This window comes from Phodopus roborovskii, unplaced genomic scaffold (genome assembly GCF_943737965.1).
Source record: "Phodopus roborovskii unplaced genomic scaffold, PHOROB, whole genome shotgun sequence".
In the NCBI taxonomy this organism is placed as follows: domain Eukaryota; kingdom Metazoa; phylum Chordata; class Mammalia; order Rodentia; family Cricetidae; genus Phodopus; species Phodopus roborovskii.
The window spans coordinates 20,099,377-20,171,465 of NW_026126416.1; positions in this window are offsets into that span (position 1 = coordinate 20,099,377).

Consider the following 72,089-nt stretch of genomic DNA (forward strand, 5'->3'; position numbering starts at 1 on the left):
TTGTCTAGTACATCCAACAGTACCTAAAACATGGAATCAGGACATCTCTCTGTTCATTCTAAGAAACAGTAACTTCCACATTCTCAACTCTTCAGGATCAGATTGTCCCTGTGGTTATGATTTGGAAGACAGTACCCCCTGAAAATCCATGCTCACACTTAACCCCCAGTCCAACATGCTGAAAGTTGTGCCCATTATAGAGGTGAGTAAACCACAAATCTTCTGCCTTTGTGAAAGGATTTATACCCTTACAAGAGTATTTGAGGCTGAAATTCTCTGGACCATTTGTCCCCTTTGCATGTAAAGACATACTATTGCTATCTCTCCTGAGGACACATTCATAAAGTATCTTCTCAAAAAAAAAAAAAAAAAAACTCATCTCAGTATTGGTGTGCCTTAGTTATGAAAATCACATCAATTTGAGGACAGGAAATCTGAGTTTGTTCTAAGTTGGTATAATTCTGGCCACATGATCTATTTGTCTAATGCTTAAGCTACATAATATTATACATGTTATTTACTATAACACTGGGTTTCATAGTGAATAGAAAAACCAGGACTCCCTGAAAAAGAACCATTAATGTTCATCACCAGTGTGACAATACTCTTCCACCCAAAATCTTCCAAATACTCGTATCTTAGATAGCACTGACTCATTCAAAGGTTGCTTGGAAGATATTTTGGTTCTTGAAGAAGAAACTAGGAAGAGAGTAGACAGTCTGACTGTTTATTTTTCTAGTTCCTGCCAAAAACACTTTGCCTAAAAACTCTGATGTGCAGCTGTTCCTAAAATGTGATTTTGTTTCTGCTTTTTTTCTGATGAGTGGGAAAAGTACACAAAAGGGCTAGGAAAGGCCCAGGTGTGAGGAGGGATTTTCCTAGCACCTTGCAAGTCAAAAGGGGTAGATTAAGCAAATGCTGCCCCCTTGCCTCTTTGCTTTAATATTATTTTTAAAAACAACTATTTACTTTTCACATCATCAGTGAAACAAGACATCCGAGGAACAGTGGAAATACACATAAGACACATATAGGCATTTTAAAATGTTGGATTTTAAACTAACCTTGTTTTTTAATTAGAAGTGATTCAAATGCTTTGACAAGTCATAAAAGAATAACACATGAGGCATTTTAGGTTTACCCTGCAGTCAGACTCAGGGTTCCCAGCCTTTGAAGTTGCTGATTTACACACATCTGTGATGGGCTCAGCTGGACCTACCACTTGCAGACAACCTCAGAGTCACAGGCCCCAGATGCACTGAATGTAGAAGGTTTGATAGAGCAGCACTGTTCAACCCAGCTGCACTGTGGAATCACTTGGGGGGAGGGGTCCCAGAATATTCTAATATGTAGTCTATACCTCAGAGCATTAGGATCATTTGGACAGCTGAACAATGTCCATGTGCCCACATTGTAGCTCAAAACATTAGTATTATCTGGAGATCTTTTGAAAGTCAACATGCTCAGACTGTCCCCCAGAAGATTACTGTACCCTCAGAACAGTTCATTTGTAATATTTGGACAGAGCTCTAACTCTGGCATTTGCAAGTATTTCTTAGGCAGAACTACTAGATAAAATGGAAAGACCAATGTTTTTGAACTTCGGACAAGTGACATACATTTTTATTACACATTACCCTTGCGGTCCCCTTTCTAGAGTCATGGCCTACATTTACACACACATACATGTGCATGGGCACACACACACACACACACACACACATACACACACACACACAAATCAATAACTAGGATCCACATATGAGATCTAGCATGTTCCATTTTTCTTTCTGATTCTGGGTTAACACATTTAATATAATAATTCTATTTTCATCACTTTCTTCCACATCTTATTTTTCTTTATAGATGAATGAAATTCTAGTATGTACATACATGTATTATTTTCATTTCCCATTTATCTGTTGATATACACGTATGCTGGTTCTATTTCCTTCATGTTATGATTAGAACAGCAACAAACAGGGATGGTGAGCAATTGCATCTGTAGTGGATATAAAAGTCTTTTGGTGGTGGATATAAAAGCCCAGGATCAAAATACCTTCATCATAACATAGTTTTATTTTCAGGTCTTGGAAACCTCCAAATTAATTTCATAGAGACAGCACCAGTTTACAACACCCTAGAAGTAAGGGTGCCCATCCTTACCATCAGTTGTCAACATTTGTTTTCTTGGTGGTGTACATTTTGATGCCCTGTATTAGTATGCATTGGCTCTGGCAACCCTTTAAACACAACTAAAATGTACAACCAGAAAGACTATTCTTCTCAGAATTATCAATAGCAACTATATCTTGGAGAAATGTAAATCATCAGTGGGACCCAAAAAGAAACTTTAATTTAATGATATATTGAAGTATTCAGGTGTGTGGTAGATTTGAAAAACGCTGCCTGTGTGATCCACCACGAATTTTTCATGAGTCTCACAGTTATTTACCCAAACCTGCAAATTAGAAGCTTCATAAATGTGTTGAATTCCATTGTGCCAAATGAATTGGTAGTTTCTATTTTCTTTTTAACCCCCAGCTAAATTACACTCACTCTTGCTAGGGCTTATCAGTCTGAGATGAGATTATATTACTGCTAATGGCTTAGCCATCCCTTAATTTTTTCACTTCTCTATATATTCAGGACCTGGATTTTAACTCAAGTCAGAAGAATATCAAACTGGGCTGATGTCATTGGCTGTCCAGCAATTCAAAATGGTGAATCAAGCCTAAACTGTCTTTATAAATATGCTCCTGCCTGCATATGCTAACTCACCATCTGGGCCTTTGCAGACATGGGAGACCACATGACCTTCAGATGAGCTCATATGTTTGTTTATTCATGTGTATTTAAGATATTATTGTTGCTAATAAAATATAATCCTGTTAACTCTTAGAAATTAAAAAGTAAAGCACTTCAGAACCTCCATAAAACATCTGGAAGATCACGTATTCTTTCTCACAACATATCAAATACCATTGTTCCATATGGTACCACTATCTCACTGGATGTTGAATTCAAGTACTGGAAACAACACCAAGCATTTTTCAACATCCATATTATACACTATAATACACTTGCCTGAAAACATGTGACTCCAACATCAATTTTTTCTCAAAAATTCACCTCCTGATCCAATTTCAAAAGTTTTGGCAAAAGCTTCAGTCACTAGTAACCACTGATTGCCTATAGTTCTTCTTGTAGTGGGTCAAGCCTTGTAAGAATTTCTCCATCTGCTTTTGCTTCTCAGTAAGTGTTGTCATTTTTAAGGACACAGCTTCCAGTTATCTATATAGAAGACACCCTCTTAGAAGCAGACAACCCATTTTGGTCCTCTGGCTCTCCCATCATTTTACCTCCTCTTTTGTGATGATCCCTGAGCTTTTTAGGTATAGGGTTTGTGCTGTAGATGTATCATTTGGGATTGGGCACTCCATAGTAAATTCTTTCCTGTATTCTGACCAGTTCTTGCTCTTCAAAATAATCTTAATCTGCTGCAAAAGGAATCTTCTTTGATGATAAAAGAGAACAACACTTATCTGTAGGTATTAGTATTTAGAATGCATTTATAAATTATATGGGTTTAATAAAGTGGCAGGAGTAAGTTACTAGCTTCATGGGCCATAGTTAGTGGGATATGTCTATAGTAACAGGCATGAATTCTCCTTCTAATGAGGGGGCCTTAAGTTCTATACTTAGGTGGTCATTGGTTGTAATTGCTTCATAGGCATTACTGCTGGGTGGGATAATTGTCCACCAGAAGCTTTCACTGTTCCAGTATTATGACAGGACTTATATATTCATATTTCATATATACTAGTGTTTTTGCATTCATCTATATCTGTGCACCACATGTATGCCTGGCAACATCAGAGGCCAGAAGAGGATGTTGTAATTTCAGATGTTTGTGAGCTAGCATACTGATGCTGGAAACTGGGCCTACCTCCTCCATAAGAAAAGGAAATGTTTTTAATCTCTCCAGCCCCAGTTCTTAAATATAAAAATAAGACAAAACAAAAACCCAAAAATAAAACAAAAACAACAACAAAAATAAACTTATAAAGTACAAGATAAGTAAGAATTTGACATGGAGTCTTAATCTTCCAGCTAAGGATTCCCATCACATCTTCAGTTACTAAATGAAATGCTTACCTGATTATTCAAAATCAGAAGAGTGCATAGTATTTTTGTTATAGGAACAAATTAGTGTATAAATGCTAAAGCAACTTCACAACTGAAAAATAGACAGTGCACTTTTTAAAAACTGGTAGCAACATTCTCCTTATTACTGAGACTTAGACTTAACCTTGTGTTATTTTTCCTCTTCCATTTAATATAGATAGCAGCACTGAACTCAGTTCTTTCCTCCAGGACATGCCTCTGGCTATGAAATTTCTGAAAGATGTTAGCTGGTTTCAACTTGTCTGCCTGGCTTGTGAAGTTACTAGAAGTTTTTTCCCCCACAGGATCTGAAGATATTCAAGCAATCACCTAAATAGCATCAGATTGAACCTCCATAATCATTAATCTTACAGGTTGACATTAGCAAGAACTTCCCCTTGAAGGACAGAACAGTATATGCAAGTTGAGCTGTAGATTATTTCACAGGTAATGCTAATAAAATAGCAGCCTCAATTATTTTCCTGGATACAAGACCACATCCCATAGGAAATGGTTAAAAGTCAAATTTTATTAAGATATCTCAAGGATGACCCCAAATAAGACTTCTAGCAGTAATGGAGGGGCTATCTAAATGGGCCTTTCCTTTAATAAGTTTAGTGACTTCCCTAGTTGTCATCATAGAGCATCTATCCAGTAACTAATGGAAGCAGATGAAGTGATCCACAGCCAAGCACTGGGTTGAGCTCCTAGGTTCAGTTGAAAAGAAGGAGGGATTATTTAACAAGGGAAGTAGGAGGGTCAAGACCATGATGGGTAAAAGCACAGCACAGCTGACCCAAGTTAGTGGAAGCTCACAGAATATGGACCGACAACAGGGGAACCTAAATGGAACTGAACTAGACCATCTGAATGTGGATGAAAGTTATGTGACTTGACCTATTGGAGGGGAGGCTCTGGCAGTGACACTAGAGCCTATCCAAGGTTCATGAACTGGCTTTTTGAAGCCCATTCCCTATGGTGGGATACCTTGATCAGCCTTGATACAGGAGAAGAGGCTTGGTCCATCCTCAATGTAGCATGCCAGACTTTGTTGGCTATCCAAGGCTTATCCTCTATGAGGAGTGGATGGGGGTGGGAAAATGGGGAGGCAGGTTGGGGTGGGAGAACAGGTGGGAGGGGGAACTGGGGTTGGTATGTAAAATAAAAATAAAGTTTATAAAATAAAACAAAAATGTCAATCTTAAAAAAATCATTTATAAGAAGTACATTTAAGAATTGAGTGAAGGTATGAAAAGCAATTTGTCAAGAAGCTATATAAATATTATTCTAAACAAATTTTAAAAGATAAATTGTACATTTGCAAAGTTGTTTACTAAAACATATGATAGATGTCATATATATCATATTATATAATAGTATAATATCATGTATGATGGGAGATGTCATTCTGTAAATATGTTTCTCTTATTTGTTAATGAATAAAGCACTGTTGGCAAATAGGAAGGCAAAATAGGCAGGACTAGGAGACAACGAGGGTTCTGGGAGATGGAGTAGAGAGGAGTTGAAATGTAGGACCAAGGGGAGCAAGGGATCCAGACTATCTTTCCAGTAAGATAAGACCATGTGGAAACACTTAGGTTATTTAAGACAGAGCTAGCCAATAAGAAATGGTAGTAACCAGCCAACAGTTTTCTAATTCATACATTGTTTGTCTGTGTTATTTGGGGCTGATGCTGCTGTTGGACCAGGATGGCAGGAAACTACTTATAACACATATATATTACTAAACTATACTAGGTAATATAAAATGGCCAAAGTTCTTTTTGTTAGTTCCTTAACATTTTATTTGGTGTTTTTTTTATTTCATTTTATATTCCAACCATGGCTCTCCTTCCCACCCCTCCTCCGTGCCCTCTTACCTCCCTCCCCAGTACATACTCCATTCAGTCCACCCAAAGGATTAGGACTCCATTGGGAAGTCAACAACACCTGACACATTAAGTTGAGGCAGGCTCAGGTCCCCACCCCTGCATTAAGATTGAGCATGGCATCCCTCCATAAACAGGGAATGGGTACCAATAAGCTAACTCATGTAACCAGAGATAGAGCCTGCTCTACTTCCAGGGTTCCCTCAGATAGACCAAGCTAGACAACTGTCTCCCACATTCAGAGGGCCTAGTTTGTTCCCATGGAGGCTCCATAAGTGGGTCTAGCATTCATGAGTTACCACAAGTTTGGCTTAATTGTTACAGACATTTTAAAACAACACTCTAATTCATCACTTACTCTTGTACTTCAACCATCTCCTCCTCATTCTCTTCTTTATTTTGTTTCCAGAGATCAGTGTAGCCATTTCAGATACAACAGAGCCTAGAATTGAGGTTAGAAGATCATAACAAAACTAGGTGTATATTATTTGGTTATAAATATAATATATAATTTAAAGTGTAGCTGACATTCCTGGTACATTTTATGAAGTTGTTTTTCCTTTCTTTTCTTTCTTTCTTCCTTTTAAGTATGCAAGGCTTAAACATTGTCTTGTTTGATAAACAATTATATTTAACTTCTCCTACAGTCTTGTGCTCTAACTGTGTATTTTTTTCTACCAAGATTGTATTAGAAGTCATCCTTTGAATTGCTGGGACTGTGCCTATTACCATTGCTAAGTAAAAAACCATCTTCGAGCCTATGGATGTGTAGCATGCTCATGATTCTTTAGACCATGCTATTTGTCAGATATAGTCAGCTCAGGGTCTCCTTTATGTATGCAGTCAGTGTTACCAGGAACTGCAGTCATCTGGAATGCCAGATGGATAGGATTTCAAGAAGGCAGATCAGGACAGTTGGGATTGCAAAGGCTGCTAAAGCAGTCTCACTACTTATGGCTTCTTCAACATTATCATCTCAAGGTCCTAGCTACAACTCTTTTATGGCTTAACAATGAAAATTACATCTTTGGTAACCTATTTATTAGCAGAAAATCCCAAGTTAAAAAGGATAAAGATAGTATCCTATTTCTTGATATGGTAATTACAAGGGTCCAGACAAGTTTTGTGGCACTCCAGATTTTATTATAGCCATATTTTGAAGATCTATACTATACTATACTAGGGTATAGTAGGATTATCTAAATTAGGTGTTTTGGACACATAGATTATAGGGACAGAGGGAGAGAGAAGTAATAGAAGATAGATAGATAGAAAGATAGGTAGGTACATAGTCAAACAGTGGCTAGATGGGCAGACAGACAGAAGATAGATAAATTCTATTAGGATATATGAATTCAAATGTATGAAAATCTGTCTAATGCTAGTCTTCTGGGTTGAACTACCTGTTAAGATGGCTATACTCCCTGCCCTCCATTCAACAGGAAGAATTACTTTTAAGGTAGATTATCTCAGTTCTCCTTAGCCATTTTTATTAGTTGCTCAGGAAAGGTTGAGGAGACAAGGAAAGGAGAACTGTGACTGTGGGTGAAAGGAGGAATGGGTAAAAGAAAAAAATAATTGAAAGGGTGGCAGGAAGAGAAAATGCCTTGAAACTCCTGCCTATCAGAGTCTTTCACTCATAGCTTTCCCCCAATAACATCTACACTTTTAGAGTACCCTCAACACACAACTTAATTGAGAAAAAAAAAGTCATACCTTAACTCAATATGACCCACATCTGCTTATTTATGTGAATATCTATACATAGTCATGCCATAGCTCAGTTTTGTTCCTTTGTTGCTTTGGGTTTGCCTTCCCTCCCCTCTTCACCTACATTTGTCTGTTGGAACTGAGGGAGAAATAAAGAACAGAGTCAATTGCTTTGTTCTCATCCAGTGTCTCTCTAAGGCCTTGTTTGATACCTTTTTATGTTTAAAAGTTCACAAAATCTCACTGTTACTTTGATTCTCCAAATCATAAATGAATACATACACACATAAGTGCCATTGTATGCTGAGCGATTTCCTCTAGTACTTGATACTAAAAGACCCTACTGTCAAAGGCACCATATATTGGAGTCATTAGAGATTTTAATCCAGTGCTGATCTGGAAACTTTATCTTACTAGCTGACTAGCTGACTAGGCAACTGGGAGAAAATATAATCAATAGTCTTAGTCAGCTATAAATCCTGCCATCTAGAATATTGACCAACCTGGCAAGTACTCACTGATTGGTGCAATATTGTCACAGATATTTTATAGTAGTCATCAATCATTTTATGATTCAATTAAAGGCCTGTTCTACAAGACAAAATTCATGCCTGGTGCTGTTAACTGAGATGAGAACCCAGGGCTAGGGAGATCAAAGGCCCTGGGGATGAACTTATCAGTATTTTTCTGTCAAACTGATATAGTATTATAATCTTAACCTGTACCCTACATATTTATTTTTATACCTATATATTAGTATAGTTTTCAATCTTTATCAGATAAACTTCTTTTCCTAGTAAATTGCAATTAATGTGGAGATTGACCACTAAACAAAGCACAGAGAATAAGTGTCTGTGCAGTGCTTTGGAACAGACTGGATAGTTTCATGACACTCCTTCCTCTCAAGGCTCAGGAATAATATCAAAATAGGAGGTTGAAAGATAGTATGAGCCAGAATTGGTGGAATGCTAATGAAATGTAAAGTGTTTTCTGGACATAACAGTGGTTATAATTTCATGCACAAGATCTATCCAGCAAAAATTCCAGCATGTTTGGGAGAGTGACAACTGATGTTCCACCCTTAGTTGAGCTATTGGAAAATGAAGGCTTCTGCTGGTTGGCTAGTCAGTGTTCTTCAGATATGGCCATTGACAGGCTTCCCACATCCCACTGAATAGTCCTATATCCATGCAAATACTATAATGCTAAGTGGACTCATTTAGAAAAAGATCACATGAACTAGGGAGGGAATATAGTAGAGAAAGAGTTGAAGAAGAAGGCATGGGGATGGATTTGATAAAAAGACATTATTTTCATTAGTCCATGTAATTCTCAAACAATTTCTTAAGTTAATTTATTTTCTAAGTTTTGAACAAATGAAATGACTGTCATTGTTCCCTTATAATGTAAAGGATGCCCCACACTTGTTCTCTTACCATTTTCCAGGTTGCATCACTAATATAGTTCCTATTCTTTTGATAACATATTCAGATAAGCACTTTTTAGAAAGCATAAGCCAACTTTTCCTATGAAAGTTTAGTAGGCTTCTAAAAAGCTTACAATGGAATTTAAAATGGTGGCTTTTAAAATGCAAGATGAATCTCTTGGGATTTCTAATACTCTTCACAGAAATAAATCAACATATAGTTATCAAATTCAATGAAGAGCTAATACTAATACTCCTCAAAGTGTTCCACATAGTAGAAGCAGAAGGGTCACTGCCAAAGTCTTTTTTTATGAGACTACAATTATGTTGATATGCAAACCACACAAAGTCACAACTAAGAAAGAAAACTACAGACCAATATCCCTCATGAACATTGATGCAAAAATACTCAATAAAATACTGGCAAATCGAAAACAAGAACACATACCTGTATATCTGTGTACCTGTATATCTGGGATGAAGCCTACTTGATCATGGCTTCATCCCAGATATACAGGTATAGTTCAACATAGGAAAATCTGTCAATGTAATTCACCTTATAAACAAACTGAAAAAAGAAGAACCTTTTTTTTCTTTTTTTTAGCATCTTACTGGATGCTGAAAAACCCTTCAACAAAATCCAACACCCTTCATTATAAAGACCTTGGAGAGATCAAGGATAGCAGGAACATACCTAAACATGATGAAGGGTATATAAGGAAGCCAACAGCAAACATCAAACTAAATGGAGAGAAACTCAATGCAATTCCTATAAAGTCAGGAACAAAACAATGTTGTCCACTCTCTCCATATCTCCTCAATACTGTACTTGAAGTTCTAGCTAGAGCAATAAAACTACAAAAGGAGATCGAGGGAATACAAATTGGAAAGGAAGAAGTCAAACTGTCACTCTTTGCAAATGATATGATAGTGACATAAGTGACCCAAAAAGTTCTATCTGGGAATTCCTATAGCTGATAAACACCTTCAGCAAAGTGGCAGGACAAGATTAACTCAAAAAAAAAAAATCAGTATCCCTACTATATGTAGAACATAAATGCATTGAGAAAGAAATTAGATAAACATACTCAACCTTATATTGAAAAACAAAACAAAACAAACAAACAAACAAAAAAACCAGGATACTCAAAACAACCCTTTTCAATAAAGGAATTTCTAGAGGCATTGTCATCCCTGACTTCAAGCTCTGCTATAGAACTATAGTAATGTAAACAGCTTGGTATTGGCACAAAAACATATAAGTAGACCAAAGGAATCTATATTAATCCACACATGTATGAACACCTGATTTCTGACAAAGAAGTTAAACTTACATAATGGAAAAAAAGAAAGCATCTTCAACAAATGATGCTGGCATAACTGAATGCTGACATGTAGAAGATTGCAGATAGATTCATATCTATTGTCATGCACAAAACTGAAGTCCAAATGGATCAAAGACCTTAACATATATCCAGCCACACTGAACCTCTTAGAAGAGAAAGTGGGTGGTACCCTTGAACAAATTGGAACAGGAGACGTCTTCCTGAACATAATGTGAGTAGCACAGACACTGAGATCAACAATAAGTGAAACTTTTGAAACTGAGAAGCTTCTGTAAGGCAAAGGACACAGTCAACAAGACAAAAACAGCAGCCCACATAATGGGAAAATATATCCACCAACCCCACATTTGACAGACAGCTGATTTCCAAAATATAAAAAGAACTCAAGAAGCTAGTCACCAAAACACCAAAATCCAATTAAAACGTGGGGGTACAGAACTAAATAGATAATTCTCAATAGAGGAATGATATTTAAGAATTGCTTAGCCATCAGGGAAATGCAAATCAAAACTATTCTGAGATACCATCTTAATCCTGTAAGAATGGCTAAAATCAAAAACACCAATGACAGTTTATGCTGGAGAGGATGTGGAGAAAGGGCAACACTCCTCCATTGCCGGTGGGAGTGCAAACTTGTACAGCCACTTTGGAAATCATTATGGCGGTTCCTCAGGAAAATGGGAATCTGTCCACCCCAAGATTCAGCAATTCCACTCTTAGGCATATACCCAAAGGATGCACATTTGTACAACAAGGACATCTGTTCAACTATGTTCATAGGAGCATTATTTGTAATAGCCAGAACCTGGAAGCAACCTAGATGACCCTCAACTGAAGAATGGATAAAGAAAATGTGTACTTTTTGGAGTACTTAATCAATGGAAAAAACAACCAAAAGAACAATGAAATCTTGAAATTCGCAGGTAAATGGATGGAACTAGAAGAAACCATCCTGAGTGAGGTAACCCAGTTACAGAAACACAAACATGGTATGTACACACACATACATGGATATTAGACACAGAGCAAAAGATTACCAGCCTACAATCACACCTCCAGAGAAACTAAGAAACAAGGAGAACCCTAAGAGAGACATACATGGTAGGCCAGAGAAGGGGAAAGGGACAAGAGCTCCTGAACAAATTGGAGGCAAGGGGTAAGACGTAGGGAAGGGAGGTAGGCGAAAGGAAGGGAGAAGAGAAGGGAAAGAGAAGATGAGGGATCAGGAAGATTGAGTCAGGGGATGAATAGAGGAGAACAAGAAAAAAGATACCATAAGTAAAGGAGCCATTATAGGTTTAAAGAGAAATCTGGCACTATGAAAATTCCCAGGGATCCACAGGATGGCCCCAACTAAGAATCTAAGCAATAGTGGAGAGGCTACATTAAATGCCTTTCCCTATAGTGAAATTGATGACTACCTTAAATGCCATCCTAGAGCATTCATCTAGTAGCTGATGGAAGCAGAAGCAGACATCCAAAGCTAAGTACTGAGCCGAACTTCTGGAGTTCAGTTGTAGAGAGGGAGGAATGATGAGCAAAGGGCTCAAGACCAGGCTGGAGAATCCCACAGAAACAGCTGACCTGAACAAGTGGGAACTCACAGATCCCAGTCTGACAGCCAGGCAACCTGCATAGGATGGAACCAGGTCCCCTGAATGTGGGTGACAGATAGGAGGGTGACTGGGAAGTCTATGGGGCCTCTTGAGGTGGAACCAGTACTTATTCCGACTATACAAACCGACTTTGGGAGCCCATTCCCCCACAGAGGGATACTCTCTCAGTCTAAATACATGGGTTAGGGCCTAGGCCCTCCCAAAATGATGTGACAGATTTTGATGATCCCTCATGAAAGGCCTCACTCTCTGTGTGGACTGGATTAGGGGTTCAATGTGGGGGTGGTGGGTGTCATTGGAGGATGGGAAGGAGAGGGAACTGGGATTGATATGTAAAATAGGATCGTTTCTAATTTAAATTAAAAATAAAACAAATAACTTTTTTTTTCTTTTTTTTGTTTTGGCTTAGATTCTATCCTTCTTTTTTCCCCACCAAACCCTATGCCTTTCCACCTCCAGTCCCATTTACAGTTTCATGTAACATGTGTTCTGTTTCCCTCCCCTGTTCCTTAAAAGTCTCTTTTCACCTTTATGTTTTCACCTTTCTATGGTTTTCCTTTACCTTTTAATGGTTCACACCCATACCTACATTCATTTAAAACCATGGTCCTCGTGTGAAAATACGTGCAGTATTTGCCTTTTGGTGTCTGGGTTGCCTCATTTAATATAAAGATTTCCACCTTTGTCTATTTTTCAGCACATTTCATTATTTCATTATACTCTTTAGATGAATACAATATTATTATGTATTTTCTCCATTCATCTGTTGATGAACATCTAGACTGAATCAATGTTCTTGCTCCTGGGACTAGAGCAGCAATGGCCATAGATGAGCAGGTACCTCTGTAATGAGATTTAAAATTCTTTGGCTTATGCTATGCTCAGCATGGATATAGCTGGCCTGAAAGGTAATTTTAATTTTAGTTTCTAAGAGACCTCATTATTTCCACAGTGGCTGTACCCACATCCTAATCAGCATTTGCCTCTTTTTAACCAGTTGATTCAATATAAAATTAGACTTGAACATATATATATATATATATATATATATATATATATATATATATATATATATTGGTAGTATGAGTACTAAGACAATGTGGCAGACTGGCTCTGAAGCATATGCAGATCATAGTTTGGCCACATGGACCCTGGGACTAGCACTCCCCCATGGTGCTGATCAGAAAGCCAACTTCACTGCAAATATTTGGGGAAAGAAAGGAGATTGAAGGAAGCCACATCTGAAGATCTACAAGTCTGAGTGTTAGCCAGGGTCTGTATTCTGCTTCTGGCTTTGATTATTGTCTGGGAGAGAGAAATCCAATTGACTCCTGTCATGTTAATGTTAATTAATTGCCTTGTGGCATCTGTTCATCAAGTGTGAGCCTAGAAAACCTGGTGATTCAGTTATCACAGGGGCTGCACTAAGCAGATGGGAAAATATTATTTTGGCGTGTTTTTGATGGTAGCATAATTTATTTCTATCACACTCTCTTTGGTGTGTATGAAAAGAGACTGCCACCTGCACTTCATGGATGATTGTCAATGATTTAGACAGATTGGTTTACAGCTTCAGAGATGAACACAAACAATTGCTAGTATAAACTCACCTTTTTACCAAATTTAAATACTTTATCTGTATAATATTATGCCAAACAAAATATAACCTGTATGTTCCCTTAATCATGGAAAATACAAAGATACAATGACTTCCCTCTCTCTCTCTCTGTATGTGTGTGTAAGTATGCTACGTAAATTTGACCTGCCTAAATCATGACATTTGTAACTACTCTTCAAATGCTAGAAACATAAGACACATCTTGAATAATGTAAGAGCAAATTCTCATTTTCAGCAATGATGCTTTTTAGTATAAAATCATTAACAATTGAAAAACAGACCACTATTAGCATTATGATTTATATGCTACTTACTGTTCAAGACTTGACATAGAATACCAATTATGAAAATGGCGTAGTGCTAGATTTCTTCCTGAATTATTCTAAACATGTTATACTCTGCAGGGAGTGAGTTTAACTTAAATGTAAATTGCTAGGGCTTTTTGTTTGCTCTTTCAAAGGGCTGTTTGTTGTATTACTCAGTGCTGTTCTGTTCCCTCAGAGTTGAAATAATTAAGATCATTTGCAGAGCCTGGTTTGCTCATTTTGCTGAGTTACTTTGCTGCTATGGTCCATTATGTCTACAGGAGAGTCCCATTATTTAATCAGAACATCTGGAAGCCATCATGTGTGGTGAAAGACAAGATGCATCCTCAGTGTTAAAGCCAAATTCATGATAAAACTGATGGATGGAACCAACGTGTAAAGGGGAGGAAGATTAATATTTGAGACTTGGACCTTGTGATTAGATGATTACAAAGGAAACCTTTGTTGTCCTATTTCACAACTTTTGCTTTATTTTATAGTACTGCATGCTATTTTATTGTTATTCCAGGAACTGCAAGCTGATTGAAAGCAAACTCATCCTATGCAGGCCATAGTCAGAGCATTTCAAGAAAGAGCTCTCTCTGTAGTTGGAGATTTCTCTTTGCCATTACTTTTTGAAAAAGATCAGTGGCTACCCCTTCTTAAGATGCCCTGAAATGGGACTAGCTGAGATGAGAGTACCCACTAAGTGTAACTGGACACATTACTTCTGTGTCCACTCCATCCTTCCTATTGAACAAAGGGAAAATTTTTATAGAATAAAAAAGTCCATATAAATGTACTCAAGAATGTATACAAAATCCCAAACATATAACTTCATTTTGAGCAACTCCAATCCCTGGGAGTTTACACACATTCTCTGATCTTTAGCATGTTTTTCTTCCTTTATAATTTTAAGAATATCTGTCACTACCATAGCTTCAATCTTATCAGGAAATACAATTACAAGGATAGAAGAGTCTAGCAGGTGAAGTGCAGCAGCTCTGCCTCTTTACACGGATGCTCAAATGATTCCCAGATGAACAGCTGGGCCCCTCTACAGCTGGAATCTACCTCCCTTGGTGATGTAGAGAAAGAAGCTGTGTATGGATCAAAGAAACAGTGGAAGGAATGAGTTTGTGATTTGTATACAAAACACATTGGGGCACATAGAAAAGCACCTTGATCAGGATTTAGTTCATATTTACACATTGATGAGAAGGCATAGGAAAAACTTGATCAAATTAAAAAATAATCTCCTTTTGCAAGTTTGAACTTAGTTTCTATGTTTTTTCTCTTAATCTGCTACCCAGATATGTACTTAAAATAGGAATGTGCGTCTACTGGAGCATGAAATAGTTGAGATCTGTTCAACAATGGGGAGAATGAGAGAAATTTCTTTAGAAGTATATTTTTGGAATGTAAGCCAGTTGAACCTGAATAGTCACAGATAATTTAACATGATCCCTAAGCCATTAGGGGGATTTTTGTTGCAAGGACTGAGCTCTGAATTAGTGATGTCATCTCTTGGAAATTGGTAACTATAGAGGTTATTCTGTGTGATGTAATAATGACTGTTTATCTTGTTACAATTGATACAGGTGGAAAATAACCAGATGAGGAGCAGGAAGCCCACAATATCCACCCCCCTCTCAGTCTTCATGCCCATATTTCTTCTTATGTCCCCATGTGACAACATGCCTATGGTTACTGAAGAACAGGTGAAAATCAGAAAAGCATACAATTGGGGGCTGTAGAGATGGCTCAGTATTTAAGAGCACTGGCTGCTCTTCCAGAGGACTCAAGTTTGATTCCCAGAAACTATGTACCAGCTTACAAGTCAAATTCCAGGGGATCCGATTCCATGTTCTGGCCTAGATGGGCATTAGGTACACTGTGGTTCACAGACACACATTCAGGCCAAGTGCTCATACACATAACAAGAAAAAGTGGTCAGTACATTTGAAACAGTGATAAGAAATATTGGGATCAGGAAATGTGACATTTTCTCTATCTTCCTTAGTATTCGATGAGTTAAAAATGTTTTCCAACTTATTCTGTAAATCCAGGGAAGTATGGGGCTTTTAGGCTTCTGTCACTGGTTCACAAAGTTCAACAATTCTTTTCAGAGGAATGCACCTATTGTTAACTTCATTATCAGCATGTGTTCACTCTGCACTTTCTTACCCCACATACTATTTATTAACCATAATTTGAACAAAAGCAATTTCTAGTTCAAGTTCATGCATGCTGAGCTACAAACTGGCCATGCCTTGAATTAATAGATGAGCTAAATATGCCAATCACCCTATCAATGAGCCACAATCATAGGCTCTCTGTGGGCCTCTAATACCTTGGTAAAATAAAAATTTTACATTTTAATTTTGTATACTACTTTTTAAAAGTTGATGGATGAATGCATTAGTTCCTTTTCTGTTGCTTTGATAAAATATTGTGACCAAGGCAACTTAGAAAATGAAGGGTTTATTTAAACATATAGTTTCAGAGGACTAAGAGTCCATCACCAAACAGTAGGATGCAGGCAGGCATGGCAGCTGGAGCAAGATTCTAAGAGTTCATAAAATGAAGCACAAGCCCTACACAGGAAAAATAAAACCTGGAAAAAAGGCCAATGTTTAAAATCCCAAGTCCTCTTGCTATGTTAAACTTCCTCCAATAAGGCCCTATGTCTAAAGCCTCCCCAAACAATGCCACCACCCAGAAACCAAGTGTTCAAATACATGAGTCTGTGGAAAACTTACATGTTCAAATCACCATACTGAATAAAAATCATTTCATGTTAACCAATAAGACATAATACCCTCTCTGTTTGAGATATAAAGTGAGACACTAGAAAAGGAAGATGAAACTTTGGAAGGTGTTAAATTCAGAATTGAAAGAGTAGAAAGTCAGGTATCTGAAAGTGTGCTTCAGACCTTTGGCAAAGCAAACATCTTTTGCATTTCACCTTTTTTGGTAACTTCATTAAGTCTGCAATTTTATTTAGCCTCAACTTATGATACATCAATACTTACTGTGTTCTTTAGTGCATTGTAGTCACATGAATGTAACTAAATTATTATGATCAAATATGTTATGTCTAGAGGAGAAATGGCTATCTTTTTGATGAAGTTTCAGACATATAGCATGACTTGTATGTTCAGCACACTCTCAAAGTCAAGTTGTAAATTGAAGGTGAGGGAATGGTGGATAAGAGTTAATCACAGTGTTAGAAGACTCTCAAAGTCAATATTGTTCTCTCTGAATGAAAAGAAACTCTCTGGTCGATGATAAGACAGACACCACAAAGGGCTTTGTGTAAGGCATAAATTCTGAGACTTTCACTATTAGTTACCCATGCCCAGTTAAAGCTATATAAAGGGAAAGAAACCAATGGAATACATAACCCCCTGTATAATATCTCAAACTATAATTCAATCCTAATTCAGTTTTAAAATCCATTGATTCTGAACATCTGTTCCCAGATAAACAAGCTTCTCATAGGAAACATCTTTAAAATATGCTTTCTCTTGGAGAGAAATCAGCCATATTCTATTAATATATATATATATAGATGATAATTCATAACCTCCATTATGAGCACACCCAGTTTTCAATCTGGAAAGATTTTATGTAGAAATGGTTTCAACAGCCAGCTCAGAGCCTCACACACAGTAGGCACTGCTATGTATTTTCTGAAAGAATAAGTTACTGCATAGAGTCAATGAGTGTGAAAGATCTCAACCAAAAATATGATTATCAAAAATAAACAATGAAAAAAATTCCTCCAGATTGTAATAACTCCATGATAACTGAGTCCTTTTTTCTTGACATTGTCTAAAGTGGACTTTAAAAGCACAGCATAAAACATAAAGGCTCAAAGGGGATCTGATACACGGATTTCTATTGACTACCATCATCTAGGTATGCTTTCATACTGTTGTTCAGCTCTGGGTGGTTTCACTAAATCCTTTACAGACCATTTGACCCTTCCCTTTTTCCTTATGCAACCTTCAAATAAGTGCATTCTGTCATTTTTATAAAGTCAATGAACTGAGAATTTGGAAGATATAGATTACTTGGATTCTACTTATATGTTCAAATTTTGAAAACTTATTAACAACTGTTGTGGTAGATAAATCATGTTTGGCAAATATTTCATCCCTTTTCATATATTCATACTTGACTTTTGACATGTGTTTAACTGGTGTTTGTTCTCCATGAATACTCTTTCTCCATAAGAAATGTATATGTTAGTAGCCACACCTGCCAATATAGCCTTATAGTTCTGAGGCAAATGCAGTCAAACTTAGCCTGGATATAACAGATTCCCTGATAGGAAGAGATAATTAGCATTTATTACTGTGAGCCACTATGGCTGTGGGTTTTGTTACATAACATTATTAAGAAATTATGGACTAATGGGGCTGTTAGAGACTCAATATATTTTTAGCCTTCAGCACAGTTTTGTATAGATGCTGTAACGGATGGTTTTCTTGCCTCTTCTTAAACTGAAAATTAAATGTTGATTGTAGTTACTACATAGTTAATATACTTCCACTACATCTGTGTTATGAAAATCATTATACCAAATGTACATTTTAAGTTGTACCATTATTTTTAAGGAAAATCCATCCTTAAAAGACATTTTTCATTTACTGGAATGTTCTTTGGAATACCTTCTTTTTCCTCATATGCTTGGTAAATAATTATTTGCAATTGGGGGGGTAGTGAGTCAGGGTTTCTCTGTGTAGTCTTGGAGCCTCTCCTGGAACTTGCTCTGTAGATCAGACTCATGGAGATCCATGTGCCTCTGCCTTCCAAATGCTGGGATTAAAGATGTTCGCCACCACTGCCCAGCAGGTAAAATATTTACTATTTAACTTAAGTGCCATCCTTTCCCATTTTCCTCAAGTAGGTGTTTTCTCCATCTCCTTTAATTTTTTTTTGTGAAAAATTTGACATTGTGAGCTATTTATATTGCTTAACTCACTACCTGTACCTTCATCTTCATCCCAGCCCTTTGAAGGCAGAGGCTCTGGCTTCTCTTTCCAGTCTAGTGTTTGGTTTGCAGGAGTCAATATTAATTAATATGTAGATGGAATCAATGACTACAATTGCATGTTCAGAACTCTGTCTTCAGGAAGAGAGATGGGTTTGATTTAGAAAACCAATTCTTAGTGCCAAGGGAGTGTGCCTTGATTACTTGTGAATTAGGGCAAGGGAACTAAAATTGAAACAGAGATTCAATGGTGATTACAAGATAGAAAAGCAGTAGAATGCTTCTTCCTTTGTATTTCAAATAAAACATTATTTTCCTTCTAAATCCTCAAGGAACTCAATTAATAGAAATGAAGTATCCCACACTTTTTTAATGCTCACAAGTAAGCTACTTAATAACTACTGAATTAATGTATGTGGTAGTTCAATGAGAATGCTCCCCAACAGGCTAATAGATTTGAATGCTTGTTTCCCAGTTGGTGGACTACTAGAAAGAATTCAGAGCTGAGGCCTTGTCGAGAGGGGCTAGGCTTTGAGGTTTCAAAAGTCCAAGTCTCTGTCTCTGTCTCTCCTATCTATCTATCTATCTATCTATCTATCCATCTATCTAGCTAGCTATCATCTCTCTATCTGAAAGCTGTCTGCTTGCTGTGGATCTGGATTTGTGGATCTCTCAGTTACTGCTCCACCACTATGGCTGCCTGGTGCCTTGCTCTCCACCATTGTTTTCTTTTAAAAGTTGTCTTGTTCATTGGTTTCTCCTTACAACAACAGAACAATAAATAAGAGAGTGTTGTTATAGTATTAGACCAAGTAAAATCAAAACAATAACAACAACAAAACACACACACACACACACACACACACACACACACACACACACACACATCCCTCAGGATGCTTTTCCTAATCCTATTTACTTCAAAGTTGGTTAATTCCCCATTGCCCATTGCCTAAATGCTACAGGGGACAGGCCAGATAGGGAAACACTTTTGCAAACCTAGACCCACACAAAATACAAATTATAACTAACTAACCAGTTCTGATGTTTAAGTGAATGATAAGCAAATCCCTTCCTATGTCACAAACACATAAAATTCAGTGTAACTAATTTGGGTTTCAGAATCACTGATTTTCTTTCATACAGGATCCTGATTCCACATGCACAGCTTACACTCAGAATGAGGCCCACAAAGACATTTATGCCTCCAAAGCTTATTTAATCCTCCACATCCCTGTAATACAATTTAGAATGAGAGACAGGGAGATGAACATCCTTTTCCTTTTTCCTGAAGCTATGAACATCTTCAATTGGGGATACTAAAAATGGGATATTAAATGAGAAATTACAAGTTCCAGGAAGAATGAAGCTCTCCAAGGATTAAAGAAATATTAGCATTGCCTATCTTTCACCAATCAATTATCTATGTAACTTATCCTTTTGAGGCTGAAAATTTAAAACCACAATCCAATCCCAAAGCAAAGATTTGGCATTTGTTGAACCTTCCATGAGGAAGCTGCAGTGTTTAAATTGGATAATCTGGGTCTGCCCATGATCTGGGTAAAATGTATTTCACCCTATTGCCTTAGTTTCTTTTGAAATGAGGATAATGATAGTTCTCACCTTGTGTATTTGTTGCAAAGTTTAAATAATCCAATAACCATTACAATGAATAGAATAACTACTGACATAAAAAGAATAGATAAACAATAGTTATCTCCACAGTCCTATGAGAATTATTCAGTTTTGAGTTTCATTTTATGTCATCATTATATAACAAGTGAGGAAGGAAACGGCATTTGTGAATATAAACAGGGCTAAATTAAAAAGAAATTTGATACAACGTACTTACAGTTCTGGAAACTTGCTGAACTATAGCCTGATACTTAAAATGAATTCCAAGTAGCCCTTCATTTAGTTAATGAATGTCAGACCTAGAGTTTTCAGATAGTCAGTATATTGGCTGTAGGATACTACTTTCTGAAGGCATTCTCTGCCAGCTAACAACTAAGCTAAGAGCACAAACTTGTTTTCCATTATTTTCACGTGACATTACTTGTCAGGGGCCTAGGCTGAATCTGAACTGGCATTCTTGAAAAGAAAGACTCTCTTTACAAATCCCGTAAGCTCCAATGCAGTCACTTTAATTCACAACAGGCTCAAACCTTATATAATTGTTCTCAGCTCAATACAATCTTTAACAGTTTTTGATTTACATATTGGGCAGCTGTTTTGAATAGAAAGTTGCCTATCATAGATCCTTTTGTCATCTGTCCAAGGAATGTGTTTATAAATGGTTCCAATTAGAGTAATGAAGGATTCATGTGAGAATGATGATCAATAGCCAACCTTAGGAACAATCTAAGTCAAAGACAGATGGAAAGTGTGTCCAGACTTAATAGTATCAAGGCAGCTATGGGGAAGGTGCACAGTTGCTCCTGGAAAACAAATGGAAATTTTAAGAGTTTTACCATTGGATAGAGTTTGATTCCATGGCAAAGAAAAAAAAAAGCATTTAGATTCTGAGTTAAATAAATCATTGATCCACATATATCTAGAGCCATTCAGATTAATTTGAATTGCAGTGGCCAGGAGAAACAGGCTTCAAAGTAGCAACCAGATCAAGTCTGTGCCATGATTATGGAGGCAAACATTCTCCCACTGGCCTTAGGAACAGATGTCCCCCAATATCAGAGCAACCCGTGCTGATAGTGAAGGTTTTGTACAAACGCATTTTAGACTATGTCAGACACATCTGGTCAAGGGCTTTGGAATAGCTTTATTTATTCCTTCCCTGAACTGGAACGCCAGAAGCATGCACTGCACATTAGGCCAAAAGTTGCCTTTGTTCCACACAGCTTCCACAGCTGGAACCTTTTGTTGGTTGATTCAGCCAGATCTTCTGTAGAGACTATTATATTCTTTGGCGGAATTCTATGAGTTTGCATCTTTTTGTCCACCTCAGCAAGCAGTAGGGAGTTTGTAAAGGCTACACACAGCACCATCTTTTAAAATGACACAGAGACAACCAGCTGGAAATGCAAAATCAATAGCGTCGAGGTGGCCTGCTACCAAGTTGGCCCTGGTGAGAGGTGCTCTTTGTCATATCCTTGTTTGCTTAGCTCATTTAGGGGAAAAGCATCAAAACAGAAGTAACTTCTCATTCTTTTGGGTTGACGTTGCTCATAGGTTATTATCTCTAGCCAAAAAGAATAAAAGCAAAGACTTTTTGTCACAAAGTATAAGACCTGTATATGATGCACATTTTCATGAGACTTATTAGACAAACATCTGGCTTACAAAAGCTGGAGAAGGGACTAGTTAAAACAAAGTTCTGCCTAGATTTTAATATAATTAAGGCTTGGGTTTTCTTTCTCTTTAACCACATCAATTGAAAGCTCAATTTCCATGTTCTATAGCCTTGAGGAGTCATAAGTTAAAGGGAGGTGGGGGCCCAAAGACATAAGTAGATATTCACAAATGTGCACCTAGTATAGTTTTAAACACATGCTGAACTGATTGTATCTGTTCTGTTTCAGGGAAATTCAATGTCTGCTTCTAGTTTTCAGGAACAAACTGTCTCAAACATGAGAATAGCCTGATTCCAGCCCTGAAGCAGCCACCTAACATTGCCTTTGCTATGTCCTCCCTATGAGTGACCCCAATCAGAAGGGAATACACCACAGTCTTTGAAGCTAGCAAGAGAGTACAGTCCCTTGGTTTCTCTTGCTGGTGACCCATATGGACAGGACTCCAGTTTCCTGGCAGAGCCTTTGTTGTGCTTTAGTTAACACTGAGCAGCAGCATCCTCTCCTCTAAGCATTGCAGTGTATGTTGGGAAGAAAATACATTTCATCCCTATTGGATTTCTTGGGCGATTAGAAAGCAGGCAAGACCATGCTCTATGGACAATGCTCAAGCCGCCTAGATGCCAATATAGAAAGACTGCATGCAAGATGGTCTGTGGATGTCTGCTTGTTGCTGTTGGTATAGGATTGGCATGGAGCACACAGCTTAAAATCAAGTTGTACTGCATCTGTCTGAAGAGGAGTTTTATTATAGTTGTATCTAACACTGTTTTCTGTTTCCCATTAAGGAGGAAGAAGGATCCATGTCAGAATGAGTATGAGAAGATAAAGCATTAAGAATTTTCCCTATTTTCATGTGGATTATCTTTTTTATATGATGTATTGTTACCTGATATCTGAGGTATATAAACATTTCATAAGTTTGAAAATACAGAAGAGCATATGTCAGGTAAATTTAAGCTGTAACACTTACATGAAGACAGATTATTATCTATGGATTACATTGTCTGCTCATGTTCTACCTGTACATGTAACATAGGACAAAAAGATCACACTGCATATGCTATTCATAGCATGCTCTTACAATTAAAAATAAATCAGGAGCTTAGAGAAATACATACTGTTATAACATATATACAAATCACATGTAAGTGAAAGTATCACATAGTAATAAAGATATAATGTACTATGTGTGAATAGTTTCAGCACATATATGTTTTATGTATCAGAGCATCATTCTAACAAAAATACTTGTCTAGTACATTGTTAGCAACACAACAGTGTACATATGCGGCTATACACTATATATTTATCATGAATAATTCACAATTTCCCTTTTTGAAATTTCACTATTCTTAAATTTCAAAGATATAGTGACTTCTTAGGTATTAGTACTTGGGTTGAAATATTAAAATCTGAAATTTTGATTTCCATTTTGTATGACAGTTTTAACTTTGGCTATTGTCCAAAGTTGTTCAAATGCCTACTGAAATATATACTTAAGAAATCTGAAGCAAATACCAAGTTCAAGGTAAATGGGGGGATTATGGCTTAATTAATAAAGGGCATGTTGCACAAACATGAGAACCTGGGTTTGGAACCTCTGCACCCACAACCCACAAAAAAATGATAGGTGTGGTTTCATGTTCCTTTGGCAGCAGAGCTCAATGGTCCATTAATCAAGTGAATTCAGGTTGGTGGAATACACACACACACACACTCTCTCTCTCTCTCTCTCTCTCTCTCTCTCTCTCTCTCTCTCACACACACACACACACACACACACCTCAGACACATGTGCATTCATGTATAAACTTTTAATGGAAATCTTAAGTACAGTGTCAAGCAATCCATGGTGTGTGTTAACTCTATAAAGACATAATATAAAAGTCAGAAGATAAAAGATGATAGAAAAGGGGATCAAATTGTAATTGATAGTTATGGGCAAGGCTTTAGATAAGAATGGCAAACATTTCTTTTAAATAGGTGGTAATTGAAAAGTGTTGAACTGTTAATGATTTATTAAGTGGCTTGTTCTGATGGTGGTCTGCATTTTATTGAACAAAGCAGTCTTGGAAAATTCTCTAGAATCATCTGATTAAAAAGTGATTTCCTAGTCATTGTGGATAAAGGTCAAACAATACAACTCAACCTATTCACATCTATGCCTATGCCTCTGCCTGTATCTCATTCACTTGAGATGTGCTCAGCTCGATATTGAATGGGCAGTGAGGTATTTCTCCCCATACCAAGCTATTGGATGATATTTATCTACTCAAACCTCTGTTAAATGAAAGTATAGAACAAGTCATTACTGCATATTGTCCTTTAAGGAATGCTCCTCCAGTGTGAACCCAGGTATTCTGTGAATCCACTTATTTTGCTCCACGCTTAGAAAACTATGTCATGAATGGGACCACCATGCAATGTGTTGGTGTATTTAATAAAAAAATGTACCTTATATCTCACTAAATCATTCCAAAATCCCAAAGAAGATGTTAACTGGGTATATTTAATATGTTGACTGGTAAATACTAATAAGAAGGTTAGGAAACAAAAATAGCAATATGAAAAGAGGGTACTCAAATTGGAAATGAATTTACCCTTTTCCTCCTGCAGCCTTCCTACTGTTTAACCATACAAGAGCAGGAAAGTAAAGAAAAAAGAAAGACATTTTAAGAAGAGCAAATAAGAAAATAGAAGAGTAAGTTCTTGAAAAAGTGAGAAAGATGGTTTCTATTACCAATATTAAAAGTAAATAGAGACAAAAACTGTAAACTTAAGTGAATGTAAAAAGATAAAGCAGTACATAAAATCATTTGTGTGATGATATGAAAACATACACAATATTTATCTATATCTCAAAAATCAAAAATCCTCAAAAATCACTTTAAATAAAATAGATTCTCCAATAGTGCTATAAATATTGAAGATATTTATTCTTTAAAATATAAGTACATTTTAAGATCTAATAATATGACTAGGATTTTTTAAATAACAATAAATAGAACCAATTCTATAAATTATCTTTTAGATAACAGAAAGGGAAACACTGCCCAGCATTTTCGTTTCTAATCTAACATCAAAAACAGATAAAAGATATTGCGCAGTTTCTTAAGGGTCTTTCATCCTTTTTGAGTTCCTCTATTGAGAATTCTTTCTTCAGCTCTGTACCCCATTTTTAATAGGGTTATTTGGTGTTTTGTTGACCAGTTTCTTGAGTTCTTTATATATTTTGGAGATAAGCCCTTTGTCAGATGTAGGATTTGTGAAAATCTTTTCCTAGTCTGTGGGCTGCCGTTTGGTCTTGTCAACTGTGTTCTTTGCCTTACAGAAGCTTCTAAGTTTGAGGAGGTCCCATTTATTAATTGTAGATCTCAGTGTCTGTGCTACTGGTGTTAAGTTCAGAAAGCAGTCTCCTATACCAATTTGTTCAAGGGTACCTCCCACTTTCTCTTCTAAGTGGTTCAGTGTGACTGGATTTATGTTCAGATCTTTGATCCATTTGGACTTGAGTTTTGTGCACGGCGATAGACATGGGTCTATCTGCTGTCTTCTTCATCTTTAGCTATCAGGGAAATGCAAATCAAAACAACTCTGAGATACCATCTTACTCCTGCCAGAATGGCTAAAATTGGAAACACCAATGACAACTTATGCTGGATAGGATGTGGAGAAAGGGGAACACTCCTCCACTGCTGGTGGGAGTGCAAAGTTGTACAGCCATTTCGGATATCACTATTGCCGTTCCTCAGGAAAATGGGAATCAGTTTACCACAATCCGGCAATCCCCCTCTTAGGCATATACCCAAATGATCCGTTTCCATGCAAAAAAGACATGTGCTCAACTATGTTCATAGCAGCATTATTTGTAATAGCAAGAACCTGGAAGCAACCTAGATGCCCCTCAACTGAAGAAGATGTGCCACATCTACACAATGGAATACTACTCTGCAAAAAAAAAAAAAAAAAAAAAAAAAAAATGGAATCTTGAAATTTCGCAGGCAAGTGGATGGAACTTTAAGAAACCATCCTGAATGAGGTAACCCAGTCACAAAAAGAGGAACATGGTATGTACTCACTAATATATGGATTTTAGACATAGAGCAAAGGATCACTAGCCTATAATTCACACTTCCAGATAAACTAGGATACAAGGTGAATTCTAAGAGATTGATATAAGGTCTCTCACAGAAGGAGGAAGGGACAAGTTCTCCAGAGCACATCGGGAGTGGTGTGGGGGCAGTGAGAGGAGAAAGAACTAGGAGAAAGAGAAGGGGAGGAGAGGAAAGAACATGCGATTAGGAAGATTGAGTCAGTCAGTGGAGGAATATGAGAGAGAGAGAGAGAGAGAGAGAGAGAGAGAGAGAGAGAGAGAGAACATAAAAGAGGGAACCATTATAGGTTTGAAGAGAAAATTGAACCACATTAAATATTCAACAAATCAGTATTAATATATATCTCATGAGTATAGACCTGAAGACCTTTAAAAAAATTCTAAGTCCAATATACAATATGTTAGTTTTCTTTGCATCACTGTGACTTAATACCTGAGATAAAGAGATTATAAAAGGAAAAAGTTGGTTTTGGTACAAAGTTTAGGAAGTTTTCTTTTATGATCATTCGTCTCTGCTGCCTTTGGGCTTGTAGTGAGGCAGTAAATCTCAATGGAACATAAGCACTTGATGGAAGAAGATACTAACACATGGTGTCCAAGAAGCAAAGAGAGAAAAAAATGTTGGGTCCCAACATTTGCTTCTAATGATCTAACTTCATCACACAAGGACCCGTCTCTTTAGGGTCCCATCAGCTTCCAATATTTCCATGGACTGGTTACCAATGCTGACATGGACCTTTGGAAGATATTTAAGATTTAAACTACAGCACACAACACAAAAGAGAAGAATGATTTAAAGAATAAGGTACAAAACTTCAGCACAAATCCATGTGGTTTTTATTGTAGAAATGCAGTGATGTTCTGAATTCAAAAATCAATGACTTATAAAGTTAACTGTATAATTAAAATGAGATAAACCCCCCTCCCCAGGGTGCTCCCTCCCTTGCACAATGCTAACTAGGTTCCAAGTTCTAGCTCCTTTATAATCACTGAGAAAGGCCCAGATAATCTGGAAAACTCTAAGCTTTTGGCTTTTCTATTGTCTATGTCCTTCCTTTCAAAACATTTCTTTTTCTTTTCAGAGTGTGAGAATCAGAAGAATAGAAACCCATGGCATTAGTGTTTGTTAGACAGCTACTTTGCCAATGAGCTACATACATGCCCCAACTAAAGATTGTTTTTAAAATATTCATTTCCCAAATGGGTCTGAGAAAATGAAGACAGGAGAAAGCAGCCTAGCAAAGGTCATCGACAGGAAATGAGAATTTAGATATTTGTAAAATAGACTATATGTTACCATTCCAAAGGAAGTATTATCTTCAGAAAAAGATAACACCTGCTTCATTTTCCTTAAAGACTTATTTATAAGCCAAGCTAATGAACACTGACTTGCGTATAAAGATAACAAGGAAGAATGCAGGAGTCAGAGTGGATTCCATGCATTACAAGCACCTGGCCGAAAGACTTTGACCTGATTTCTACTACATGAAGAGTATGTGGGTCAACCATGGAAGATATCTTTCAGTTTCTTATCACAGTGAAGCTTTTTAGTAATATATTGAAAATCATCTTTCTTCTTATGTCTAAAAGTACTTGGATGCAAAGATAGTGACAATGGTGGACAAACAAACATAGCAATTTTTCAGGTATGTCTGGAAAAGAGATTTGATTTTTAAAAAATAGTGTACCTCGTCAAGAAATATTTTTCAATTAAACAAATGATTTTCTCCAGTTTAGCCAAGAGAAAAAGCAATGGGCTTAAGGAAAACAAACGACTACTTAATGTAAGAAAAACTTGACAAGGAGCACTCTTAAACAGCATCCTAAGAGAGGCAGACGATATAAGTTTTCTCCTGAGAAATGCTTAATTAGGAGTAAATTTAATGGTTTTGATGATTTCTATTATGTCCGGGTTTTTAATTGAAGAAGGAAATTAAAAATGTTTCCCTCTCTGCATCTGAGAATGTTCACTGTTCTTCATTACTCTTTATTCTTTCAGTAAGTGAGTAAAAGGCTACAATTTTAGCAGGACTTCAGTCTTCCACACACCCTATTATTTTTCTCCCACTGAAGATGGATTCTTTAAGTGTTTTAATTTCCTCAGCATTTCCTATAAACTGCTAGTGAGTCATGTGACTACTTAATTTCCTTAGAAGGTGGAGCCAATTTTTCTCACAATGAAATGTTAACAAACATGATGTCGGTTTACTATCAAAAGGAAATGTTTATTTCTATTTCCTCTGTGGATCTTAAATACGTGTCAGGAAAATGTTCCTGAGGCAGCCTCTTGGAGAAAATGAGATATGCAGCAAATCACTAAGTCCTTATGAAGATAAGCACTTTCTAGACAACAGCCAGACAAATGTACTGTAATTATTTGTATATGAGTGAGCTTCTTTGAAATTAGGTCATCCCCTGTCTCTTTTTATCCATGAAAAGGGAGTTATTGGCAGCTTGTACTGTGTTGGGGTGAAAACTTGTCTCAGTTTTCTGTGATGTAGTTTGTCATACCAAGCCTGTTGTTACCATCTTCTGAGCATGATACATTTTGCCAAGATGTCTTCATTTCAAGAAATAATGTAGATCACAAATGGAATATCTATTCTCTTCTTTCCAAGCTGTAGGGAATATCAGAGAAGAGGGGGTAAATATTGTAAGAGGCAGAGGTTGTGGAAGAATGGGGAAAATAGTGTCTTATGAATATAACAGGATCTCAATCATAAACTCAAAGTAGCTATGGTTGTCTGTACAACCACGCATAAAATACCATTTAATTCTTATGGTTCAGTTGACCAATGAGATATACAACCTAACTGCAAATTACAGTTCTATTTCAGTATTCTGGGAATGCTACCTAAAACCCACTAGAAGTATTTTGTTCTTGTTAGGTAACACTGAACAAGTAGAAAAAGAGCCCATAGACACATGGTCCTATGATGACAATATAATTTCACAGCTTTTATTTCACTTACATGCATTTCAATTTAGTAACTGCATCTTTACTCATTTTTATCTCCTAGTAGTACACTGCATATTGCATGCATGTGTCCAAGGGGATCAAAGAGAGAAAATCTAATTTGGCCCAATTTAAAAAATTAGCAAGAAATACTGAAAGCAAATATGTACAAGCCATGTAGCCTGTGGGTGTGGCTCAGTGATAAAGTATGCACTTAACATGCAGGGAGACTTGTGTTTAGTAACCAGAAACATTAGGAAAAGAAGGAAGAAAGGAAGGAAGGAAGGAAGGAAAGAAAGAAGGAAGGAAGGAAAAGAGACAGGGAGAAGGGAGAAGTTCAGTAAAGAAAACCTTCTCCTATAAAAATCTTAACATAATAAAAGATTTCATGTTTTGAAAACTTACCATATCTCCACATCTCCTAGATAGTCTGAAAATGGGTTTGAAGGAAGATGGTACTACTAAATCAACATTACAAGCATGATAAACCTCAGAGAAAACCTAGAAAGAACTCTTGAGCTGGGGGATAATATTCCTTAACGGGAAAATGCCTGACCTGAACCAGCATACTAAATGAATTACAAAACAGTTGAAATGAATTAGACTATGAGGGTACTCAATTGTGTGTAGCTACTCATGACTCTGGCTATAGTTCTCCACCCAGAGACAACTGGGAAGCTGGGGATTTCAATCATCAACACACAGTCTTTAAAACTGGGACTGGGGGGGAGGGGTGGGAGGGGACAACAGAATATCCAAGTAAAGTATGCAGATAGCAGAGATTCAGGTATACTTCATTTGAGAAAAATCTAAGATCCAAGTAGAGATTCTATAATTAATTAGTCATACCAAGCCAAAAAGAGACTACTCCAACCTCTATCTCTTTACCTAGCAATTGTGAGACTTTGGTTGCTGCTTCAAGCTGCTTATATGTTCATCATTATGTTATTCTTATCCTATGGCAGAACATTAACTGGGTGGGGTATTTTATAAGTGTGGTGACTACCATTCACTTCTGTGGAATCAAAATTTCAAGGTGGCTGCAGTTTTCCATTGCCTAGATTTATTTATTAAAGGAAGTGTTAAAAGACACTACCAGTTAATCCTCTATTCTAATCATAGTCCTGATTGCCCACATTGTGTAATACCAGCCTTAATTACCTCATGATAAAGTGCAGCCACTCTATAAAAAAGTGTAGGGGGGGATAGGATGGGAGGGAGAGAGAGAGCGAACTGGGATTGATATGTAAAATAAGAACAGTAATAATAAAAACATACATACATACATATATACATATCTACATATTTCTAGGTCAAGCCACATGAAATGAGGCAAATATTTTACCTCTGTAAACTTCAAGCTGCTTAGCAATAAAAACGTCTGTGATAAAGATAAAAAAAGAGAACAGTTGTTGCCCTTTATTACCATTCTTTCAGTGACATAAGCTCCAAAAGGCAGGAGAATGAAGACAGTACATGGAGCAAACATTCTCATTCTAGATACAAGGATGTTTAAACCTCTCATGCTGAAGTTTATGGGGACAGAAAAGCGACACTATGCATGTATGTTTTATATAGATTTGTCAAATAATTGATTTTTTGATCCCTATGTTATATCTATAAAGACAAGACATTTTATAATTCTTGTCATCATTTTTGAAGACCAGGTCTGAATAGAGGTGAAAAAAAAGCTACCTACTTTATTTTAATTGCAGCATACCCTACGTAACCATACACAATCCCAAACTGAACTTTTCCTCCATCTGACTGGTCATTAGATACTTGCCTTGAGTTCACAACTATGGAGTGAAGGAGTAATGTAGTAGAGCAAGAAGAAAAGAACAGAGGGTCATCTCCTGCATTGTATTTAGGCTTCCCAAATCTATTTGTTATGAAATGCAGCTATTCATGTCTAATTTTATGGTTTAACGAATCAAATAATTCTCAATTCATCATAGGCAATTCAGATCAAATAATCACTATGTATTTCACAGTTAGTTATGCAATATGTACTGGCCCATGGAGCAACCATGAGGTATATCTATTGTCGGAAGATAACACAGCCTTTCTCTACAAGCAAATAATCTATATTGCAATCCTGCTCTTTGCACGCATCAGAAACTTCAAAAGATAAGTCTTGTGTATATTACCTGAGCAGTATAGATTTTGTAGTATGCAATTGTCCAAGTAGCAATTCAGTTTGGATAGGTGCCAGACTTGGTTGAGCAATGGGATTTTCCCTTTCACTCCAAGGAATATTTTTCAGATAAAGTACAGCGTGATCAAGCATCCAACTTTCTCTAAAATTGTTCTGATTTAACACTTGCAATCTCCTGTCCTAAGAAACCTCTCAATTAAGGGAAGACTAGACTTCTGGTTGGTCCAAAAGATGCAGGTTACAGATAAGAGCTGCCTGCTTATGCTTTCTTTCTGTTGATGTCTCAATATACCAACGGTGTTCCTGCATTGCTCCTCACTTTTTTTTCAAACTTCTGATATAGACCTTTCAGACTGGGACCATTTGCAAATGCTCAGTCCAGTGAAGGAAAAGCAACATTCTTGGGCTAGGAACACAGGTCAGTTGGGAGCAATTGCTGAGCATGCTCAAGGTCCCAGAATTGATCTCCAATGCCTAAACCAACAAAAATAGCCAAATTATAAGTTATTGCATACATGCTGATAATGTATCTTAATCAAAGTTGCTGTTTTCTTTTTAAGCATCCTTAGATGTCACTGTCATATCTGGCACTCTGTCAAGAACAGCTTTGTAACATCCAGCATCACTTCGACTATGTACAATTCTTCCATTTCCAGATGTCAAGCTGTGTGTTTCATGTGCCTTGTTTATTTTGGAAACTCAGTGTCTGGTGGCACTGATGAAAACAAGGAGAAGTGGAGATAGGTCATGAAGAGAACCAATAACTGTTTGCAAGATAACAGCAACTTGTATCTAAGGCTTACAATCAGTGGAGTCTTTTCTTCAAAGATGGGTAGATGGATAGACTCCTCAGGAGAAAGGATGGATTCCTCAGGCATGAAGAGAGGCTCCAGGTAATCAAATAGAACTGGGGTTCTTAGGCCATTTGTCTTGGTGCATTAACCCTTCTCTAGTAGACTTTGAAACAAGAGGGAGGGAAATTTAATGTTTGTATCCAATAACTGCATGGCAACTTTAGCAAAATCCTAGGCTAGGTTCTGAGAGATATTTTCCCCAAACTACAGTCAACCATGGTTCTTCACAGAGGCTAGTCAGATTTTTTTTGATAGTCCATCCACAAATTTCCACTTCTCTTGGACTTATACCTTCTAGGACCATACAAAGAACCTAGGTGACTTAAACAGTGGTAACATCCACTACTGCTGCTACAGCAAGTGCTTCAAGGACTTGAGTTTCTAGCCCTCCACTGTCACCTCCACCCTCACTTTAATCCTTCTGAACACCAGTGACCAAAACAGCAATGTCACTGAGTAAAATGAGATTTCATCTTTGCTTCTTGTGTCTACATCAGTTCATTCTTTCAATGTAACATTTCATCCCTGGTTCTCATGTCTATGCCCACCAGAAAACATGTTGCACACACAAACTGAATGATAAGCTCTATATACAAGTATAGATATAAGATATGTGACTAAGATAAAGTGTGGTGTTCCAGAGCCAGTATTTAAAGTGATTTATCCACAAGATCTGCAACGTTATAAGAACAGTGAAAGGGCTCTCTGATAGAGTTTGTTCATTGGGACAGGAATGGATTGATCTGAAAAAAAATATGTATATATGGATGGATGGATGGATAGATAGATAGATAGATAGATAGATAGATAGATAGATAGATAGATAGATATGGGGCTAAGGAATAATCATCTTACCCTCTTGCTACCAATTTCTACAATGTTCTTCCTCATACAAACTCAACAGGATGCTAGAAACCCCACTAATGCCATACACATGCATGAGAGCTCCAAGCTATGAGCTTTGTTATAAGTTCCTAAGTAGTAACTTTTCATGGTTTAATAAGGACCGAGATAAACAAATAGGACAAATAGATGTTTATTCAGGGAGAAATAACTTACAAAATAGACAGATGAACACCAGCAGGTTCCTGGGCCTAAGGATGCCTCCAGATCCTCTCCTGTCCACATCCCACCAGCAGGAGAGTGCTCCCAGGGATCCTCTTCAGATCTAGTTCCCCAGGTTACTTCTGCCCCTGTCTCCACCCCCAATGGGTGTGATCAGTGCCACAGATGTGAACAAAGTGAATATTTCACTACAGTAACTCTGTACTAACAAATAATGTAAGTAGAGGAAATGAGTAATAGTTACAAAGTACTACAGGATTAGTGCAATAGACTACATACATTGTAGGAAAAGAAGGAAGGAGAGGAGGGATAGACCAAAAGAAGAAAGAAAAAGGGAGGAGCAAGCACTTGACTCTGAATAAAATACTAGCCTGAAGAACAACTTAAAATTATTCTAATGAATTTCTCCTTGAAAAGGAACAGGAATGAACACGAGGTGTGTAGAACTGGAGAAAGTGGTAGAGGAAGGGTACAGCACAAACAAAATCCAGAGAACAAGAAAGAAGGGATGAGATGAGAGAAAATTGTGCAGAATTCAAAAGTGGAGATATGACAATACAGAAGCCCCATGTCTTGGGCTCTTGCCTCTTCCCTTACCTTTGATTTCCCATCGTCATCAGTTATCTTTGCCAGGTCTTCCTCTATGTTTTCTTCATCGCATTTTTCTCTAGTTCTTATGGTTGTGTTGATTTTTTTCAATAAAATCTAATGGGAAAATCCAAGAAAGGAACAAAGATATATAAAATGTAGATTGCTGGTGCACCTTTAAAAAAAGAAAAGAAAAAGACAGAAGAGTGTTCCATTTCAATGGGTAATTCTGAAGAGGAGTGATACATAATGGGCAGTTCTGTGACATATGCAGGATATCTCTAATATTAAGCACATGGAAACAATCCTTGTCAGTTAAACAGAAACCTAAAGTGCTATGCAAATGGGAAAAGATGTGCTGGCTGTCTCCAGATTGCCCTGGAGCACCAGGAAACAGAAAAAGCACTACTAGAGACCTGAGATACATATGGATACCTTTTGAGGACCTGGTGATCTGAGTCATGGGGTAGCACAAGGTTTCATCTCACCTGTTCCCTCCTGTCTCTCCTCCCACTCTTTATCTCCATCCTCATCCTACACTTCTGAAAGTCCTAGAAGAAATCCAGATAACTAAGATATGAGAGAATAACAAAGTAGCAAAAGTAGGATATTTATAGCCAATGGTCGGTCAACAACAATAATATTAAAACTGAACTTTCTGGGCCAAGGCCATGAGAATTTCCAGTGTAGAGAGGAATGCACATGTCCTATTCTTAAAAAGAAAAGATTTATAATGCACGTGAGAATTACAAATCCAGGCAACAGATCAGTAGTCAATTTTAAACTATTATCCATAAATAATGTCTATATTTTAATTAATAAATCAACAAAGAGTGCTTTTTACAGATTGTTACAATTATAAAATGGAACACACGAAAAGTTTTCCCTGCCTGTGTACATGTTGGAAGAGGGTGTGGGGTAGTAGAAGGAAGGTGGCCTACATAGCAAATAAGAAAACAGAAAAGGATATTATATAAAATCAAACAAAGAAATTGAACTAGAACTTTATCATGATCATATGATGGCTACTGAAACAAATGACTCAGAAACTTTAATCAAGTCAATAAATCTGTCACTGTTATAAATGACTCCATTCAAAAATAGCATCCAGTGGCTGACGATGTGGCTTAGTACGCAGAGACACTTGCCCCAGCAAGCCTAATGACCTGAGTTCTGTACCTGGATTCCCACACATGTGGTAGAAGGAGTGAGTTAACTCCTAAACATTAATATTTGATCCATGCATGCATGTTGTGGCATGCACACAACATACACAAAAGATAGATAAATGTAATTATAAAAAATTAAATATAACACCCGAACAAGCCACTAGTAAGTGCAGGTATTGATTTGAAAATAAAAGGAAAAATATATAAATACATGTAAAAATAAATAGCATAGAAAAATAAAACAACTGCAATACATCACAAAGATTCCAGCCATTCATTAGATGAGGGAAACTTACACTAACACTTTTAAGTTTCCAATAACATAGATGATGAAAACTATCAAAGAGGTGAAACAGTCTTTATGGTGGATTTTGTGCTACAAGCTGTAATGCATTAATACTCAAGGCAAAACTCAAAAATAAAGGCAAACTGAACAAAAATTACAGATCTTTCTGCTAAAGGAAAACTAAGCAAATGAAATGAGCACATTTCAGATATTTATGCTCATTTGAAGACTTACAACTATTGCCTGGAATTGTTCTATGAGAACAAATTAGCCCTAATAGTGACAGGCCTATCTGACCGGAACATCACTATTGCTATGAGAGAAATCAGTTTTGATCTTAGCAACTTCACACAGAAAGTTTATTACCTTCTCATGAACTTTCTTGTTAAGGAACTTGGAAAAGGATTTTGGGTTTGAGCTATGACTGTGGCTAAGTGGCTGTCAGAGTTTGAATATCCCAACTTGTGTCTAAGGGAAGTTGTGAGTGGCCTTTATATCATTACTCTCCAGAATTTCCCTCCTCGTGTGTTTTTCTGAGATTGTTTGGGATTCCTTACAATACAGTTCCTTACAATGCCTTCCAGTGATAGTATAGCTTGTATGGTATATCCTCTAAAGTAGTGCAAGATGAATATAAGGCAGAAACAGCTGCAGATTTTAGAATCCAGACCTACCTAAACATAATCCTATTTATTGCATTTTATTGATTGCTAGTGAGTCATAAAAACCACACACTTTTACATGGAAAGAATAAAATTCTATTTCAGATGAAGAAATGGAAATGTTCTAGAAGGTGTCTTAGACAATCCTCCAGTTGCTTCTTGAAAATAGGATCTGCTTCTTAGTTAAAAACCTCATCCATAAATTTCTTATTACCCAGCAATCTCAAGAATTGATACATCTAATGCACCATTCAATACAAGACAAATAAAAGCAATAGTCCATGAAATCTGAAAACTTGTTTGCAGTTAGTTGAGGCCATAATGGCATGACCTTCAGATTCACCTTGGACTGAACATAGTTGGTTTTAGGGTTTATGGTGAGTTAATTATTTGCTTCTGAGATGAAGCAAATGTGCCAAACCAGTTTCACTTTTGACTCATCATTAAGTATATTTTACTCCATTACTCTCTTGGCTTTGCTTAATATGAGTCCACAAGTTGAAACATACCTTCCAAGTCAATTACTCAATTTAAAAGGTAGAAAATAATTTTAGCAAGACACGAGGTTGATGTTGAAATGTTTGCATCTCATTCTGTTTTATAGACATGAAGGTTCTGACAAGGTTCATTCTCTACTTGGCACCAAAACTCTACCATCTTCATTAACCTTGTCAGGTCTATCTGCCCAAGAACAATTTGCTATATGTTTCCTGTCTACAAATTGCCTATGAAGTCATGCATTTGTAGCTGAGATGGAGATTTGATATGCAGATTGAATCAGGCTTCAGATGATACAGCTACTAGCATTTCTAGAAGGCTACCAAATCTCTGGTAATGGTGGAAGTTTGTAAGCATCAATCAGTTCCTTAAGCCTTTGCCACCACATTCTGAAATGGAAAGAAACACGTATAAAGGACACAAATGTGCATGCATATCATGCTAAGCAACTGTAAAGCAAGAAAACATTCAAATGCATTGAAAGACAAGAGATTAAACCTTGAAAGCAACCTTGAACCCTGGCTCCATGTTTCCTCCTTTTTGAGGAGTCTCTTGAATTATCTTTTATTGCTCATATGAGGCCACTTTTATAAATGTAAAACAAGTATACCAGTTTGGTATACCACTCTAAAATGAATGGCTTGTTTTTGTTTGTTTGTTTGTTTATTTGTTTCTCTAACTGGAAGACTGCTGCATGTCATGCTTTACAGCTGGAGATGTTTTCAGTACTCATTATGTTAAGAAAAATACCCAGGTTGTTTAATTAGTTTTAATTTTAAAATAGTAGGTAGTAGGTAGTAGTAGTTATATAATAGCTGCTTATTTTCTCATTTTCTTATATTCAGGTTTTTTTAATCCCTAACCAAACATGGCCTGTTTATGTTTGGACCTGGGGGGAACTCAATCTAGCATCATTTTAACAACCCTAAAATTTAAATCAGGATTAATTTGGTTTGTGTTGTAAGCTTTATAAGCCCAGTCCATAGTCCTTCAAGTTCACATTTACAAAAGGTTGACTATGTGCACATGGAGAATGGGATGGGGAAGTAGGAGGATAACAAAACAGTGCTTACTATACAACATTTGTGCTTACAGAGTTATGATGCTAGTGAGACACAGTTCCTTAATTATCAGATTGAAACGCATGTATTCATTTGTGCATTCTTTCATTCTTCCTAATGGCTTCCAGAATCCATAGTAAGACATATCTTGTAGGATTATGTAGGTGCCACTTACTGGGTACCTGACCCTAGTCTAAACATTTTGTATGGGTTGTCTCATAGATTGCTCTTGTTACTTGTTCCCATTCTGTACACAAGTTTTTAAAATAAAGAATCTTGTTTGCTTTCTATTGCTATGGTAAGCTCTGTGGACAAAAAGCAACTTGGAAAGGAGAGTGTTAATTTCACCTTATGGCATCATCAAGGGGAAAGGCCTTGGTGTATTTAACTGGTTAGGCAGCTGGCTGTAGTGTTTCAGAATTAATAACTACTGACTAAACACTGACACCCAAATAACACAATTCAATTGGTTGTTTTCTAAACATGAATTGAGAGATTTTTTTTGTTCAGGTGTGTGTTGTGTGTGTGTGTGTGAGAGAGAGAGAGACAGAGAGAGAGAGAGAGAGAGATTACTGTTGAAAATTTGTAGCTCTACTGTTGTAAAAGTGTTCCTATATGAAAAAATCCTGGATAAAGTGTTAGTGATGTATGTTTTCTGGAAGGAAAAGTATGAGTGCTCAGCTGCAAGCTGGCTTACTGTGAGGCCACCAGTGACTCACTCTGTTGATCCGTGAAAAGATAATAAGACATGTTAAGGGAGTATAAAATTAAAATATGAGTAAAAGCCTTACCTGAAACTTCTGGATAAAAAGACAGCTAAGGAATGATATACTCACAACGGTCATTTTATAAGAAAGGAAAATGAAGATACAAGGCAAGTGGAAGTGTCTAATAAATGTGATGTAGATTCTGAGAAAGGGGATTATGATTCCCCAGCCCCCAGTCCTTAAATCTATAACTACATTTCTATGGTACAATGCTTTACAACTACCCCAAAATGCTAGTTTATATGAAGGAATATTTTCCCTTTGCCCTGACTGCCATAGACATTAATCACAAGTTGGCAATTGTTGCCTCAAATGTACATTTAGTCCCTCAATTTCCGGTTTCCTCTTAAGTCCAGAAGCCCAGGGTGGGGCCAGATGCTTTCTTCAGCTCCCTCTGCCTCCAGGGTCTCTAATAGATGTGGCTATTTTACAAGTTAAAAGACATTTTTGCTCCCTATTATTTGATGCAAAAATGTAAGAGGATCAATTAAAAGGTTCTGTTTTGAGAACCCAGGGATCAGCCAAACAGGGCATCCTTTCCATGCACTGCTAAGGGTAGACAGGCTTTTAGGAAGAGCAATTTAAAATTAATGGGAACAAGCCTTTGATGCAGTTAAGACTTCAAAGACATGCCAGGTTTTATTTGTAATGAAAAAAATGTTACAGTAAATAGACAGCACACATTAAAGCTTACAAAATATCCCTAAAGGGTTGGGTTTGACACACCAGTGTGGTCAGGATTCCCTGCTTCTCTTTTTTTCTCTTTTTCTATTCCTTTCCTTCTTCTCTTTTCCCTCCTCCCCCTTCTTCTCCCTTTCTCCCCTCTGCCCTTCCTTCCTTTCTTGCTTCCCTCCCCCTGACTCCCTCCCCCTACCTTTCACCCTCCTACTTCCCAACTCATCTCCTCCCTCCTACCTTCCCTCCATGTCTCCCTCTCCCTCCCTCTCTCCTTTTCCTCCCTCCCTCTCTCCCTCTCTTTTCTCTCTCCCTCCCTCTCTCCCTTTCCTCCTTCCTCCCTTCTTTCCTTTTCTGGTTCTGATTTTTATATCAGAGTTAATCCTGTCTGACAAATCAGTAATCTTGTAAGTCTAAAAACTGAAAATGGAGACTAGGACTGTAGTTTAGTTGCTAGAGTATGTTCCTAGCATAGTCAACACCAGGTACATGAAGAAAGATCAGATGTTCAAGGTTGCCTTTGGCTATATAATGAGCTGTCATGATACATGGTCTCAAAACCAAACAATCATAATATTATAATATTCTCTCTCCCTCTCTCCCTCTCTCTCTCTCACCCACCCCCCACCCCCCACACATACACACACACACAACACAAACACAAACACAATCATACAGTCACAAACTAAAAATGCCCCCTACATGGGAAAGATAAAAAAATTAAAAAAAATTAAAGATAAAAAACTATTTTGAAATTATTTATTTTAAAATATTTCACAAAGAGAAAATTATTCATGAATTCAAACAGTTCCTTTATTGCCAGCAAGACAGGTACAGGTCGAAATAATTAATGACAAGAATCAATTCCAAACAGAAGAAAGGAAGACAGCAAACACACAGACTCCAGGACCTTCAGCCAATGAGACTCACTGCTCATTCATTTAAAGGAAGCATGTCCTTTGTATACAAGCTTTGTCAACAAGTCAAAGACCCATTCCTATTAACTTAATATTTGGCCATTAGCTTCACATTGCCAAAAAACTACTATTAATAACATTTTTATAAATATAAATAATACTGTATATTATTTATTTTTAAATGCATGTGTTTATTTTTCAAGGAGACCCATTGTTATTGGAGAATACTGAGTGCCTGGGGAAAGATAAAATGTTCTTGCATTTTTGGTTCAGAGGAAATTTTGTATTGAGACATTTCATATTGAAGTACTTGTTTTCATTGATACCATCTTCCATGGTGACTAATACCCTTTCTAACTTATTTTAGTTATATTTGTTCAAATTCTGTTATAGAAGTTACTGGTGTAGTTTGCAGCATCCACTTCCATAGCTTTACTGCTAACATAGAGTGTTCTGGACAAAAGAATACAAGTCATCAGGAACACAAGTCTTGATGAAAAGTACCTATGGATATGAGAATTTCCCTTTTCCCCTTGCAATTGTATTATTACATAGGTATTCACTAGTCCTTTAATGCTCATTCTTCATGGATGGAATGCCAGCCTAATCCCCGACCTCAGTTCCTGATTTACAGTGTTTGAGTCATTTTTAATAGAGCATTGTTTCTTTAGATTTTGAGTCTTGGTTTTGTTGTTTGTTTGTTTGTATTTCTTTTTTCAGTTTGCCAATTAAAAGCAGTTTTCCTTAGTTATAGTAACAATGTGTTCAAGAAATGTAAGCAAACTTGTATTTTCTTAAAATATGATTATGATGGGTGACACAATGAAGATCTTTTGACTCTCTGATGAACATTATATAGGTGAGATGGGCCATATATACCTCTAGAAAACATACTAAAGGTACATGTTAACAAATCAAACATTATTCAAGAATATCTACTAAAACTTGGTAAATGAGCAAGAGACTGTTGTATCTGAAAATCCGCCAGCACAGAACAATAGAAGCATTACTCCAGTTTGATGAAATCTAGAAAAGAGATGCCTTCCTTTTCTAGCCCAACTTCCTTGTAATAGGATGATATTGTTGAAGAGGGAAGGATCTTAGATTTTCTCATCCTGATATCTACTATTGATTATTGATATGACATTCAGAAAAAGAGCAACTGAGATATAGTCCTACCTCTTCCCCAACCATTAAGTCCCTAAGTTTTGTAAATTCTATCAAAAACAATTGGATCCTTATTATTCCTTAGAGGGATTGTGAAGCAGATTCTTGCTGAAAAATGCAAGGGCATTCAGACACTACTGTTCCACCTTCATCAAGGGCTTAGCTTATATAGTTGGCATATCACAGAAGAGAGGGAGATCACTCACTGTCTCCTAATGACTCACATATTTGGCCAGTAGGTGAGAAGTAGGCCAGGAAAAACAGAACTCTGACTATCTTCCAGGAGAAACCAACTTTAGTTTCTGTAGAATTTGGAAACATTCAGTCCAAGGAAGCTACCAAACGTAGCAAGGTTGTAAGGAATAACAGCCAGCTGGGACTTGGTGTATTTAATGGAGTTACAGGACAGTGTGTGGCCAGTGAAAAACAAAAGAAAGAGACAGATGGAAGGGGCCCTCCTAGGATCCAAAAAAATAAAAATAAAAGATGATGTTGTGAAGGAGGCGGCAGAACGGTGGGATAGATAGGCTGTAGGAAACAGATAGTCCAGTCTGTCCCTAATCAAATAAACAAGCAGACACCAGAAAAAGCCCAACAATGTACAGTTCTACTAGAAATTTCAGCTGTATATTATCTGAGATTTTCATTGTCTGTCCAAAAATCATGAAGGTCATGAAGAAATCATGAGCCACACATGGAATTTATTATAAAAGGTCACAGAACGGCTTTTTCCAGTACATAGGTGTCAAATTTAAGAAAAATTAAAGGTACTCACTATAAATATGTTTAATTAACAACAAAAAAAGCTGTAATGACAGTAGTAAGGAAAGATATGATTGCAACTTTATAATAAATAGAAAATTAAGGAGTTTAGAAATTAAGAGAAACATGAAATTCTGGAGTTAAAAAATCTCTAAAGAATATATCAAATAAGAAAAGCCGATCTCCTGTTACTTAAATTACAGAAAAGAAAAATGAACATATCCTGTGGGAAGTGTGTACTACGTTGAAGTATATCAATGTCTACAGTGAGAGGAAAAAGAGAAATAGGAAAGAAATTCAATGAAGTAATGGCTGAAAGTTCAAAACTGTGGTGACAAGATTACACATCCATGGGACTCAATAAAATCCAAGCAGTTAGACATCCTAAATACTAATTAAAAAAGACACCTCAAGGTGAAGTACTGAAAATTAAGACACACCAAAAATGTTTACAAGTGACAAGAGATAAAGGGCTTGTCTCTTCCAAGGCGAGTCAAAGAAAGAAAGAAAAGAAAGTGAACAGAAGTAAGGAGATGGGAATAATGCAGCGAGAGTACATTATAAACATTGCTCAAGGGAAACAAGACCCTTATACACAGAGAAGCTATTTTACACATTGGTTGTGACAGATACACAGTTCCAGATTAAAAACAAAAGAAAAACTAAAGAAATTTATTATTAGCAGACTCAACCTAGAGAGATGGTTTAGGGGTTAAGAAAACATACTAGACTTCTAGAGGACCTGGCTTCAATGGCCAGCACCATATCATGTGGCTCAAAACTACCTGTAACTCTAAGGTATCCAATGCTCTCTTCCAACTCTAGTTGATACCCACACTCACATGTGGGGACACACACACACACACACACACACACACACACACACACACAAAGTTTAAATGAAATATTTAAAAAAACAAACAAAAATAAATGTACTAGAGATTCATGATGTTGAGTCTTTCTAATACCATTAAATCAAGATGATGTTCATAAACACATTTGAAAGCTATATAATCCATGATATTAAAATAAGCTACCCTTTGTTTCAGTTTGTAATAAATGCTAAATAATGTTGCTATCATACCATGTGTTATTGCATGTTTTGACAAGATATTTTCCTGGAGTCTAATCTCCTTCTTAAAAGCAGAATTTAGTGGCTGTACTAGTGCTTGTTTGAAAACTGAGCTTCATACTCATTCTGTACTCGAATGTTGTCTGAGACTTGTGAATAGGAAGCATGGATTGTGATTTTGTTTTGTTTTGCTTTGTTTTTTACTTGTTTATTTTTGTTTTCCATATAGATTTTCCATATAGGTGTAATAGTCCTGGCTGTTCTAGAACTCATTCTGTAAACTAGGCTGGCCTGGAACTCCTAGAGATCCACCTGCCTCTGCCTTCCATGTACTGGGATTAAAGGCATGTGTCACCACCACCCAGACATGTTTTTTTTTTTTTCTTTAATGGCTTTTTCTAAGTTATGCAAACAAAAGGTGAGCATTAGATTTAAAGAGGAAATTGCACCATCTCATATCAGGAACTAAAGAATTATCTTGATAAGTAGGAGTGTAAGATTAAACAGCAAGTAGAATGCTCTTCTTAATATAGTAGAAAATATCCACCAATACCTGAGTGTAGCAAGTGACTAGATTCATTTGTGTATTTCTTTTTTTTCTTTTAATTATTAATTTTTTATTTTACATGTCGATCCCAGTTCCCTCTCCCTCCTTCCTTTACTTTCTCCCTCCCTCCCCCTTACCCTCTCTCACATGCCCTGACCATCCTCCCCTCCCATCGCCCCACCCCAATTCCACATGTTGGGCAATGCCATCCAGGTGGGTTCATGTAAATCTGGCAATTCATTTGAAGTAGGGACTAGGGCTTCTCTCCTGTCTCTAGGTTAAGGCAGTATCTCTCCATGGGGGATGTGTTCACAAGGTCCTTTTGTGCACCAGGAATACATCTTGGTTCCACTGTGTGAGGTCCCTTAGACTGCTCAGTCCTTCTAGCTGAGACCCATATTCAGGGGGTCCGAGTCAGTCCCATGCTGGATTCCCAGCTATCAGTCTTGTCCTCTCTGTCTGCATCGGGAATCTAGTTCGACTCAGTGTTTAGTTATGGGTGTTTGCTTCTCTTTAAAACAGGTACTAGATAAGGGCTCCATGATGGTGGATAAGTTAGTTGTTGATCTCACTATCCGGGAAGAACATTTATGGTAGCTTTTCCACGGTTGTTCAAATTGTTAGTTGGTGGCAGTCTTGTAGGTCACTAGACCTTTCTTTAGGTTCAGTTTTCTCTTCAAACCAATAATGGCTCCCTCGTTTATGTATTTCTGTTGCTTGTGTTGAGTATGTTGTTCTGATGGATTAGAGCACTGCAGTAAGAACACTGGCCATCATATTTGATCCTGCTGCCCTAGTATTCCAGACAAGGACAAGAAGAAAGTAAAGAAATATCCACCAGCTCAACATGTGAGAAGAATGATGTGGGGAACAAAGTTAAGAACAACAGAAGGGAAGAGACTAAGGGTAATTGGTTGACAAAGTGCACCTGAGAAAACACTTGAAATGGGTAAGGAAGTTGGGCCTGGAGGTGTCTGGAGAATTTTCCAGCAACAGGAAAAACCAAGGTAAGGCTGTGATGCTAAGAGATGGGTAACATATTTCTACACAGCAAGGTTGTGAGATCAGGAAATCACTGGGCCAGATGTCAAAAGACCTTACAGATTTTGCAGGAATGAGGCCTTAATTCTAAGACATGATAAATGGCTGGAGGGTTTTGAGCAAGCAAAGGAGACATTATGCAACTTACATGTAGACAAAATCACTTTGATTGGTATGCTCAAAACAGAGTTCTGGGTCCAAAGGAAAATTTCTGGAAGACCAGTGTGAAATACTGACTAAGCATCAGATGTTAAACTATTCCCTAGGGACTAGACATAAAATATGAAGGAAAACAAATTTCTAAAAGACAGAACAATCATGGCGCAAGGGCTGACACCAGGAATGGTTTGCTTCTAAGAGCAGTTGCAAGACTTCACTGGAAATCTGTGATGTATTTCCAGCCTATAAATTAGCAGCCCAGCAGTGAAGAGTGAATGAAATCCATGCAATAACTGATTATTAACTTCTGAAAAATATGGGAGAGCTATTTTACCAAGTAAGGAAAAGGAATGAAAATACGGTTTTAATTAGCTGACAGAAATCATAGCCCAGAGTTAAGCAGCTCAATTTTGCCTTAGTTCCTTTTATATTTCCCAGGCTGGCGATATTGCAAAATTGTAGTGCCATCTTATCTTCAATCACTTTTTAAAAACTCCTTGACAAAACTTCTCTTAGCAATGAATAGGTATTTGAGCCCAGATATGTACCACAAATCATTCTGATGGAGAACTGCAGTCTGAGTATCAGCTTGATTGGCTGAAAAGGGATGTAAAGGATGTATAAAACAAAATGTAAAACCAAATAGACACTTTTTCCTATACTACAAGTTCCTTTACAACATTACAACAAAAAGGAAGAATATATATATATATATATATATATATATATATATATATATATATATAGACAGAGTTGGTAGTGATGTATATTCTAGCTACCAGATGTGTCTATTGAGGTTGTCAAAACTTTCTGTGCTTGGCTTTGAGCAGAGAGCCTCAGTACTTGGAGTGATAGATGAATTAACTAATCGGGGGGTAGGTGGTAAATAAACCTGTGCAATGTAGAATGGCAAAAAAAAAAATGCTTGAGAGACATATGGTGAAGAACTGATTAAGTGGCTGTGTAGATGACTTGAACTGTAACCACACACTAAATTGTTCTACCTCTAGGCCTAGTACTGACTCCTTCCACTTGTTCTCTTGCCCTGCATTTCTCTATCATTGTTCTATAGAAAACTAAGAATCATTCATCCATAGTTGCATGACTGTACTGAGGGGAAATTAAACAATGGGGAAATTCTTCTCATTCTCAAGCATCTATAAATGTCAGATAGTCAGTAACATCTTCTAGTTGGTCTATTTCTAGTCAATGTGGATGGAAAAAATGACAGATCAAATAAAAGATGCTATCCAAGTCTTGATTGGTGAACCAATGAGATTACTGGTGTTAGTTAACTGGAGCATATGCATCACTGAAAACCCTTATCTACCATGGGTGGTAGCTCACAACAGCTGTATCTCTGTCTCTTGTTCAACTTACAGGAAATGATACCACTGAAATTTCCCATTCCTCAGCAATATTTTTACTGCCTAGGTAGCCTCAAGGAGGGGCCTTGTCATTTTTCCTGTTCTCTATGAGGAAATGACAATTATCCTGACCTTGTAAGAGTCTACTGCATGTGATCATAACTGATCTCGATCAGTATGGTGACAATCCTATTCAATATGAAGGGAACAGTCACACAGCATAGGGAAAGCAAAAGAGTGAAGTATTTGTGTTTTATATTAACGCTCTGTGGATCATACTAATCCTTTCTAGAATCTCCTATGCCTTAGAAAAATATAATGAATATGTAAATTTTAGATAAGCTCATTGTTACAATGACCTGGAAATTTCCTACAACTAGCCGAGTGTATATTCTGGATAAAACAAGACAAATAAAATATCAATCCATAAAGTCCCCCTTAAGCTAATTCCTAGGAACCAGACAAAAGTAACCTAGAACTGAAATGCAACACGGAAAGCAGTGGAAAAAAAGAAGAATGAATGCTAGGAAGAGGGGTAGGGGAAGGACTGTAGAGGTAGTAATGTCTTTGAAGCACAGGGATTTAATGACAACTTTGGAATAAGAATGAGTCCCTGCATTTATAAAACTGAAGAGTTAAAAATGATGCAAGCTCAATGGGAAAATGGATTATAAATCAAATCCATTTGATTGTTAGACACAAAAGAAGAAGAAAGCTCCTCCTTTGGTCTGGAATTTGGATAGAAAAAGAAAAAGCAAACACCCTTGAGAATTGTCAATTCAGTTGTGCAATTACAGAAAGATGGAGTTAAATTAACCCACATTGAAGACACAAAATAGATCTAAAAATGCTAACCTGCCCACCACAAATGAATCTCCCTCAAGCCAAGGAAGTCTCTCCATGGCAGTCAGAGACACCTTGGGGTTGCTGATGAAAGGCCCTGCTGAGCTCCCTGGAGGGATGGGTCTTCAACTGCAGGGATGCTCAACACCACTTCCTGGAGGAAAAGAACTGGAAATGCAATGCAATTACAAAATTACACAAAGAGCCAATCTACACCAGTTTCCCACGGAACAATTACCCAAAAGAAAATTTAAAATGTGTGTGGTGAAATGATTAAAGCTATAAAATGATGAATGGCAGGTGAAAACACATGTAGCTACATTTAAAAATATATATAAACAGATGTAAAGAAATGTAAAAAATCCCCAAGTAGAGCTTCTATAAATAGATGAGAAATGCTGCATCCATTGAACAGCTGACTAGAGCAAAACTAACAAACTAAAAATTGGAAGAAAACAAATTTAAAAGACATAGAAAGATCATAGCAAATTAAGGATATTTAAGGGATATGGAAAATTGCAGGACAGTTATCAAACAGGATCCATTTTAACTTTCTGAACGAAAAATAAAGGAAATTGATGCGAGGAAAGAGACAAAGCTGTAATACCTTATCATATACCTACATAGTTACACTCTTGAGAAAAATGAAAGACTGAGGAAAAAAAAAACCAAACTGAGACTGGAAAAGATGCAGACAGAGAGGAAATGACCAGGTTGCAGAAACACATAGAGACAGCTGACCTGAACAAGGAGGAGCTAACGGGCCTCCAGACTGATAGCTGGGAATCCAGCATGGGACTGACTCAGACCCCGCTGAATATGGGTCTCACTTAGAAGGACTGAGAAGTTAAGGGACCTCAGAAGTGGAACCAGGATGTATCCCTGGTGCATGGAAGGACCTTGCAAACACATCCCCCATGGAGGGATAACTGCCTTAACCTAGAGACAGGAGAGAAGTCCTCATCCCTACTTCAAATGAATTGCCAGATTTACATGACCTCACCTGGATGGCATTGCCCAACATGTGGAATTGGGGTGGGGTGATGTGAGGGGAGGGTGGTCAGGGTGCATGTGAGGGGGCAGAGAGGGTAAAAGGGATGGAGGGAGGGAGGGAATGAGGGAGAGGGAACTGGGATCATCATGTAAAATAATAAATTAAAAAAAAAAAGGATAGGAAAGCAGTGTTCAGTGAAATCACATACCAGATAGCAAAAAGGATATGAACACTGTAACATTTCATCATGATGGGTGTTTTCCTTACAGATAAACTGTCTCCTGTCTCGTGTGTGTGTGTGTGTGTGTGTGTGTGTGTGTGTGTGTGTGTGTGTGCGCGCGCGCGCGCGCGCGTGCATGCATGTGTGTATGAATGTGTGTTACCCACATATGTGTTCATGCATGTGTGCCAATGTGCTTCTGTGTACATAGACACACATGAATACAAGGAATAGATAGGGTAATCTGACTGGCCCTGGGCTCCTGCTGTTGGTTGATGCCTCCTGTGTCTCTGGGATATAGGCACATGCTGCCACACCCAGCTTTTTACATGAGCACTGGGGATCTGAATTAAGTAGTCAAGTTTTTTGTTTTGTTTTATTTTGTTTTCCCAGCAGTCCAAACATCTCTACAGCTCCAGAACACAAGATTTTCAGTGCACATGTACATGTACAAATACTTTGTAGGGACACTTTTGCACACTGGCTCTGTATTTGCACATTGGCAAATAGGCTAATAGTGTCTCCATTTGCTTCTCTGTTGCTGTGGTTTAAAAAATAACTTGGGAAGGAATATTTTATGCTAGGTCTTATGGCTTATCATCTAGTACTTACAGTTGTGGAGCCTATATGGGACAGATCTTGACCCTCTGCATATGGGCGACATTGTGTGTCTTGTCTGTTTGGAGGACACCTGGCAATGGGACCAGGATCTGTCCCTGATGAATGAGCTGGCTTTTTTGAGCCCACTCTCTACATTAGGATGCCTTGCTAGGCCTTGATACATTGGGGAGAGTCTTGGTCCTGCCTCAACTTAATGTGCCAGTCTTTGTTGACTTCCCATGGGAGGACTGAAACTTTCTAAGGAGTGGATGGGGTCAGGTGGGTTGGGGGAAGGTGGCAGGGATGGGAGCAGGAGGAGGAGTGGGAGGCAGATCTGTGGTTGGTATGTAAGATAAAAACATAAATAAAACTTAAAAACAAAAGAAAATCCAAGGAGAAAAGAACATGGAATTGAAAACCAATTATCTAATTAGAAAAGTTAAAGGAAAAAGTTCACAAGTGAAATTGATCAAGTAGAGGACAGAATACCAGCATTTACAGATAAAGTAGATGAACTGGTAAAGAATATAAATTAACACATACACACACACACACGAATTATTTAGGAAATTTGTGTCACCATGAAAAGACCAAGTCTGTGAACTGTAAGCAGAGATGAAGAATTCCAGATCAAGGGTTTAGACCAGATCTTCAACAATTTAATAGAAGAAAACATCCCTAAATGAAGGAGAGACACACCCATACAAGCACAAGAAGCACATAGAAAGCCTGTAAGGACTAAAAGACAAACTCCCCATGTCACATTATTGATAAAACACTAAATATCCAGAACAAAAAGTGTTTAAATCTGTTAGATTTGCTAACTCTTTGAGGGAAATTTTAAAAGCCAGAAGAGCCTGAAGTAATGTACTCAAATTCTAAAAGACCACAGATGCCAACCCAGACTACTCTACCCAGCAAAACTGTCAACACATGGTTGAAGTAGAAAAAAAACAAACTTCTAGTGAATTCTCAAACATCAAATCAGCCCTATTGAGAGTAATGGAACAATACTTTAGACACAAGAAAAGAATAACCATAACCAATGGCCTACAGAAGGAAAATAAACCAAGCTATAATTATTGAGACACAAAATAGGACTAAGAATACATAAAGAAAAATAAGAGAGCAACAAACTCACACCTTGGAATAATAACTTCATGCATTAATCACCTCAATACTCCAATCAAAAGATTTAAAAGATGCTCATTTGCTAAATAGATTAAGAAACAAAGTTCAAGGCAGTGGTGTCACACACCCTTAATCCCAGCACTAGGGAGGCAGAGGCAGGCAGATCTCTGTGAGTTCGAGGACAGCCTAGTCTAAAGAGTGAGTTCCATGACAGCTGGGGCTACAAAGAGAAATCTGTGTTGAAAAACCCTCACAAAAAGAAGATGAAGGAGGAGGAGGGAGGGAGGGAAATAAGAAAGAAAGAAAGAAAGAAAGGAAGGAAGGAAGGAAGGAAGGAAGGAAGAGAAGCAAAATCCATATATGCACAAAACGCTGGCACAACCAATATCCTGAAAAGTGTACTTTTCAGGCACAGTTTAACCTCAACTCAATAATGGAAGGTGACTTAAATACTCCAGTTTTTCTAATAGACAGGTTACCTGAACAAAAGTTAAACAGGGTAGCCAAAATTAAATGACATCTTTCATCAAATGGACCTAACAGATATCTATGTAATATCCTATCCAATCACCAAAGAATACACATTCTACTTAGCACTCTGTGGAACGTTCTCCAAAATACACACAGATTGGCACAAATAAAATTTTAGCAAATACAAAAAAAAAATTGAAGTAACTCCATAAAGTCTATCTGAATGTGGTACAATAAAGCTTAAAATCAGAGGCAAAATAATTTTAACACATGAGCAGATGGAGTCTACTCCAGAGGTACACAACTGATCCAAATGCAGAGAATGAGGGACTGTGGAGTGCCCAATCTCAACTGATACATCTGCAGTGCAACCACTCTATCCAAGGCCCAGGCAAACTCAAGATTGTAAGAGCCAGTGGGCTAGTACCTCTGTTGCTATATAGTGTTTCTAGTCATGACAGGAGAAATGAACACATGAAAACTCAAATATGTATCTTCCTAAATAATACCTACACAGTGAAAACACTAGATAACATGATAATGTGGACATGGAACATGCTATGCCATGTGAACCAATCCATAGATCAAGAGCTATAAATGGTCAATTGCTTCAGCAGAAGGGAGACTTGGATACCAGGAAGCAGTTCTTACATAATATGTCCAATCCCAAGTGGTTAGTCTTAGACACCTCAACATATAAGCAGTGATTTGTGTGTGTGTGTGTGTGTATATATATATATATATATATATATATATATATATAATCATAGTATTTCTTATTATTCAATTATAAGTATATCATTATATTTGCAATTATGCATTATATTACATTGCACAATACTATAATTAATTAATTAAACAATAATGTAATACTAATACTAATTAAAGAATGCCTAAGTGTAATCATTTGTGATTATTTATAAACAAAAATGAGACCATGAATTTAGAATAGGGTCATGGGAGGAGCATAGAGGGGGATGAAAGGTAAGAGTGATATACTCAGTGCTCATGTATGATGTTCTCAAAGAATGTCTTTGAAGGTATAGTGGCCATCTTCTGAGACAAATAACTACCATCTTGCACTCTGCAAAAGATCATCCCAGCTGGACTAATTGAATATTTATACCCCTCACAGAGGAGCAGAGTAGGACATGAGATTCTTACCTGAAATCCCAGCTGTTCCCTACCTTCAGGTAAGTACCTGTGATGTTGGGAAGGTACTCAAATATATGGAGGCTTGGGTGGGGTCTCCATATGTACAAATAGGAGGAAATCCTCATCTAGGCTGTGTAAGGCTTTTCAGGTTTGGTGAGTCAAATAAGGAGTACCTATGCCCCTGTAAGTAAACCCTCACCTATCTATGCTCTGTGTTGAAGTCCTAAAGACTTAGTGGTTCCCTAGAGTCAATTTTGGTGGATTTTGTGCCTTATTTCTCTCCCTGGGAAAGAATTTTAGACATAACACACATGAATATATATTTACAGGAAGCTATATATGTATTTTAAAAGGCTCTCACCTAACTTCCAAGATATCAGAGAGATAGCTAAAGAGAAAAACAAAGCCTAGTGTTTTTCCATCTATAGACGAGTATATACATACATGTAAACATACACAAGCACACTGGCACACACACACACACACACACACACACTCACACACACGAGAGCATAATAGCACACTTTTATTTTCGTACAACAATGACTTTTTGAGATATGTGCATTTTCCTTCATTCCTCCTCCTGTTTTTCTCTCCCCTGTAAAGTTCCCACTTTAACTCATGCACTGTTTTTGATAATTATCATTAAAGACTCCTTCTGGTTAATTCTACAGTGGGCCATTGCATAAGTACCACCATATAGACCAGTTACGAGCTTTTGCTCCCTCCATTACACTGTAAATCAGAGGCATAGTGACTCAAATTTCTTTATTCCAGGTGATGTTCTCTTCCCTGAGAGTGATAGCTCTCCTTCGTTCATTCTGTGGGAACATAAAACTCTAGGTCATCTGCATTCATTGAACAACCTATGATGTCACAGTGACTGGACTCTTGGAAGCTCACACTGGGATGCATCTGTCTCTGTGGTTTTTCAGGATGGATTATGTTAAAACAGAGTATTGCCTTTACCTTGGGACTGGATAGTCAACACAAGAATCTATTCATTTGAGTCAGCCATTTTCAAACTTGCCCTTCTCTGTATTTTCCATTGTTATAATAAATCACAAGGCCAGATCTAACCATTTCCTCTGACTTTTCCAACTCCAGAACCAAGACCTAAATAGATGGACTTTCTTTTATTAATGGCCTAGCCTTAGATACTGTATTAGACCAACAGAAAACAGACTAAGAATGAAAATGTTTGTCATACACTCACTCACATAGATGTTTTCACCTAGCCCTCTACACATGAGAACTCTACACCTGAGCCCTCTATATCTGAGCATTCTACACCTGAGTCCTATATACCTGAGCCCTCCACACCTGAGACTCCTCACCTGAGCACCTCATTTCTCTGTTGAGGTGATTCCAGTTGTTAGAAACTGGAAACATGAAAGAATAGACTCTCAAAATAATTCATTCCCATACCAAAGACAGGACAAGATTAGTGCACAGTTTTTCTCCAGGATGTTTGGGGACCCACATGCTTTCATCTGACACTGACAGCTCTGGTCATTGGAAGAGGAAGTGGATTTAGAGAAGTGCCTGTACAAAGCAGTGAATGTCAAAACCAACAGCTTCAGCTTGATCTTGTGTTGTTAGTTTGGTTAACAGGAAGAGGCTGTTGATTTTGGTTTTGAACAATCAACACTATATTTCATCTGATTCTTTGCAATTTTTGTTTCCATGTTATTATTTTCTGTTTTGAGTTCAATTCTTTCTGGCTGGAGTTTTTATCTGGCTTATTCTGCTTTTTCCAAAGAGCTAAGGTATGCTATCAGATTATATGAGCATTCTGTGATGATCTAATATAGACACTTATTCTAAATTCCCCCCAAGGACTGCTGTCATTCCTCACCATAAGTTTTGGCATGTTGTATTTTTATTTGAAGAATTTTTAAATTTCCTTCTTTATTTCTTTGCTGACCCAATTTCCATGTATTTGTGTATGTTCTTAATTTTTCTTGTTACTGATTTCATGGTAGTCAGAAATAATACAAAGGATTATTTTAATTCTCTTGTCTTTATTAAGACTTGCTTTATGTCATTTTATATGATCTACTATAATCTGGATCTCTGTATCTATTAAAGATTGTTTTAAACAATTGGTTGCTCTTGTTTTTCCTGAGTATGTGTTCATGATATACTCTTGATAGATTAGTCTCTACTTGTTATGAAATGACCTTCTTACCTGATTAATCTTCATCTGGTCTGATCTACTTTCAGATAGAACAGTGATGCCTTCTCTCTAGTTTCTTTTTCTTCCAATTCCTTTGTTGTTGTTGTTTGTTTGTTTTGTTTGCTTATTTGTTTGTTTTTTGTTTGTTTCACCCCAATGTTATATTTATATTCCATGGAGACAAAAAATAAAAGATCATTTTTTAAGGAAATCTAGTCTATATTTCTGACTGTGGAAATGAGATCTATAAGGTTATTACTAAAAAATGTATAATGATTCCTATTTTTGTTGACTTTTGCCTAGCTACTATCCTGGTGTTATTCTTTTGGATGTCATCTTAGCTAAGGTTTTTATTGCTATGATAAAGAACCATGACCAAAAGTAACTTGGGAAGGAAAGGGCTTATTTCTGCTTAAAGGTACATTTCAGTATAATAGGAACTCAGGGCAAGAACTTGCAGTCAGGAACTGATGTAGAAGCCATAGGGAAATGCTGCTTACTGGCTTGTTCCTCATGGTTTTCTCAGCCTGCTTTCTTGTATTACCCAGGATCACTCTTTCTGGGGGTGGGGGGGGTCACTGCATACAGTGAACTGAGCCCTCCTTCTTCAGCCATTAATTAAAATGCCCTATAGGTTTGCCTACAGGCAAGTCTTAGGTAGCCATTTTCTCAATTAAGTTTCCCTCCACTCACATGATGCTTGCTTGTGTCAAGTTGACAAAAAGTTGACCAATATGAATGTTTAATCTTTCTTTTGATTGCAGTAGATCCCATCTATAACTTCTGCAGTGCTTACTTAGTAGTAATAAATTTCTTTAGTTTTTTTTTTTTTTTTTTAAATCCTGGAAGTTATTTCTTTGTTCTTCAAGTACAAGTAGCCAGTTTTGATGATTTAGCAATCTGTATCTGCAGGTATCTTTCAGAGCTTTCATGCAGTAGCTGATGGAAGCAGAAGCAGACGCCCACAGCTAAGCACTGAGCTGTACTCCTGGAATCCAATTGTAGAGAGGGAAGAGGGAGGTGCAAAGCGGTGAAAATGGTGCTGGAGAAACCCACAGAATCTGCTGACCTGACCGAGTGAGAGCACACAGACCCCAGTTGTAAAGCTATGGAACCATCATTGGACCAAACCAAGCCCTCTGAATGTGGGTTCCAGTTAGGAGGCCTGGGCAGTCTATGGACCTCTGACAGTGGAACCACTATTCCCCAAGGAGAGATACTCTTTCAGCCTAGATACATGGAGGATGAGGGATGAATGGTGGGGAGGTCGGTGTTGGGCATGGGAGGAGGGGGGGGGGAGAAGGAACTGGGATTGATATATAAAATAACATTGTTTCTAAATTAAATGAATAAATTAGAAAATAATAAAAGAGGATATTTTCTATGATTTTAGCATGAAGGTCTTCTTTCACTTCTATGTTTCATAGATTGGTCTTTCCATCACTTCCCATGGATAGCAAATGTTCTGTTTATTCTTTCTCATTAACTTATCCTTGTCCATGTCTTCAAGTTTCAATTTTTCTACTTGTCTTCAAGCCTTAACACATTGTTCTTCTTTTTGGTCATGTCTATTGGGGAGGCTTTCCATTGAGTTTTATTTTTAATTTGGTTTACTGAATTTTTCATTTTTAGTATTGCAGATTGATTTTCTTCAACATTTATATTTCTTTAATTCACTTTATTATTGTCTGTTAATTTTTTCACATCATTCAGCTACTTCTTTGTGTTCTCTTTGAACTAATTCAAGATTTTACTCATATCCCCCTTTATTCTTTAAACATACTTTAACATTACTTTTGACTATTTTGTTCTTCTTTTCTTTTTATTTTATTGTTGTTATTGTTTTTATGCTGGGAGGTCATCTGATTCACTATCACTGGGAGCCAATACTGTGGGATTCATAAATTTTGGAGAAGTTATATAGCCTTTGTTTTTCATATTTATTATGTTTTTGTATTGGGACTAGTGTGTGTTAGTTACTGATTAGGCTACTGATTTGTTTTGTTTTTCCTCTGAAATTACCCTTAATTTTTCAGTAAAAAGTGTTTAAAATACTAAGTCAGACTATGTTGTTAACCACTAGCCTTGGAAACTAACTCAGTGGTGGGACTCTCAGCCCATTTGTTTAGGATACCAGTAGAATACTATCAGCTATTATCAAAAGGTTTCTCCTCTATGGAAAGAATAGTCAGCTAAAATCTATTTCCTCTTCAACTCCAATCATCTTGGAATATTAATAATTCCACCTATCAGGAGGCTGTGGCAAGGAGAACCCCAATACCATGCCTATCCAAAAATAAATAAATAAAAAAGAGAGGGGGAAGGGAGGCAGGCAGAAAGGGAGAGAGGAAGAAAGAGAGAAAGAAAAAGATACAAAACAGATAAATCTATATTTGGCCTTAATAATTGACATCATTATTAAATAAAGAAGAAATAGAGATAAATGGATGAGAGTAGGGTGTGGGTTTGTAATATGAATGTTGTTTCCAACATTGACTATAAGAGTACTTTCTCAATGGAGGACATGGTTGGAGCCAGAATTGGGAATAGAACATAGACATAGTTCACAAAAAATATCCTGGAAATCAATACATGGTTATACATGAGTACAACCAGTGTTTGCAGCTTCATAGCTCTGGACTTCATATTGATGCGATCAGCATCAGTAACTATAGATCCTGTCGTCAAAGGACTACCTTGAGGCAAGAACAGTATTCTTAATTCGTGAAAGACAGCCCAAAGGTGTAACTAAGTTTGCTATTCCTAACTTTACTATTGAAAGACTAATGATCTCCCAAAAGTGTGAATGGCATCTTCCATTAGACCTTCAAATGAAGGCCACTTCCCTGCCAATAATAAAACTGACATCCATGATTTATTTTTATCTCCAATTTTCAAAGGTTTTGTTTATAATGTAACATGGCATGGATATTCAATTTGGAGTACCACATTTTAAGAATTCCTGATCTTTTCAGGTCTTCCACAATGCCTGTGTCTGTTAGCAAGTTACACATTTAAGAGATCAACTTAAACGTTAAACTACTGCTGGTTTTGAGCTTTGCTGATGTTTTTCTATCCTCTTGAATTTCATTGTTTTACCTACTATAAATAGATACTAATAATAAACTCTAGGCTATGCCACTTCAAAGCAAACCATGGTGGTGTAGCAGAAACCTGACTACCTGGACAAAACCAGCATCGGATGTTCTATTTGAAAACAGTTCCATCTTTGATACTTTCTTTTACAAATCCAACATCAAAGTGAACTCCCAGGTACTGCCAGATTTCTTCTTTCTAGTAAGAGATGAAACAGATCCCTGTTGTCATTCTCTTAATGTGATAATTAGACAGTGTGATAATACAGCTTTCCTGGTGTTTATAATCCTTGATCATGTATTGTAGCTATAAATATAGACCACAGACTCAATGACTTAATTACAACCTTGATGGTAGACTGATAGAGAAAGCCTCACACTATCCTCAGGCAAGTCAAGGAGCCTTTTGAACATATTTTAGGATCAATCTACAGCAAACATTTACAAAAGTATTGAAGTGTAGGTTCTAAATTGTGACTGTGATTGAAACACGTCTGACATTTGCATGGCATTAGCATATACTTTCAATTTGTTTTCATCACATCATGATCTTCAACTGGCTTTCAAAGCTCAGATCATCTTTGTCCAATGGGTTAACATTTTAATCTTGTCTTGTCACCCATTTATTTACTAAACACCATTAAATCTGAGAATTTCCAGAGAAAAACCAGTTTCACAATTTTTAGCCCTATTTGAAACAAGCTTTAATTAAATACTGGACAAGATGATGGGCTCTGACCAGTACAATCCGAGGTTCCCAGGAAATTGCAATGAGTCATATTTTATAGAGGCTTATAAATACATACACATAAGGCTACATATTTCCCATCAAGTCCAATCAGGGCAATATATATATATCATACATCCTGGTGTACTTCCTGTCTGCAAACCTCCCACCTACATCCAACAGGGGCTAAACACACATCCTGATGTATTTCCTGCATGAATACCTCCCACCTACATGTGATCAAGCATTTCTGGTGTAGATGACTCAAACAAATTTGTTTAGGGGAGTGAAATCTTGTGGCTTGTTATCTCCCAGTCAAGAATGGCTCTAGTATTCCAGGAAGTCATCTGTCCTTAGGCAAGTGTGGCTTACAAATTAACTTTAGCCCTTATAAACACAATGCCTTCTATATAAGATTTAGGCTAGATGATAATGATGTATAGCTGCATTAAATACAAGCAGAGACTTGGAAGTGTAAAATATAAATGTAGTAAAGAATAATCAAATAGATCCTGTAGTAGCCTAGTGACATATCTGTTACTGCGATGAAATGCCCTGGCAAAATGTCACCTTAGCAGACAAAGGGTTTATTTCATCTTACAATTCTTGGTTACAGTCAATAGTTGTAGGGAAGTCAAGGCAGGAACTTCAAATAGCTAAGCACATCACATCTGTAGTCAAGAACAGATATAAGTGAATATTCATTTATATATGCTTAAACTCAGCTCAATTTCAAAGCTTTAATTTTGAAATATCTGATAAATTTATTTATTTATTCACTTACTTTGTAATTTTTTCATTTAAATTTCAAACAAGCTTGTTCTATATATCAGCCCCAGTTCCCACACCCTCCTGTCCTCCCTCATTCCCCCACCAACCTTCATCCCATCACTCTCCTGTTCCCTAGGGAGGGTGAGGCCTTCCATGGGGAACCTTCAAAGTTTGTCATGTCACTTGGAGCAGGGCTCAGGTCCTTCCCCATGTGTACAGGCCGAGGGAGTATTCCCCCCTCCCATGAAGAATGAGCTCCCAAAGTCACCACCAGAGGCCCGCATAGACCACCCAGTCCTCCCAGCAAGCACCATGCTCAAGGAACCTGGTCTCCCAGCCATCAGACTAGAGTCTATGAGCTCCCCCTTGTCCAGGTCAGCAGCCTTTATGGGTTTCTCTAGCCTGGTCTTGACCCCTTTGCTCATCACTCCTCCTTGTCTGCAACTGGATTTCAAGAGTTTGGCTCAGTGTTTAGCTATGGGTATCTGCTACTGCTTCCATGAGCTACCAGATGAAGGCTTTAGGATGGCATATAAGGTAGTCATCAATCTCATTTATTGCGGAAGAGCATTTAAGGTAGCCTCTTCATTATTTGCTTGATTATTAATTGGCATCATCCTTGTAGGTCTCTGGAAATTCCCTAGTGCCAGATCTCTGATCTCTCCTGTCGTGCCCATCCTTGACCAGCAAGGAAAATCACGACTCCGGGAAGATCTTCTTCAAGCATTTTATTCAGGATCGTTGAACATGTTTCTTCTTCTGGTGATGGCAGGGAAACGCCCGCACAGGTGTAAATCCCCTTGCGCTGACCAACCCCAGTGATCCATGTGGACCCTGCAGATAGGCTGCTCTTATACTGAAGCAAGCAATCTGAACAGGCTTAGCCAAATAAGGACTTGTTTACAACAGAGAGCACTCACCATCGGGAAGGTGGAAGGCAGAAGCCAGTGCCATCTTTAAGGCTCAGCACTTCGCAGCTCTCTACACTCTCCCAAAACCTATAATGGCTCCCTCCATTATGGCATCTCCTCCCTTGATCTCCTCTATTCTCTCTATGACTCAATCTTCCTTCTCTGTAATGCCCACCTCTCTCCTCCTCTTCCTCCCAACTCCCTCTCCCCTCCCACCATGCTCCTAATTTGCTTGACAGATCTTGTCCTTTTCACTTCTTCAGGGGACCATGTATGAATTCCCTAGTGTCCTCCTTGTTTCTCAGCCCCTCTGGTGGTGTGGATTGTAATCCTTTGCTCTATGTCTAAAAAACACTATGAGTGAGTACATACCATGTTTGTCTTTTTGTGACTGGGTTGCCTCACTCAGGATGGTTTTCTCTAGTTCCATCCATTTGCCCTTGAATTTCAAGATTCCATTTTTTTTTTTTTTTCGACAAAGCATGGCATACCAAATTGAGGTAGGAATAAGTTCCTCCCCTCATATTAAGACTTTGTGAGACAATCCAGTATAAAGAACAGTTTCCCAAAAACCTACCAAAGTATCAAGGACAGACCCCACACCCACTGCTAAAAGTCCCACAGGTAGACCAAGCTATGTAACTGTCACACATATGTAGAGGGCTTAGGTCCATCCCATGTGGGTTTGTAAACTGTTGGTCCAGTGTCTGTGAGCTCCTATGAGCCCAGGTTAGTTGACCCTGTGAGTTCCCAGGATACTATAAACAAATCTTTGTTATCATCATCATCATCATCATCATGGCCATCATTATTTTATCATACTGGAAATTTATTTCCAGTCTGCGAGAAAGCAAGTTGGGTAGGGTTCCTGAATAACAGAAACAGGGTAGTCCATATAAGTTTTGTTGCCAACTGTTTCACCTCCCTTCTTCATGCAAATAAGAAGTACAAACTGACAGTGTCTTATCGTGAATGGCCAATGTCCAGGACAGTTGTGAGCAGCTCTCTACCAGCTTTAAGCATCAGGGTAAGGCAAACTCTGGTTTGCATCTGTGTAATGAAATGAGGCTATGTTTCAGCAGATTCTTTTATTTCACAGTTCCATGGGGGAGCTCAACATCCCTACTTAGGCTCTTGTGTGAATTTACTGTGAAACCACAAAATGGGTTCCCTGCAGTATCCCTTTCCAGCATCCGATCAACCTGTCCCATTTTAGGCTGCCCTCCAAGTATTGCAAGGCAAGTGCTGCCTGCCTACATTGCTGTTTGTTGAATATTTATGAGCTTCCTTAGTGATTACTTAAATACTTCAAAACATGCAATGGTGTCTTTTCATGTGAAGAGTGCCTCAGTGGTACTAATTCTCATGGTAGAAGAGCACTATGATGTCCACAGTGTCATTCATGCATCTCTGATCTCTATGAGGAATGATAATAGAGAAACCCTATGTAAAGGAGACCAGTGGCAGCAATGAGACAGTTCCTCTTGGAATCACACTTCATCTCATGTTATGTACTATGACCCAACAGAAGTAGATCATAGTAGATCATAGAAATGTAACTGTAATCATAATCACCTCTTTCTCTTCATAGAGATCACCCACTTAAATGCATGGACTCAGTTTTTCTTCTCACTTTAATAGATTGTCCTTTCCAGATGTCCTCTTACTTTTAGACAAATCTCTCTGGTCTGGGTACTTGATTAGATCATGGATAACCAGCATTCGTTGACCATCACTAGCTGTACTATTTGGATTTTCATTTTTCCATGTTACAAGTATCTTAATATATAGCCCTGGCTGTCCTGAGACTCACTATGTAGATCAGGCTAGTCTTGAACTCACAGAGATAATGCCTGATGCTAGGTCCTTCATCAAAACTTTACATTTTGAGTTTTAGAAAATGAAAATATCTATTCATATGTTATGCATGATGAATGAAGACCCAAGACAAAGACGAGATTTATAGTGCCAGTGATCTATCTGATATGACTTGATTCTTGCCTTCTTTCTGTGTCAGATTTTTATGGATGATGCTAAAAATAAAAACACTAAATTTATGAAGTTATATCAAGTTCAAGACATGGCTTGGAACTCGGGCTGGATTGCTTTCATAACTTTGTTAAACGAGCCAGTAACTTTTTAGCCACCTGTTTCTGTGATGTTCTTTGCCAAAAATTCTCTGCATGAGTCAGGGGTTATAAAGGAGCTGGCCCTACCTCCCTCCCAGTCTTAAATTCTGCCCCACCTGCATGCTTAGCTCCAGGCAAACTAGATCACTGAGCTTCACCCAAGGTACCCAGTTCTTAACTCACCTGGTGTTTTGAGCGCTCTGGTTTTGAATCTCTGCCACTGATAGCTTTTTATTCTGTTTTCCCCATCCATCACCTGCCACATGTTTTTGGACTTTGCTTCTGACCCAGCTGTCCTCTCCTCTTTGAATGAGCCCTTTAATTCCTTTTCATCCCTGCTCTAGCAGGGCACAAGGTAGATCACATATGGAATTCTTACCTTCTGATCAGCAATCCATCTCCTCGGTATTTATTTTTTTTAAAATTAGCTAAAATCAAGATCCCAAAGAATTGCCAGAATTCTCAGGTTCATTTTGTTTGTATCTATTTATTTATTTGTTCATTCCTCTCTCTCTCTCTCTCTCTCTCTCTCTCTCTCTCTCTCTCTCTCTCTCTCTCTCTCTCTCTCTCTCTCGACAAGGACAGTTTATGCAGTTCTCGTTGGTCTCAAATCCACAATCTTCCCGCCCCAGTCTCTAGAGTGTCAGGACTATAGGAATAGGTATGTAGTGTATTTCTTTCTACTTAGTCCTTGTGTGTATTCTCCTTCCAAGAAACTGGGGATCAAACCTAGGTCTGTACACTGTTGCACCATTAGTAAGATTCAGGATAACACTATCTGAAATACCCATGAAAATAGGAATGCCTAATGAAAATCTGGGGTGTAAAGGGAATTATTGAAGATTAACAACGAAAAATGGTCTGCAGTAGGCACAGCATGGACAGGCACACATGTCTAACTTGTGGACATTATGCTCAGTGAGTAAGTAGCCAACCCAAAGACCAGCACTACCTGATTCAATTGTTATTTAAAATACTCAAATCCATAGAAGACAGGAGTAGAATGAAGTTTCATTGAAGCAAGATGAACATTGTACTTAAAGACAACAACAATTTGCTAAACATGGTTAAGAGGGTAGATTGCCTGTGATACAGTGTTTCTAACACCTTAAAATGGAACAAAACCACTTAGAATGATTTATCTGTTTCCTTGACAAGACAGCTAGCACTTTCAAAGCAAAGATCATACATGTCTGCTTGGCTCTTCTCTCTCACAGTGTGCTCAGCTCTCCACATATCCTTACAGTGTCTGTAAGTCATTTATGCTTTTGTACAGCTGTTTACTAATGAGGTGGCCTTTGTGTCAAATCAGGAAGAGACTATATGTATCACCTTGTTTTTCCAGATGTATTTGTTCATTTTAGGGGCTCTTATTTCTGACAAACAATCACATATAAAAATAAGGAGTGGGAGGAGCATGAAGAAGCTGAAGTGGAAGAGGCCATGCTAAAAAAAAAAAAAGAAGTGGCCATACTAAAAGAAATGAGAAACTAAGCTCTGATGGAGTACACTTGCAATCCTAGCACTAGGAGACTGAGGCAGGAAGATCGCAAATTGGAAGAAAGTTTGAACTAAATAGTGAGAATCTGTCTCAAACAACATACATACAGACAAGACTTAAGCATCCAGCTGTAATACATTATTAAAATATCGTGATGCTGTAGTAATACAAAAATGAAGCATGGAGATTTTTTGGCCAAGATCAGAGAGTAGGGTCAGCTTCAACAGGGTATACCTACTTTAACTTTGATGCCAAGGAAGGCTCACTTTATACTGAGGTCCCAGTTCCCACGTGTTTCAGGGAGACAATATGCCCATTTCCCAGCTGTATTTTTTGGGGAGGAGCCCCATGGGGTGTTATAGCCAGCCAGTTAAAATCTCCACTGCCTTTCTGAGCCTGAATCACACAGGGATCTCCTTGAGGCAGCCAAGTTCAAACATGATTCCTCTCGCTAGGGGTGTTTTACTGTTGTGTGGCCACTGAGTCACTTCCTCCCCTGCCATGGCGCTACTTCAAACAGACCTCCACCTCCTCTGCTCCCAGTGGAAAAGAACCACAGAATCTGCTGAGTGGATGCAGTTCCCGAGGAGCTTTGTCCTGTTCATTTAATTGGCTCTTTTGTTCTCTCTACAAGAAGATGTAAATGCAAGCTGAGGAGCACATATATCTCTTTGTAAAATGGGAAGGAAAAACTTGAGACATGCAAAAGTCAGGAAGCTGGTTATCAGTGTTCATTTTCAGATATATAAACTTTATGATCATTGTGTTTTTGTCTTATAGCACTGGGATATGCCTAGGAGTTTTTTGAAGGCTATGGTCAGTTGGGCCATTTAAACCTTGCCACCCCAGAAAAAAAAATCTATTTCTAAAGTATTCCAGTTCCATTTTAAGTATGGTAGCATAAAATTGTTTTAAATTAAGAGAAAACCCCACTTGCTTGAAAAGCTGGCTCTAATTGGGAGGGGGGGTGGATTATTGCAATCCTTCCTGTTCAGCACACAGTGGTTGGTTTGAGTGTGTGCCCATTATTGGTTATTTGTAGGAATGTTTATTAAAGATACCTTATATTCTGCCTGAGCACTAATGAAGTAGGCCAGGAAAGAGTTGTAAAAGGGGATCCTTCCATTTTATTTTCCTTTGTTTTATTAAATCACCTAAGGTAGGAACTGAAGAGCTGAGAAGTTTACACCGTGTAGGTGTCTTCATAATGTAACTCCTCCAAACAGAAGGCACAAGACCTTTTGGGGTATACAAAAAGTTCTAAGCCTTCTTTCTGATGTACTGGCATGGAACACAATACAGATGCTGAGTGCTAAGTACAGATAGGAAAAGAGAGTGGCATGTCTGTATGCTGACTTCATTCTAAACCATTAGAACAATTAAAGTGTCATCGGGGAAGTTCATTTAGAACACATAGTACACAATTCCTTAAAACACTACAATATACTCTATACTCAATTACTTCAGATATAATCCAGATCCAAGCTCCATTTGAAGCTTTAGTACATGTCTTCCAGGATTCCAAAGCTCTTCCTCAAACTATTGGGATTTCTCTCTAGACAAACTCTTGTTCATTTCCTTCAACCTTCCTGATACTAGGACTTTAATACAGTTCCTAATGTTATGGTAATGCCCAACAAAAAAAAAAATTTCATTGCATTTTATAAGTGCAATTTTGTCACACTTATGAATTGTAATGGAAACATGACAAGCAGGACATTTTATATATTACTCCCGTGAAAGGGTCGTTTAACACCCCTCCATACCAAGGAGGTTGAGACCCACAGGTTGGGAGTCACTGCTCCAGACTTATTTGAAAGAGGATCTCCCTTTCTAAATATCAGCTTCTTTGGATTCTGAATCCTTGGATCTTTTCTCTACTAAGTTTCATGTATGAATTTAAATTTCTCAAGGCAGAAATCTAAAACTAACCAAGAAGTTCTTCTCCAGACAACATCCAACTTGGATATAAGACATAAAGATGACAATTTTCACTTTTGATCTTGGTTACGTTGATTAACATGATAATTTAACAGTTCCTATCAAACATTTCTTATTAAACACATTTTCTTAATTGACACAGCTTTTTCTTCTAAAGAAAACAATGATGAATATTTTAAATATTCTATTGTGTATTTATATCATGTTTTTTTTTTTTTTTTACTCTTTCTTTTACTGTTAAGCATCTAGGCTGATTGTATACCTAGACATTGTGAAAAGTGATTCAACAAACATGAATGGAATATATTTGTAATGAGCAGGAATGATTTGGTTGAATCAGCAGATAGTTTTTAATAAATTTAAATTACTTTGAGAATATAATATAATTAGATATTTTCTTTCTTTCCTAAATACCCTTCCCCTCTCTGCTTTCCTTCAAATTTATGACCTCATTGGAAGAATCTCTGCAGTGATTTCAACAGGGGCTATACTAGTTTACAAGCCCACCATAAAAGTGGGCCTTTTCCCCCAAGTCCTTGTCAATATTTTTTGCTTATTGCCTTTTAATGATAGGCGTTCTGACTGGAGTAGCATGGTCTCTCACTGTAGTTTATGGACTTATTTACCTGTTAAGCATTTTTTATAATTTGAGAAAGTGACTGGATTATTCATTTAATTTGTTTATTTACTGATTATATGACATATTTGTGTTCACTTTTTTGAATTTTTTTTATATATTCTAGCTATTCATTGTATGTCAGATGTATGGCTGCCATTTTTTCCTTACATTCTAGGGATGAATCTTCACTCTGGTGAAGTTTCTTTTGCTATGCAGAAGCTTTCAATTTCATTCAAGGCTATTTGTCAGTTTTTGCTAGTATTTCCTATAGTTCAAAAAATCCTTGCCAGTGTTGACTATACCTTGATGTGTTGTTCCTATATATACCCTAGCATTTGCAGAGTTCCAGATTTTACAGGGATATCTCTGATAATTCACACTGAATACATTTGTATAGGATGAGAAATGGGGATCTAAATTCATTCTTCTGTACATAGACATCCATCTTTACTTGTAACATTTGTTGAAGAAGTCCTTTTTTTCCAAATGTGTGTTTCCCAGATTTTTGCCAAAAATAGGAGGCTTTATCTGAGGATTTATTCTGTTCTACTTATCTATATATCTATCTTTATGACAATATCATTCTATTTATGCTACTAGTTCTCTAGCATTATTTTTGCTCAAGATTAACTTGAAAATTCAAGCTCTTTTATGCTTTCATATGAAACTCATGGTTTCTATTTCCATGAAAGGTGTCATTGATACTTGCTGACTAGTGCCCTAAATTTCTAGGTCCCTTCCAGATACATCCATTTTCACAACATTACTTATTCAAATTCTTGAGATCTTTCCGTCTTCTAGTGTCTTTGCTTTCCTTCACTGTTTTGACATTTCCACTGTAGAGTTCTTGTACTCCCTTTGGTTAATTGCTAGGAATTTCTTTGTAGCTTATTTTAGAATCCTTCCTTGTCTTGACCAAAGGAGACCAGTTCCCTAGGGAAGGATGTACTCTCACTGGTTTGTGAAAGTTTGGAACTAAACAACTAACTGGGTTGGTTCAAACCAAGTCTCTTGCTAACACTTTCACGTCAGTGAGCCAAACAGAACTGGTCAGCTCATGACAAAGAGATCATGAGAGCTATCTGAGACTAAGATGGCTTTCCCAGCTTTCTAATACTAATATATTTCTCTTTCCTTTCAAGAAGAATAAAGGCTAAAGTCTCTCCAGACTCCCCTACTCTCATTCCCTGTCAGACACAATAGATAGACCAACAGGAATATCCCATTCTTTGTGGTTCAGGACGTTGCAAACAGTGAGGATTCTCCATAGGTAAGAGAGTTTGTACTTCCACAGCTTTTTCTCAACTCAGTGTGTCAGGTATGTCACAAAGAGCATTCAGTGGCTCCTAAGAACTATAAAACAGCCACAGAGCATATTCCAGAAGGGGGGAAAGGCAATGTGCATGAATACATTTGAGTTTCTAAAGTCAAGTTTCCAAAGAAAATGCTGTTATTTATGTGCAGATAAGAACAAATATATTAATTTCTTGCTATAAAAAAATACCAAAATCTAGGTACTTTCAAAGGAAAGACATTCAATTGGTTCATTTACTGAGTTTTGTAGGCTTTAAGTTGTTTTGTTTTAGACAGTTCTGTCTGTTTAGACCTTGGTAAGGACCATGCTTGGCTACATCACAACACAACAGAAACTCAGGGAGATGGATGCATAGAGAAGGAGCCACACATGTGAAGTAGCCTGGCTTTATTATATTCTACTTCTCTAATAATTGGTTGAACTACTTTGGGGACAAAATTAATCCATTCTAGGGCATTCATTGTCAGTATATCCACCTCTTACACTTCTTAAACATCACTTTACTTTCCAGTGACACCATACTGGAGGCCAAGTTTCCAACACATGACCCTTTGGAACAAAAACCACATCGAACGCTTAACTAAACCTCACAATTGGGGCAAAAAGAAGAAAGCCTAATACAGTTAGTGTTATTTTCAAGTTCCAAAGGCCAGTTCAAGACCCACTCATTTTATCACTTGTGAGTATTTTAATATATTATATTGTTGGGTAGATATTTGAAATAATGTCAGTATTCAAAGTACATCTCTCCACTTATGAGAATTAGTAATAATAATGTTCTTTATTGAATTAGTCGCCATCAGATGCTTATAAGTACTATCTTTTACAAGTGAAGAAACATCAGAACAGGGTGTTGGAGTAATGGTAGGCTAGATTTTACTGTTGTCACCTAATTGAAATCAGCTCTCCTAGCTTGGATTATAAGGCCAAGACACCCTGAGTCAGTCTGAAAGTACTGTGTTCTCTTAATAGTTACACCTTATATGACACCACATTATTGGGACCTAAAAACATCATGTATTTTACTGGGATTTTCATCTCCGAGACAAAGATGTTTCTGAAAAGTCTATGTTCCCTCTCCCTCATTGTCCTGGGTCAACACAAAAACACCCTAATCTAGAAACCCCATGCATGTCACAAATATGGACTGTCATTGTTGTTTAATGCTTGCATTTTTAGTTATGTGTGTATTTGAGTATACAGTTGCCAATGTACTGTATACACGAGTATATATTCCCAAGCACTATACATGCATACATGTTTATATACATACATAATACATATGTGGGTGTATATACATGTGTGTGTGCCAAGGGAAGTGATAAATTGTGATTTGAGATAAAGTTACACAGAAAAGATAGAAATAGAAGAGACAAGAAACACTCAAGGCTTATATACATTTAATGTTTACGGTCACAGAGTTGGACTAAAAGTAGAAACAGAAGTGTATCCAGATTCTTGAACCTTTACTTGGTATTAACCTCCCCAATAACCCTCAATAACATATTTATGCCATGTCTCCAGTAGTCACTGAACAATTAATTGTCTGATTTAATTGTGTTTCAATAATGGTTTTAGATGAATATGGAAGAGTTTCAAATTTAATCCCTTCTTAAAGTGCCATCATTCTTTCCCTTCTTTTTTTGTGAATTTGGATCTGTGCATGCATTTTGAGAATGACTGAGTTGATCCTGTGTAAGCAGCAGGGATACACCAAAGATTCTTCTCTAACCCTTGAGCCTGTGTTCAGATTTCACCTTTCCAATATGTGTTAGATCTCACAGACATTCTCTTTTTGGTTGCTGTTTATCCCTTGATTATTTCCCATTCTTCCCAATGCATGGTGTACTAGAGTGAACATACACAGACTCACAGGAGCTAGTTTGATATCCTTCTCACCTGTCACTAACAATAGAAGGAATCTTTGCACAATAAAATCAATGTCTATAAGTCAGGTGGGTGGGACCTTTTGAGAATCAGTTGCTAGCTATGCTCTCTACTTACATACTCCTATTTTTTTCTAGTCTGTGGGTAGCAAGGAACTTTGTTTCTTCTACATCTGATTCCTTACTAAAAACAATAGGCACAACAGAGCAAACAAAGCAAAGAGAAAAATAAAATCTCCTACTTTTCCAAAGGCATAGAGGGAGGAGTCTATATTGCAATCTAGCCAACAATTAAAAATTTTTAACTGACTACATATCTCTGATGTCTCCAACTCAGAGTGATGCAGACATACTTGAGCTACATATACAGGAACTGTGCCTTTCTTCACTATGTATGTTCCTATTTTATAACTTTAAGAGACGACATCATAGCAGATGCTCTAATCCTGGAAAACTGAACAACTGCACATACATGCTTGCTCAAGACCCAGTGAAAACAGTGGAACAATGATACCATAAACCAAACCATCTAGATAGGAAATAAATCCTTGTATTACTGCATTAAGTTTTGGGGCAGTTTCATTCATTTTGTGAATAATTGATTTAAAACTGGACTGTAAGAAACTCACTGACACTTGGGTTTTAGAAACCTCATCTTGGTTAAAGAACTCATCTTTGGAAAAACCCCGTTTCAGAGAAAGGGAAGAAATGAAAATCCCAGGATAGAGCCCAGCTATCATTGAGAGAAACCCAACACAACAGAAACAATTAAGTTGTTTGAAAATAGAGTTTGAAAAATAAACACACACAAGTGCTTCTGGCCAGCAGTACCTTGAACAAAATTCATAAGCAATTCCCAAGGACAAATGCATTCTCCAGAGAACACACTCACATGGATACAGTACTCAGTCCTGTTATTTTCTTCCAAGCCATGAGTTAATAAAAAATTCTTCTATGACTATTTGTTGGATATTTAGGAGCTATTAAATGCCTTAGAACTATTTCATAATAACCTACAAAATAAAGCAAAAATGGAAGTAGAACTCAGAATAAGAAACTTAACTTATAGAAGCAGAAAATGCCTGATGAGACCACTACAAGTTAATAACTAAGACAAGTATGTTCCAGATACCCAGTTCATCTTCTTTTTGTGTTCCAAGTATCTTCATCATCATGCATGTTAAATAAGCAACAGTACAGGAAGGGTTCACTAATCGCCCACCTGCTCTTGAGTCTTCACTGTCATTGGGGCATCTTACCATTTCCCTTCAGTCATTCTCAGCTATATCTTTGCAGAGCACTGCTGAGTCTGACAACATTCTCTAATTGGCAGCATTGGAGTTGAATTAAACATAGAAAGGACCAGCTGTTCCCTTGGGGCAATTAACAAATCCTAAATGGCAGGAAAGCAAGAGACCTAGAATTGATAATTCCCTTCATATGTTAGTGTCTGGAGATTATTTGTTATTAAGACTTATTGAAAAGGAAGAATTGTGTTTTTTCCCTGTTCACTTAGCCTGTTTTCTCTTTGCACGTTCCTCAGTAGAGCCCATAAAATGGGCCTGAGCAGGTTCCCATTAGCTGTGGTCAGTTCTAATTCATGGTTCTCATGCACTAACTGATGTGTGTAGGCTCCCAATCCTGGGAAGAAAACACCACAAATCTATTCTTTGATATTGCTTAATTAAAATGGAAACTGTAGCCTTCAATTTACATAGAAAAATTGTGATAATAATTTACCTCATGTGGACAAATTCCTTCACTACAGGATACTTTGTCTCAAAGGTTATTTGTAAATATTTTCCAAATATTTCCATCTGCAAATAATCATAAAATATTTTAGACTCTTTATTATATTTCAACAAAGTCTGAAGTGTGAACTCAATTGTTTTTTCAAATACAGGGAAAAGAAAATCTGAGGATTCAGAAATCTGCATATATGCTTGCCACACAGAGCCACCCTCTGACTTCCATATGTATGGCAATCTGGAGACCTTGGTACTCATATTACCCCCTCCCCTTGCTGGCCAGCCAGCAAGTACTTGGATAAGAGCAAACCGAAATTGGACTTTTCCATTCAGGACAGAATTATACTGAGGACCTTCTGTCTCAGGTAACTTAACTTGTTTGTCTTCCATAGCATAGTGGTGAGGAGACACATGAGTTGTATAATTAAAGACTTTAGAGAGATCAGAGTTTCAGATGTGATTGAATACTTCCAGAAAATATTTTTTTAGTAACTCTCAAAATAACATTTTAGAATATTAGCTGTGTTGCACCGAACGGGCTTTTCTGGTGAACTTCAGAATGTGAGGAAGACTAGAAGCTCATATTTTATATGCTCAACAGTCCCAAAAAAAAAGGTAATAACTCACATTTCATGGTTTCATCAAAAGGCTTGGGTATCTTACTGGTCTTATGTTGGTCAGACAGAAGGTCTGTTTTAATGTACCAGACTGTAGCTCTCTTTCTTGATTCAGGCTAGCCCAGCTTTGCTCATGGATTCCAGTGAAAACGGCTTGTTGGGATCTTGGTGGGAAGTAAGTCAAGCTACCTGATAGCATGTTTGTAGACTCTCCTGGACGATTGGAGAATCACCTCAAAGGAATGGTGTATGCCAATCAAATATGTCATAATTATCCATGACAAAGGTGAGGGTTGTGGGGTATCCGTATTGTCAAGCCCACCAGCAATCTGATAAAACTTCCCCCAAGGTACTTGCTATCTACTTGTGCATGGATTAAAAGAGTTTTATCAACATGAAGAGAGTTTTTCAACAATCACAAATTTTCTGGCTATTAGGAAAACAATACACATGGAATACTGAAGGGATGTGTGCAGACACCCTATGGAGTATGGTAAGGCCCTCCTTCATCTATGTTGAAGGAATTCTGGTGTTAATGCAGCTGCCATACCCAAGCCACATCTAATGCTAATGGAAGTAGGATGTTACTTAGATGAACTAAAACTAAGATTCTGTTGCCAAGGACAGGGAATGTTTCTTTGGCATACAAAACCAAGAGAGCCAGTTGCTCTGTTAACAGAAACTTGAAGCTCACTTTCTCAATGCAAGTCTGTTGATAGAGAGGAAACTTAAGTTTGGATCTTTGAAGAGTCTTCCTTGCCTTGGAAAGCCAAGAAGGTGGGAGTGGCACTCTATACAACTGACTCCGAGGGACTAGAAAGTGTCTTTCAAGATTCAACAACTGTAACTGGTACTTAGTGAGATAAAATCATTAAAAGGCAATTATACCAAAGGGATAAGACTGTCTTTAAATGTCTATGGAAAGAAGACTGCCAGACAAAGAAAGGGGCTACCAGATGTT